At 40.8% G+C, this 72,089-nt stretch overlaps 3 long non-coding RNA genes and 1 pseudogene across 17 annotated transcripts in view; 2 read left to right on the forward strand and 2 right to left on the reverse strand.

Annotated features, from left to right (window-relative positions):
- Nucleotides 1-279: 279 nt before the first annotated feature.
- LOC114305249 (uncharacterized) lies at nt 280-17,384 on the reverse strand. Of its 14 annotated transcripts, XR_014338526.1 has the most exons (13): nt 16,721-17,384; nt 4,995-5,167; nt 4,776-4,904; nt 3,737-4,690; nt 3,542-3,647; nt 3,338-3,417; nt 3,209-3,242; nt 2,818-2,868; nt 2,475-2,604; nt 2,107-2,307; nt 1,525-1,692; nt 644-837; nt 280-546 (listed from the first exon to the last, which is right to left on the reverse strand). It is a non-coding gene; the product is annotated as an uncharacterized LOC114305249 (long non-coding RNA). The 14 variants fall into 14 exon arrangements; XR_014338536.1 differs by lacking the exons at nt 4,995-5,167; nt 16,721-17,384 and having other exon boundaries at nt 3,737-3,857; nt 4,607-4,690; nt 4,776-4,988; XR_014338534.1 differs by lacking the exons at nt 4,995-5,167; nt 16,721-17,384 and having other exon boundaries at nt 3,737-4,403; nt 4,509-4,690; nt 4,776-4,988.
- A 9,810-nt stretch (nt 17,385-27,194) lies between these two features.
- Nucleotides 27,195-29,304, forward strand: LOC145819897 (rust resistance kinase Lr10 pseudogene; annotated as a pseudogene).
- A 1,085-nt stretch (nt 29,305-30,389) lies between these two features.
- LOC145797246 (uncharacterized) lies at nt 30,390-33,757 on the reverse strand. The gene is made up of 3 exons (XR_014338550.1): nt 33,302-33,757; nt 31,387-31,462; nt 30,390-30,850 (listed from the first exon to the last, which is right to left on the reverse strand). It is a non-coding gene; the product is annotated as an uncharacterized LOC145797246 (long non-coding RNA).
- A 34,170-nt stretch (nt 33,758-67,927) lies between these two features.
- LOC145797249 (uncharacterized) overlaps nt 67,928-72,089 on the forward strand; it is a 4,743-nt gene continuing 581 nt past the window's right edge. The window contains exons 1-2 of one of the 2 annotated variants that reach the window (XR_014338554.1): nt 67,928-68,305; nt 70,252-70,408. This is a non-coding gene — a long non-coding RNA (uncharacterized LOC145797249). Of the gene's footprint in view, nt 68,306-70,251; nt 70,427-72,089 lie in introns of both variants that reach the window. The other variant, XR_014338555.1, reaches the window with a different exon arrangement.

Consider the following 72,089-nt stretch of genomic DNA (forward strand, 5'->3'; position numbering starts at 1 on the left):
TGATCGCCAATTATCACATTTCGCGACCAAAAAAATTGGTTGCCATTTGTTACTTTTCGCGACCAAAACTTTTGGTCGGCAAAAGTGAGTTTTTACGACCAAGAGCTGTTTTGGTCGGCAATAGATGTATTTTTTGCGACCAAAACTCTTGGTCGGCAATTGTCATTTTTTGCGAAAAAAAATTATTTATTTGTCACGACTAATAAATTGGTCGCCAAAGCAGGAAAACAATACACCTGTAATTCCTAATAATTCATTCAATCCATAATAAACCTATAATTTTAAAGTATCATTCAAATTAACTGAATCATTAACATTCGACACTATACATAATTCATTAACATTCAACACAATACAACTATTCTAAGTTTTCATTCACAAGTCACATCCATCTAGCATAACAAATTGAAACAATACATAATTCAGATTTACAACATCAGGAAAATTGCTTAATCCACTAAGTTGCCTTGATTGCCAATCAAAAAGATCCTTGCGCCCTTCCGTGCCAAGTTTCGCATCCATCAAAGCAGTAGTGATGTAAGGCACCTAATAAAGAAACAGAATTGGAAAATTTATCAGAGAAACATGATAAATATATAAAATTAATTAATGCATAAACGAAATAGAGAAATTGGAACCCAACCATTTTGTCGAGATGAACATCAGCAAGCCAAGCATCTAAAGTAGTCAGAGTGCTTTCTCTCATATGTTTTTTATTGTCACCAAGGCATTTCAAAACATCTGACAGTATACACTTATTGGTTTTTCCTGTATCCCCTCCACCTGACAGGTTGATTTCCTGTATCCTCTCCACCTGCTCTTTAAGTGAGACAATGGCTGCAACACAACTACTGGTCAAACTATGGTTTTGCTATATAAACTCAGCTGATCATCCTAATTGACAAAGTTGGAATTGATTCTATTAGTTGCATATGTCATTCCTTTCTCACACACTGACAGCAGGATGTTACCACTGTAGAGAAAGATTATTTCCAAGGGGCTCTGTGTATATGAGTAAATTGATGATAGTACTTAACCCGTAAGGTTTGCTTTAAATACACAAAGGTTTCCCATGTGAGTTTGCAATGAACAAAGCAATCATTATAACAACTGGAGTGATCAACTGTTGCAAAAACATAAATGAATTATGTTGTTTCCATGGTTAAATGCGTTCACTAGTTCACTCAACCAGATAAACATCGACTACATGAATATCAATCAAATGATCAAATGATAAACTAAAAGACTAATTGACCATAAAAGTTCAGTCCAAGATTAAGCTGTGAGTTTGCTCCTCTGATACATAACCACACTTATGCCAAGTAAAAAGAAGAAGATCACTGGTTGAATTTGCCATGTAAGAAGGCAAGTAAACCCTATGTTAAAACTTGATAGGGACTAAAGAAACAACCAAGCTAACACCAACTATTTAAGCAAGGATGAGAAAAATAGCTAAATCATAGTATAAAATTTAAACTACTTTAAATAAGATTGTGCCCTTAGGGGCCCATGTCTCACACTTACAATAGAGAGCTGACTTCCAGATTCATCTTTCGATACAATACTAGCGGTCCAATCATTGAGCTTCTCCGAAAGAGAAGAAAACTTTTGTTTTGGGACATATAACCGTAGTCTCATTGGAGATAGTTTTATAGGTAAGTGCTTTTGAAGCTCCCGAATAACATCTAGCGACTGTAAAAGACAAACAGTTAGCTGAAGTACATAATGTTTAAAGCAATCAGCTTCTACAAAAAATCATATGTCAGCAGTGTGTCAATTGGGAGATGACCATTCCTTTCAAGATACATGAAATCATCAATTTTACAAATAACAACAAGTCGCAGCAATAAAATTGCAACAGGAATGGAATGACAAATTGGAACTTGCTAAGAGAGCATTTGCTAGAGGAAAGTGAACTTCTTTTTCATTTTTTCTTTTTTATTTAAGCAAAGAATTAAACAAAATTTCAAATGTGAATAGCACAATTAATTGAATTTCCTAACAATTTGAGAGTACTTAACACAGATCAATGTAGAGCAGAAAATTCACTAAAACTCAGAAAACCATAAATCTCTTGTCAATCTACAACCAAACAAATGAACTCACCTGTTTTTTTGAGCTACTATGGGGATCAACCGCAAAATGGATTTCATGCATCAGACGCTCAATCATGCTAATAGTATAAGGGCGTTGAGTCTCCGGGTTAATAGTCTTCTGCATAACTATGGTAGCAATATCCCGAAACTGACTCGATAATTGAGAATCCCTTTCCTTTCCAACAACTTGTAGCTCTCATTTGTCCAAAATCTGTTCCAAATTGAGGTACATCAGTTAACCACCACTTTTTTTCAACAAATAATAATAATAAATTTACTTAAAGAACTTGTCAAGTTAACCCACACAAGCCACTGCCACAGAATAGTCTATCACACAGTGACATATTCCAAATGTAAGTAACAAAGCTTAAAACTGACCTCCAAGCATATATTTGTCTGATCATCTGTCCCAAAAGCTGCTACTAAATCTTTTGACTTGGCAAGAACCCCCTTCGAAACATTTGAATAAACAGTTTGTGACTGCAATACTTCATCAAAGTCCTTCTCTCTATTTCAAAATTTTAAGATATTAGCATTTTAGTAATTATATATCCAGAAAGAATGGGAAAGAGAAGAGGAAGAGGAGATCAGGTCCTTGATTCCTTGAACACATCATAAAAGAACGTAGAAGACAGAGGCAAGCATCCAGGGAATTGGAGCTACAAAACCATAAAAGAAATTAAACGACTTGAAGGGAAGTCATTCAAGAAACTTGAATCACCTGTGTGAAAAGCTCTTGGGCAATTATCACAACATAAAAGATCTCCTCCATCTGCACAGAATAGAATGCATTTTGAAATCATACATACTAAAAACAGACTTGACTAACTCATGCTCAACAACTAAGGTCTTTTTTTCTCAGGTTTTTTCCTCTTGTTAAGATAGGGCTAGTTGGAGTGACCTCAAGTACTTTTGGCCTGTTCATGAATATACCACTACTTTAAGATATCAATAGTATACTTTCTGAAATATGAGGGAACATGAATACATCTGGAATTATACATATATATATATATATATATATATATCCATAGTACATATAGAGACAGAAATAAACGAATGAATTTGAACACATACGGGAATTAGCAAAAGAATTGAGGAATGTAGATGACCTGTGCAATTGCTCTGAGCTTCAATGCCAATTCGCTGTAGAGAAAAAAAAAACACATATATAAATCTTATGTCTTCAAGATTTAGAGATCAAGAGAGAGATTGAGAGACCGAGAGAGAGAACGAGAAACCTACACAGAGAGATCCATACTTGTGAACCATGATGGCGAGCGTGAGAGAGAGACAGGGCATACGAGAGCGAGAGAGAGAGCTGGAGCAATTGAATAAATTGGGGGAACAAATTTATATATATATATATATATATTAAGAAAAGGAAACAAATTGGGAAAAATAAATTAGAAATACAACTAAAACAAGTAGTTTTACATCATTACCTCATTCATATTCCCCACCAATAGCTAACAACAGAACATAAAGAATCTTCATGTTACTGGTGAAGTGACTCCAGTTTGCATGAAAAGTGCAATGCTATTGAAATAACTGAGGAACAACTAGCTACTAAGTGAACTCCATTTCAAATTTTATGCAACAAGCAACTAGAAAATGCTATGAAAGTTGATTAATCACACCTTTATCCAATTTTCCATTAATGAAAATATTAAATACATTCCCATCTGATAGCCAAAGAGGCTTCTTTTGGCTCAAGAGTATGCACCACTCGTTGTTTCCTGCTGATCGACACACCTAGAACTGAAAGCCAACACAAACAAACGAAAATCAACAGAATCATTAACAAAACAGAATCAACAACCAACACAAACAAACGAAAATCAACAACCAAATCAGATTTACGATAGTCATATAGAGAGAGAGAGAGAGAGAGAGAGAGAGAGAGAGAGAAGGGGGTAGATCCGAACCTTTCTGCCTTCTCTTAATGCCTTGATCTCCGCATATGCAAAAAAATCTTTATTTACGATAGTCATATACAGAGAGAGAGAGAGATTTACGATAAAGATCTTTATTTAATTGTGACCTTTTGCCATATCCTTGTAGATGCAAAAAAAATATTAATCCTAAGAACATATATGTCAAGAAAAAGGGAAGATCAATGACAAGTATGATGCCAGTATGCAAATTGTATGCCTTCATTACTCCAATTTTATGCCATATTTCACAGGGGAAAAAAAATGATCTTACTATATAGTCAGTAACAAACAGGCATTGAACCCAAGAGCAGAACCAAGTCAATGCACAGAATCAAACACCATTTGCAGGGTTCCTTCTTAATATATCATTCTAACCAAAGAAAGAAAAGTATAATCAAATAACATACATTCACTTTGAAACAATCTCTTATCTAAACATTTCTAAAGCATAAAAGGTTGACAAATAAGATCATACATGGGAGCCATATTGTGTTGATTTTGTGGAAACATATACAGCCAGATCCTGCTAGTCTTGAGAAAAAAATCTAAATAATACGAGAAGAAAAATGATACCATGCTTATGACAGCCAAGCTTCTGGTATAATTTGTCCTCCTGTCCAGCCCATTCTTAGAAGTGCGACTTTTTAACCAAAACACCTATCAAGAGGCAATGTAACTAACTTGAGAAAAGAATTCCCAAGAGAGAGCCAAAGGTGTAGCATTTTTCTTGAAGAAAACATACCCTTGCCAGGTCATTTCTTTCACTATTTTGCAGAGCACACTCAAACACCTCCACTTTAGCTATAAGTGGCAAATGGTCATAATCTTTAGCAAAATTAAGCATATGTTTGTGCTCTAGATTTAAGGAGATCTATATTCCAGAAACATGCACAAAAAATTAGACGAAATGCACGCAGACACACACACACACACACAAAGCATCAAATGAACCTTAGCAGACCTTTCTAGCATCTCTATACTTCGAATAAGATGGTGCAGGGTGTCACAATTTGGTACCCATCCTATTAATCCGCTGTTTGGAGACAATGGAATGACAACATATCTTTGAATAGAAAGATCCTTCTCTGCAGTGTTTTTGGAATTTTCCAGAAGTGTGTTCACCAAACCAAAGAGCTGGCCAACATGTAAAACAAAATGTCATTGATAGTAACAAAAATAATATAAAAACACCACTTACAATTCCAATTTTGTAAACATAACCATTATGTGCCTTAGAACCCAGCACCACTAGAAAGTGGATGCAGAAAACTAGAAGCCCACTTCTTAAATAATCCCACAACCAACAACTAGGTCCAAAGGCTATTTCTTCTTCAAGTGAGTGATATCTAATCTAAAAATTATAAGTGATGTTTAGATATGCAAAGTTAAAACCACAATTCAATAGATATATTTAGCAATGCAAACACAGCTCAGAGAAGCCACGAGAATTGTCAAATTTTTAAAAAAATTAAAAAAACTATAAAATATATTTAATAGCTTTAAAATAAAACAAAAGAAAGCTATAATATCTATACATCAAGTCTGTAGAATGGAGCAAGGCAGGTGCAACCTCATGTTCCTTATCTATACTTCTCAACATTGAACATAAATTCAGACTAAAGTAAGCTTTGAGCAGAATTTTAGAGTTTTGTACTCATAATTTGCTACTTTTAAGCATGATTCTTATCTAAATTCAATCTGAAAAGTGTGACTTTTAACCATTATTGTAGTAGTGACTCTATTGAAATGTTTTATACATATGGATATCCTATGCTATCTGTGTTTGGAAAAGTATATAAATGACATCCTTAGTTAGTCCCATGTACTAGGGGACAACAAACTTACTAATACCTCATAAGAATGAGATCTTCTTTGCCTCTCGTGTGTGTAGTATTGGGTTGTCATGCCCATCATTTATTCAATCTCATAGTGATATAGTTGTGTAGTAGAGTAGGTTATATACACAAAAACAGAGTTCTAGCCATGGTTACATCCTTTTGGAGTTGTATTAAAAAAAAAAAATTAAGAACGAAATTCTATAGCCAACAACATTTTCATGAAAACCATGAAGAGTGTGACACCTCTCATGCCGCCTGACAACCAAACTAAACAATAATGACTTGAAGCAACCCAATTAGAGGCATAACCACAACAAACAACCATGGTCTGAACCAACCCAAAGAGGCACAACCTCCACCAATGTGAAAAATGATTAGCAAATACACTATGGTAGTATCCTAAGATTTCATTTTCCTGATGTTCTCAATATTAGTATTGATACATATCTTTGCTAATATTAAAAAAAAAAAAAATGGCAACTAAATTATTATATATACATGGAATTTAATTAAAAATAATCTCTCTTTATCTCATTTCTTTCCACTATCATTATACTATTTAGCTTCTAATGAATTCAGGCACATTCTTAATTTGAAAACAATTACAAGTAATCTAACTTTTTCTGAGTTAAATAAGCTGAAAAAAATCAAATAATCTAGAATCTAGAATTGCAATCAAACACCATCAATTGACATTTTTTTAATCCAATAATCAAACTAAACCCAAAGATTTGTTTATATAAAAAAAACAAAAACAAAATTCAAACCCATTAAGAAATGAATTGAACAAATACAAATTCTATTATATATTAAAATTAAGAATTCTATTAATACAAATTCTTTTAATCAATTGGGCTCTACCAGCATGCGACAACACTTTATTAGCCCACGATTGAATCCTCTTAGTAATCCTAGCAGCCAATTTATCAGAATCTATTTTACACAACTTAGTAGAGGCAAGAGGAACCCCCAAATACCTCATAGGAAGCTTCCCCTCTTTAAAATCCATAATAGAAAGCAACTCAACTCTCAAGTGACAGTCCATATTCCAGCAAAGAACATACGACTCTTAAGATGAAAAATCTTATGGGACTCTATTTATGAAAAATCTTATTCATTCATATACAGTTTGTATAGCGACCCCGGTCTTTTCTCTTTAAATTATTGTATCCGGACTTAGGTTCCGTGGATCCTGTCATTACCTGTTGGTTGTTGTTGTCCTTTAATCTCTTTGTATTTGAAGTATAGGTTGTGTTGGGCGGGTCTGTTACAGGTTGGTTGATTTTAGATGCCGATAGGTGATGCCCAGATTTTGGCCTTCACGCTCGAGCGGAAGTTTTAACGCTCGAGCGGTCCCTTCGTTGTTGCTTCTCCGCTCGAGCGGGAATTTTGACGCTCGAGCGTGATTTTCCATCTCCCAGTATTTTGCTCTGCAGTTCTTCCGCTCGAGCGGTATTTTTTTTACGCTCGAGCGTGATCCCTTGTTTTTGCTCCTCTGCTCGAGCGGGGAGTTTGACACTCGAGCGGGTGTCAGCGCCTGCAAAACTTCTGGAAGGGTGCAATCGACGCTCGAGCGGCTTTCTTCACGCTCGAGCATGATTCTGTGTCTTACGCTCGAGCGGGGCTTTATACGCTCGAGCGTAGAGTCGATTATATCAGTCTGTGATTTCACTTTTTGGATCACTTTTTGACCTACTTTTCCTTCATAACTTTTTAAAAAACCGCCCCTAGAGTGTTTTTATCTCTCTCTCCCTCTACACACCTTCTCTCTTACGATTGATCTACTTAGAGTGAGTTTCTACCTTAGATCCTTTATTAAAAAGTTAGAGTGAGTTAAGGGCTTCGTTTTAATCTGAGAAACTTGGGATTTGGAGCACGTTGGTCTTTGGTCTTCATCTCCATCTTCTCCATACGGGTTATTTTCTTCGAGGTTGGGATTTTCTTACTCCATTTTATATGCTTTGTTCTAAGTTTGGTATTTTGATAGGTTGGGGACACTTTGAAAATTTTGGGAAGAAAACCCTAGTTGAATTGCTAAATTGATTTGAGTAATTAATTTAAGGAAATTGGGGAATTTGGTTAAATCCATGAAATTGGGGAATTTATTGATTAAATGGTGTAGTTGGATAATATAAATCACTCGCCTATTGAATTGTTGGTATATTTATTTTTTGAGTCTAGAAATAACTATTTTGGGCTATCGGTGGAGGATAGTCGTGCTTGTTGTAGACATTGCATGCGGATTAGGGAAAATTGAAACTAATCAATTTGTTTAAGTCATAAATTTAGACTATTGAATTAATACATAAATTACATGTATTGATTGAGCATTGCATATGCATATTGTTTGGGAGGAGATAGGGGATGTACTCCACGGTTTAGGGGAAGATAGGGGATGGACCTCTAAACCGGATTTTTGTTTGGGAGGAGATAGGGGATGGACTCCATTAGCACCATTTTTATGTGTGCTTATTATATTGAAGTGTTTTTACATTATTATTGATACAGCACTAAAATGTGTATCAAATGGGAAGTATGAAGTGTTTTGATATGAGCATGAGTCTCATTTGTTTTGTTGATATTGGAAGTAATGTGAATATGATATATAATTCACTGTTGTAAGTTTGGCCAGGTTCTGAGCCATGTTGATAATAATGGAAAGTGAAATGTGTCTTAGACATTAGTGTCATGAGACTGTTTAATGATAAAATTGATTATCTTGGTTAACCATCTATTGAATGCTATAGCTTTATTCAATGCTTATATTTGGTTTAGTATTTTTCTACTGGGCTGTGGCTCACCCTTTATGGGAACATCATTTTCAGGTTCAGGTGATAAGCTACCTCCACGGACTTAGCCTGGAAGGATTTGATGTTTGGGATTTTGAAGACTTGTCTTTAGTTATATGTTTTATTTTGTTATTTTTTTGAGATTTCATGTAAACATTCAAGCCTAGGGCTTAACTTGTAAATGAGTTAGTACTCATCCTTTTTGTGTCCAAGTGTTAGCTTGGAAAGATGTAAGCCCTTAGGGCATTTATTTTGATGTTGCAGGATGCTACATGTGATGTCTTTCAATAAGAATACTCTGATGAATAACTCAAATGATTCGTTTTCTTTTATAAATGCATGTTAATGTTATGGTTATTATGGGTTTATTTTGAGGGCGTTACAACTTGGTATCAGAGCGTACCGGGTTCGAATACTTTGGGTACGTGGGAAGTGATTAGTATCACAATGGGTTCGTCTCGCTTGATAGAGACTTAGATGTACTGTTATGTGCTTATATGATAGCATGTTTATGTGATTATGTGGGTATGGAACGTAGTTTCTAGGATGTTAATTGGACTCTTGAGTTTCTAGTAGTCTTGTTGAAAAGGCACTTGATCAATGCTGTTTCCAACCGGAACTATAGTAACGCTTCGGGACTATTATTATCCAGGAATGAAATTCGTAGGTGCTTATGTGATTATGTGCTTACGTGGAATGAATTATTTTTGTCCAATGTATTAGGACGCGAGTGTTTAGTTTTGGCACATTTATTAATGTGCTAACGTCTTTGTTTGTTTCCTTTATTAGGATGTCAGGACGAGGACGAGGACGCGGTAGGCGTGGTAGGCCGGGTAGGCAGAAGGTACCGGTGCCAGAGGAGATTCCGACAGTTCATGAGGGAATTGGCCAGGCCAATGTGGCCGAGCCAGTAGGCCAGCAGCCTATGGGCGCTTTAGCCCGAGAGATAGCAGGGGCATTCAGGGAGTCAGTAGGCATTCTTAGGGCTGAGAATCAAGCCCAGGTTGTTGTTGCGGATGCAGGACCTTCCTTTCTGAAGAGGGAGTTCTTCCGGTCTAATCCGGATGAATTTGTGGGTGATCCTAAAGAGCCGCTTAAGGCAGATGAATGGCTCGAACAGACAACGAAGACGTTTGAGATGCTTGGCATCGAAGACGAGGGGTTGAAGGTGACCTTGGCATCATTCCAGTTGAAGGGGGATGCGGGTCAGTGGTGGAAGTACACTAAGGGGCGTATAGGAGGTACATGGGAGGCTTTTGTGAATGCTTTCCAGGAGAAGTTCTTATCTCCAGCAGTTAGGGAGAAGCTGAGAGACCAGTTCTGCCAGCTTAAGCAGTCGAGTTCTTCAGTGGCCGAGTTTGAGGCTGCATTTACTAGTTTATCCAGGTTTGCACCTGAATTGGTGGCGTCTGAGGAACGCCGTTGTATTGAGTTTGAGAGGAAGTTGAGGCGTGGCCTCAAGCTGAGAGTTGGGGGAACTATGATTCGGGATTATGGGCGTTTGGTTGATGCTGCAGCCCACATGGAAATCATGATGCAGGAGGAGGAGGAAGGACAGAAGGGCTCCAAGAGGAGTCAGGATGGTCAGAGTGATGGTAGGAGACAGAAGGGTTTTAATCCCCAACAGTCTCAGAGTAGCTTTTCTAGATCGACTTTTCCTGTGCCGAGTGCTAGTTCGGGGAAAGGCAGTCAAGGAGACATTACCTGCTTCAAGTGTGGCCAGCTGGGCCACAAGTCTCCAGTTTGTCCTCAGAGGGGAGGAGTGCAGAGAGCAGCATCATCTTCGGCTCGATCTCAGAGCCAGAGTCAGGGTAGAGGCCAGCCACTCTCGTGTTATCAGTGTGGTCAGCCAGGGCATATGAAGAGGTATTGCCCGCAGTTGGGTGGCACACCTGGTGCATCTGGTTTGAGGCAGATTCAGGGTTAACAGCCAGCTCAGTCGGGTCAGGCCTCGAGGGCCAATCAGGGGGCTTCATCGTCTCAGTCGGTGCAGCAATCTTATGCTCCTAGGGGTGAGCAGGTTGATCAGAGGTCATCTGGGCGCGTGTATGCTGTTACCGCGCAGGATCTTGTACCGGCTCCATCTGTTGTGAGAGGTACTTTCTTGTTTTGCAACTCGGTTGCTAATGTTTTGATTGATACGGGTGCATCTCATTCCTTTGTGTCTGCTGCATTTGCATCTGTTTTGGAGTTGGAGTTAGCACAGTTAGCATCTCCTATTTGTGTAGTGTCGCCTCTTGGGGGTGAATTGATTTTGAAACACGGTGTTAGGGGCTGTGATATAGAGGTTGATTACCATAGAATCCCATTTTCCTTTGTAGTTATGCCTATGAGAGGTTTCGATGTTATTTTGGGTATGGACTGGTTATCGTCATACCGGGCAGTTATTGATTGTTACCGCCAGAGAGTCACTTGTTGTACCGTGAATGGTGAGTGTTTTCATTTTCTGGGGGACCGTGTTGGTAGTGTTTTGCCACCGGGGTATGTTCCGTGAGGACGGAGTGAGCTTAGTGGTCTACTTGCTAACCTTTCGATTTGTAAGGACGGTGAGACGCAGATTGTGTTGCCAAGGGTGGTGTGTGAGTACTCGGACGTTTTTCCCGAGGATCTTGTTGGTTTGCCACCGCATCGAGAGATTGAATTCTCTATTGACTTAGTGCCCGGCACGGCGCTGATTTCTATGGCACCTTATCGTTTTGCCCCAGCTGAGTTAGTTGAGTTGAAGATCCAACTCCAGGAGTTGCTAGATAAAGGCTTTATACGTCCTAGTGTTTCGCCTTGGGGAGCACCGGCCCTCTTTGTTAAAAAGAAAGGTGGTGCTTTGAGACTTTGTATAGATTACCGGAAATTGAATCGGGCTACGGTTAAGAATAAGTACCCTATGCCCCGTATAGATGATCTGTTCGATCAGTTGAAAGGTTCCCGTTGTTTCTCGAAGATAGACTTGAGATCAGGTTATCATCAGTTGAGAGTCAGGGAGGAGGATATTCCAAAGACGGCATTCCGTACGCGGTATGGCCACTATGAGTTTTTGGTGATGCCATTTGGGCTCACCAATGCACCGGCAGTATTTATGGATTTGATGAACCGGATATTCCGGGAATTTCTAGATCGTTTTGTAGTCGTCTTCGTGGACGACATCCTTATCTATTCACCTTCAGAGGAAGAGCACGAGGAACACTTGAGGGTGGTGCTTGATTTACTTAGAGCCCATCAGCTTTATGCTAAGTTTGGGAAGTGTGAGTTCTGGCTAGAGGAGGTGAAGTTCTTAGGCCATGTAGTTTCTAGGGAAGGGGTGTCTGCTGATACATCCAAGACAGAGGCAGTGCAAGATTGGGTACAGCCTAAGAGTGTGTTTGAGATCCGCAGTTTTCTGGGATTAGCTGGGTATTATCGCCGGTTTGTAAGAGATTTCTCCAGATTAGCTTCGCCTTTGACTAGATTGACTCGGAAGGGAGTCAAATTTGTTTGGAGTGAGACTTGTGAAAAGTCGTTCCAGGAGTTGAAAGTTAGACTGACCACTGCTCCAGTCTTGATTATTCCGGAGAGAGGGTTGGGTTATGCAGTCTATTGTGACGCCTCACGAGAGGGTCTTGGTTGTGTGTTGATGCAAGAGGGGAAAGTGGTTGCCTATGGCTCACGTCAGTTAAAAGTTCACGAGAAGAATTACCCTACGCATGATTTAGAGTTAGCAGCTGTGATATTTGCCTTGAAGATTTGGAGACATTATCTTTACAGTGAGAGGTTCGAGGTATTCTCGGATCATAAGAGTCTGAAATATCTGTTCACACAGAAAGACTTGAACTTGAGGCAGAGGAGGTGGATGGAATTTATTGAGGATTATGACTTTGAATTGCATTATCATCCGGGAAAGGCCAATGTGGTGGCCGACGCCCTTAGCAGGAAACCTGTTGGTGACATAGCTAGTATAGCCATCCGAGAGTGGGAGATGTTAGGTGCACTTGGAGAGTTTGATTTGCTTCTGGGCGAATCCGTTGAGGCTGCGGCCTTGTTTTCTGTTGTTACGCAACCTACACTTGTGACTCGAGTGTTAGAGGCTCAGAGGGGCGACCATGAGGTAGAATCCCTCCGTGAGAAGATTTCTGGTGGGAAGGTTGAGAAAGGTTTGACGGTGTATCCCGACCTGAGTGTGAGATACCGAGACCGTCTGTTTGTGCCGGAGTCTCATCGAGAGGAGGTACTCCGAGAGTTTCATCATTCACGCCTTGCGGTGCATCCGGGAGGTACTAAGATGTATCGGGATTTGGGTTGCCAGTTTTGGTGGCGGGGTATGAAGAGAGATGTGGCAGCTTTCGTGTCTAAGTGCCTTACTTGTCAGCAAGTGAAGGCCGAACATCAGAGGCCAGCGGGTTTGTTGCAACCCTTGCCTATTGCCGAGTGGAAGTGGGAGCATGTAACTATGGACTTCGTTGTAGGTCTTCCGAGGACTCAGCGGGGCAGTGATGCTATTTGGGTGGTTGTAGACCGGTTGACTAAGTCGGCGCATTTCATTCCTATGCGCGTTAGAGATTCAGTAGATCATCTTGCCGACTTGTATATTCGGGACATAGTGAGGTTGCACGGGGTTCCAGTGACGATCGTCTCCGATAGGGACCCTCGTTTTACTGCCAGATTATGGCAGAGCTTGCAGAGCGCCTTAGGTACTAAGTTGACCTTTAGCACAGCTTATCATCCTCAGACTGATGGGCAGTCTGAGCGTACTATTCAGATCCTTGAAGATATGCTTCGGGGTTGTATTCTTGACTTTAGCGGGTCGTGGGAGAGGCACTTGCCATTAGTGAAGTTTGCCTACAACAACAGCTTCCAGTCTAGTATCGGTATGGCACCGTTTGAGGCCTTATACGGCCGACCGTGTAGGTCTCCTGTTTGTTGGGCCGAGGTGGGTGATGCACCTCTGTTGGGTCCGGAGTTAGTGAGGGAAATGACGGAGAAGGTTGAGCTTATCCGTAAGAGGCTTGTTACAGCCCAGAGTCGTCAGAAATCTTATGCCGATCGTAGGAGGAGACCTTTGGTGTTTGAGGTGACTGATCATGTCTTTTTGAAGATATCACCAAGACGGGGATTGATGAGGTTTGGGAAGAGCGGGAAGTTGTCCCCTCGATTCATTGGTCCTTTTGAGATCCTTGAGAGGATTGGCGAGACTGCTTATCGTTTAGCTTTGCCGCCGCAGTTGTCCGGAGTACATGACGTGTTTCATGTGAGTATGCTTCGGAAGTATGAGCCGGATCCATCACATGTATTGGATTGGACCGATTTAGTAGTTGATGAGGATGTCTCGTATGAGGAGAGACCGGTTAGGGTCTTGGATAAGCGGGATCAAGTCTTGCGAGGCAAGACCATTCCTTTGGTGAAAGTTTTGTGGAAACATCACGGGGTGGAGGAAGCCACATGGGAACGTGAGTTGGAAGTCCGCGAGAAATATCCGGACATGTTTATTAATTTGTAATCTTGTAGTTAGATTTTGTAATATTGTCGAACTTTAAAGCTTTTTATATATGTCTTAAGCTGTAAAACATTTAGAATGTTTTGGTTAATGGAAATATCTTGGAACTTTCCTCGAAATGGAAGTTTAATGGAACATTGTATATATTGAATATATTGAAAATTGTTGAAATTGAAAGAAAATTGCATAGTGTTAATGCAGGTTGAAATATATGGTTGTTTTGCATAATTGTGGCATGCCTCTTTGTTAAGAGATGGAATGGCCGGTGTTGGGTCAAGTTGTTTATTAGTGAGTTATCATATGGTTGGAATTTGAGAAAAACTTGTTTTCGAAACCTTGTGCTTAATTTCGGGGACGAAATTCTTTTAAGGAGGGGAGGTTATAGCGACCCCGGTCTTTTCTCTTTAAATTATTGTATCCGGACTTAGGTTCCGTGGATCCTGTCATTACCTATTGGTTGTTGTTGTCCTTTAATCTCTTTGTATTTGAAGTATAGGTTGTGTTGTGCGGGTCTGTTACAGGTTGGTTGATTTTAGATGCCGATAGGTGATGCCCAGATTTTGGCCTTCACGCTCGAGCGGAAGTTTTAACGCTCGAGCGGTCCCTTCGTTGTTGCTTCTCCGCTCGAGCGGGAATTTTGACGCTCGAGCGTGATTTTCCATCTCCCAGTATTTTGCTCTGCAGTTCTTCCGCTCGAGCGGTATTTTTTTTACGCTCGAGCGTGATCCCTTGCTTTTGCTCCTCCGCTCGAGCGGGGAGTTTGACGCTCGAGCGGGTGTCAGCGCTTGCAAAACTTCTGGAAGGGTGCAATCGACGCTCGAGCGGCTTTCTTCACGCTCGAGCATGATTCTGTGTCTTACGCTCGAGCGGGGCTTTATACGCTCGAGCGTAGAGTCGATTATATCAGTCCGTGATTTCACTTTTTGGATCACTTTTTGACCTACTTTTCCTTCATAACTTTTTAAAAAACCGCCCCTGGAGTGTTTTTATCTCTCTCTCCCTCTACACACCTTCTCTCTTACGATTGATCTACTTAGAGTGAGTTTCTACCTTAGATCCTTTATTAAAAAGTTAGAGTGAGTTAAGGGCTTCGTTTTAATCTGAGAAACTTGGGATTTGGAGCACGTTGGTCTTTGGTCTTCATCTCCATCTTCTCCATACGGGTTATTTTCTTCGAGGTAGGGATTTTCCTACTCCATTTTATATGCTTTGTTCTAAGTTTGGTATTTTGATAGGTTGGGGGCACTTTGAAAATTTTGGGAAGAAAACTCTAGTTGAATTGCTAAATTGATTTGAGTAATTAATTTAAGGAAATTGGGGAATTTGGTTAAATCCATGAAATTGGGGAATTTATTGATTAAATGGTGTAGTTGGATAATATAAATCACTCGCCTATTGAATTGTTGGTATATTTATTTTTCGAGTCTAGAAATAACTGTTTTGGGCTATCGGTGGAGGATAGTCGTGCTTGTTGTAGACATTGCATGCGGATTAGGGAAAATTGAAACTAATCAATTTGTTTAAGTCATAAATTTAGACTATTGAATTAATACATAAATTACATGTATTGATTGAGCATTGCATATGCATATTGTTTGGGAGGAGATAGGGGATGTACTCCACGGTTTAGGGGAAGATAGGGGATGGACCTCTAAACCGGATTTTTGTTTGGAAGGAGATAGGGGATGGACTCCATTAGCACCATTTTTATGTGTGCTTATTATATTGAAGTGTTTTTACATTATTATTGATACAGCACTAAAATGTGTATCAAATGGGAAGTATGAAGTGTTTTGATATGAGCATGAGTCTCATTTGTTTTGTTGATATTGGAAGTAATGTGAATATGATATATAATTCACTGTTGTAAGTTTGGCCAGGTTCTGAGCCATGTTGATAATAATGGAAAGTGAAATGTGTCTTAGACATTAGTGTCATGAGACTGTTTAATGATAAAATTGATTATCTTGGTTAACCATCTATTGAATGCTATAGCTTTATTCAATGCTTATATTTGGTTTAGTATTTTTCTACTGGGCTGTGGCTCACCCTTTATGGGAACATCATTTTCAGGTTCAGGTGATAAGCTACCTCCACGGACTTAGCCTGGAAGGATTTGATGTTTGGGATTTTGAAGACTTGTCTTTAGTTATATGTTTTATTTTGTTATTTTTTTGAGATTTCATGTAAACATTCAAGCCTAGGGCTTAACTTGTAAATGAGTTAGTACTCATCCTTTTTGTGTCCAAGTGTTAGCTTGGAAAGATGTAAGCCCTTAGGGCATTTATTTTGATGTTGCAGGATGCTACATGTGATGTCTTTCAATAAGAATACTCTGATGAATAACTCAAATGATTCGTTTTCTTTTATAAATGCATGTTAATGTTATGGTTATTATGGGTTTATTTTGAGGGCGTTACAGTTTGTGTCAAATTCTACAAAATTGATATCTGTGTTGCAGATTTATTCATAATTATATACGCGCATGACTAAAAGGAAGATAGATATCTAGAGGAAGCTATAAAAGCTTTATTTTTGATACAATCTGAAATCTAATTCCAGTGAAATGCAAAAAATGTAGACCAACTAAACTAACCTGAGCTGATCAAGAAATAAATGATGCCATATTACTGTCGTGGTCATCAAAAATCAACCAACCCTTGGAATTGATCTTGAACCCCAACAAATTAGGGCCTTCTAGATGACTATTTAAACCCTTCATCAATCATTATTTGTTTTAAAATTTTAGCTGATAAAGCAGAGAACTCATTATCGGTTGTGAGAGTGGATTGCCATACATAAAACTCATCATCTGATCGCCATATATAGAACTCATCAAGGGTTTGAATTGGGGTTTCGGTTTATGAGGGTTTTAATTAGAGTTTGGGACGGTTTCAAAGGATAGATCGAGATGGAGAGAGATGGTGAGGCAGAGATTGAGAGCGAAGGTGAGGCAGAGATGGAGATAGAGACGGAGAGAGGGTGAGATAGAGATGGAGCACTCCAGCTGGGACTGATCTTTGCCAAATGTCGGAGGTGAGGGTTTGGCCAGAAAGAAGGTCGAGGTTGGAGAAGCAGGCGGTGGAGAATCTAGGGTTTGTAGTTGTAGTGATGGTCATTCTAGAGAAGAAACAAAGAAAAAATGATGGAGAGAGAGAGTGAGAGAGACGAAAGCTATGGAGAGAGAGAGAGAGACATACGGAAAGACAGAGAGTTCTAATGCTAGGTAGTGTTCGACACTCTGAAATTTTTATTTTGGCGCTATTTTTTTTAGCCACATCTTTTAGAATAGCATTGTGTATTATGAAAAGTGTAATATTTTAAACGGTTAATTTTTTTTTGTGCATCGTAAAAAGTATAATTTTTTATGGTTAGTTTTTTGTGCATTATGAAATATTTAATATTTTTATCAATTTGTATATGAGTGTTGTGTATAGTTGATGAATTAACGGCATGTCATATGCACGTCATAATTTTTTTTATTATTTACGACTAACATTGCAAGTCGTAAAAAAATTATCATTATTAACATTTACAACCTACGCAATACACACGTTGTGGTTGAGAAATTAATTATTTACGATATGCAAAAAAGCAAGTCGTAAAACTAAGAAACCACAACTTGCATTTACTGTATATCGTTGATATGAAGCTGTAAAAACCCAATTTTGTAGTAGTGGATAAGCATAAAAGGGATAAAAAAATTAAAACCCTTTTTTTTTTTCATTGCTGCTTAATACATCAAAAATTTCCCACCAAAATTAGTGACAATATTATTTCCTCACCAAAAGATCTCAAAAATATTAAAAAAATTTGGTAACGAAAGCATATTCCTCATAAATAATTTTATAATTAGTGATCAATTTTTTTCTCACCAAAAGCATATTCCTAAATTCATTGATTCTTCAGAGTAAAACCGAAGAAATTTTAAAAATGTGAAACCCTAGGTTAATCAGAACAATAAACAAACAATATTAAACGCATCACCGAAATTCAGAAAACATTCTTCATTCTCACCAAAATGAAGCTAAGTCTGTTTGCTGAGATGCTTCCTGAGCTTCCACTACTTGTGCTTGTTCATCTTCCTCTTTCTCTTCTTCTTCACGCTATCAGCCCAGATCATCATCGGAGTGTCGCTAGCCACAAAAGGCACAAACCCAGCTGAAGAAATAGGGTTTAGAGAAAACCCAAGTGGGAAGCTTGGAAAGATCGGGGTCGAAAGAGAAGAAACCGAAATCGAATCCGAATCCGAATCGAGATTTACATTGTGGTTGTGGGGATGGAGTGGTTTGGGTTCGGTGAGATAGGAAAGAGTGAAGAGAGAAGGTATGAGATTTGGGGGATGCAGTTTATTAAAAGTAGGGATAATATATTTGACAGATTGCTTTGTGAGTAGTTTCTGGACAAGAGAAGCCATTGAAGACTCGGGAAGAACTGAACAACAAGTTCATATACAAATTTGTACAAGATTGACAGAGAGAATACAGAGAGAGGGAGAGGGTGGATCAACATATAGAGAGACAGAGAGCGAGCTGGAGACAGAGAGGAGAGACGAGCCTTTTTTATTTTATTTTTTTCTGTTTTCCTAGTACAAAACGACGTCGTTTTATAAATGGCGACCAATTTTTTTTTTGTCGCAAAAAATTTTCATTCCCCCCCTCCATGTTTCAAATTTCCCTCCCAAACTTTTGGCGACCAAAAAACAATATTAGTCGCAGAAAAGGTACCTTCGCCGACAAATTTTTTTAGTCGCCAAATCTCAATCAACGGCGACTAAAATATTAATCGCTAAAAATATAATTTGGCGACTAATTATTTTTTGTTGCTGAAAATAAGTTTTTGGCGACCAAATTTTTGGTCGCCAAAAAATATGTGACCTTCCGCGACTAAATTTGTAGTTGGTCGGCAAAAGCATACCACTTTCTGCGACCAACTTATTTTTTAGTCGCCAAAATATAACCTTCTGCGACCAATAATATTTGGTCGTCAAAATTAATGATCATTCGCGACTAATTAATATTTGGTCGCCAAATGACAAATTTTTTGCGACCAAAATTTTTTTAGTCGGCAAAAGTGATCGCAAAATATGTAAATTCTTGTAGTGTACATATCTCAGTTGATACACACATATGACCCTCCTCATGACTGCTTTCCTCAACTGCTTCAAAACCTCAACTTATCTACTGCTACCTCTCCCTTCCAACTAGCAACGAATGAAAACTCTAATTATAGCTTTTTCAGTTGCTCCTCAACAAAGCCAATCTCATACAATCCGATCACTTGTCTTAGTAGTGACCCCAATCACAAAGTTTATGCCTTTCGGTCGGACTATTTTATGTCCGATTATCCCTTATTGTCTTGCAAAAAGATGTCGTTTAAGATTTCATCGCCAATTCCATATGGCATATTTGACCAGCAGCCATATGAGCTTACATTGAAATGGTCCAAACCGACATGTGGGATCTGTGAAGAGCAAAGCAAGTATTGTAGACTGAAGGATAACAGCAGTGATCATGAAACTGAATGCGTTGACGACACATCAAAGTCACCCATTACAGGTACTTCTCTACTTTCTCATATTTTACTGGTTTTTAGATCATCTCTCCCATTACATGCTTAGAATGAACATCTTTATTCTAATCTAATATAAATAAATACTAGAGGGCATGTCTAAAATTTAAAATAACAGTTAGCCTGTGTTTGACAAGTGGGTTTGCAGGCTTTTTTAGTTATTTTAGCCACAAAAAACAAAATAGGCTACTTTAGTCATAACAAACAAAACATCACATCCAACCCATAATCATTACATTATTCTCTCACAAAAAAACTCAAAAAAATCAAAAAGCCAAAAAGTCCTTTCCAAACCAAGCTTTTAAGCCCAGGCTAAAATAGCCAAAAAAGTTAAAAAGCCAAAAAGCCAACCCACTTCCCAAACGGAGGCTTAGTAGTATTTGAAAGAGTTGGATTTGATAATTATAACAGTTAATTGAATCGGTTGAATTTAAGAGAATTTTAAGAGTATTTATCAAGGGTATTTCGAAAAAAAAAAATAATAAATAAAAAATGTGATAGTTTATACCAAATCAATTCTAGACTTTATATAATATATAATAATAACAAAAAAAAAAAAAAAAAACAGCTTACAATGTGCACCTTCTAAGATATAATTTCTGCCAAAAATATTTATTGTTGACTACAAAAAATATTTTTCATTAATTTCCATTTTCAATCAAATCAATCACCAAAAACAGACAGCGTTGGCTTTTGAATTCATGTAACCACTACGAGATACTGAACTTTAAGATCATATTAGTTCACAAATTATTTGGAATGTTTAATTGATTAGGAGAGTGTAACTACATTTATTTCTCAAGACTGTCGTCACATCTTATTTATTTTGTAAGCACTGTTTCATTTGTGACTACGGATGACATAGGTTTATGATTGATATTTCAGCTCACATGTAGAGCTGGGTCAGTTTTTTAGGCTTGTTTAATTTTTGAGTTAGACTTGGAATTTAGATTTGTAGCCTAGTCTATTAATAAAATATTTCTATAATTTTAAATGTATTATTTATACAAAAGTATTAGAAATTAATCATTTATAATTCCATTCTTCCAAGAATTTTTTAGGCCTAGTTTGGGAAGACTAAATAAGTACATTTTTTGACTTTTTATGAAATATGAGTTGGGTTTGGGTTGGGTTTGAAGTGATGTGTTAGAGAGGTGATGTGACTTAAATAAGATAATGTGACTTAAATAGAATAGTGACTTTTTGACTTTTTGTCTTTTTTCAATCATGCCAAACTTGGCCTTAGTTTGAAAGCTTATATTATGCTGTTGAATTTATTACCCAATTTTTAACAATTAATTACTTAAGCTAACTTTGTTTCTCTTTTGTGTTGCCCCCTTTCCCTTTGTTTTTCCCTTTGTATGATGACTGTTATTATTATTATTATTATTTTTTGCCTTTTTGCTCATTTCACGAAAGGCCTATGTTATTATTTATAGTGACCTCAATCTCAAATTTGATGAGTGGCTTATAAATGGAACCAATTTCTTCCTTTTTTATTTACTCTATCCAAACAAGATAAGTGAGAAATCACATTCCCTTCTCTTTTATTCATCCAAACATAGTGGAGAAAAATTATAATAAGTGTGTTTGGTTTAAGTTTTTTGGATTAAGTTTTTTGAAAATTAAGTTTTTTGGTTTTCGTATTTTTTTGTTTTTAGTGAATATTTTTTAAATTTTAAACATTTTTTTTACTTTTTTAGATGCACTTTAGTTAGATGTATCTAAAAAGTAAAAAATTTGTGAAAAAATAATTTAAAAAATTAATAAATACATAGAAATACAAAAAATGTATTGAATTCTTGTATTTTTTTTTTGTATTTTTGGTATTTAGTGAATTTTTAAAAGATTTTTTTTACAATTTTTTTTACTTTTTAGGTGTATTTATGTTATGTGTGTCTAAAAAGTAAAAAAAATTCAGTAAAAATAAAAAAAACACGGAAAATAAGAAAGTAGAATTTTCTGAAAAGTGTTTTCTAAAAAATGAAAACAAGCAAGCTAAATCATTTTTTTTCTCTTCTCGGTGAGAAACCACAATAATTTCTTTTCTCACCTCATCTCACCTCACCTCACCTCACCTCACGATCCAAACGGAATGTAAGAATGTCACTCCACAGTCTTGACGAGAAGGCCACCTCCCACCTAAGCTAATGTACTTGCTACACATAATATTTTTCCAAAGAACGTTGGCCATGTTTGGGTTGATTTTCAAAAACTTATTTCAGAAATTTTTTCTAAAAATTAATTTGGTGAAAGAAATAAAAAAAACACATAATTTTTATGTAATTTTATCTTTTGAGAAGTTGGAAATAATTTTTAAAAATTTAAAATTATTTTTTTAATATTTATTTTTATCAAACTAGTTTCCATTAAAAAAAAAAATAACTTCTGAATTTTTTTTTTTTGAAACATAAACAAACCATGGGAATTATCTTCAGGGGCACATCTCCACCACCATTTGGCCAACAAACAATCATTAACCCTCTAAGACATTGAATTTGTTGAGAACAGGAATTTAGGTGCTCTTTCTCCTTGGATTAGCCCCAAGTGGAAGTCCAAGATAAGAAAATGGTAAACTCTACCTTTTAAAATTCAATCTGGTTGCAAAATCATCCACCGAGACTTTAGGAACACCTACTCTGCATACATGACAATTGTGAAATTAATTTTCAGCCCTGATACTACTTCAAAACATCTCAAGATCCTTTTGACGGTTGTTATCTCCAGCAATTCAGCCTCAGAAAATACAATTGTATCATCAGCAAACTGTAGATGAGTTGCAGATATGTCCTTTTGCCCCACCACAGCTCCGTTGATCAATCCCAAGTCTTTTGCTCTTTGTAATAACATGTTAAGACCCTCAGGCACTAGATTAAAAGGAATGGTGACATTGGATCACCTTGTCTGAGTCCTTTTTTAGGGCAGAACTTAGCTGAAGGGGAGCCATTAACCAAGACTGAAATTTTGGTTGTAGACGAGCATTCCTTCACCCATCTAATCCATTTGGAACCAAAGCCAAAGTTGGAGAGTATAGATAGCAAGCACTCCCCATTCACTGAATCAAAAGCCTTCTCAAAATCAAGCTTTAGAATCAGCCCCTTCTTCTTGCTTTTCTTCCACCAATCCACTACTTCATTGGCAATTAAAACTCCATCTAAAATATTTCTACCCCCCAAGAAGGCAGTTTGTGCTTCCCCTATTACTCTACTTACAACTTGCTTCAATCTGTTAGAGGGGACCTTAGATAAAATTTTGTACATGGACCCAATCAGACTGATTGGTCTATAATCTGATATGCTGGGTAGACACTCCTTTTTGGGAATCAATAATATGAAAGAGCTATTGATGCCTTTACGCTGTGTTTAGTTGGGAGATTTGAGAAAGGTATTTGGAAAGGGAAAAAGAAAAAGTGGGTGAAATGTGAATAAAATATACCTACATTTCATCTAATTTTACACATCTTTTCCCTTTCTCTTTCCAAATCCCTTCTCAAATCCTTAAACCAAACACAGCATTAGAAAACACCCCATTATCATGGAACTCATTGAAAAATTGCATCATATCTTTTTTGACCATAGACCAGCACTTTGGGAAAAACAGTAAACTAAACGCATCTGGCCCAGGTGCTTTGTTACCCTCAGTCTTTGATAGCAACCTAGACTTCTGCTTCATAAAATCTTTCTTCCCATCTAAGAGATGCAAGGTGTTGACTAATAGAATTGAGGCTTCCTTGTAGCTTAGGCCTAGAGATCCATCTCTTGGTGAAAACCTCTTGAAATGCATGAATGTCTCATGTTTGACCCAGGTCTGGCCTTGAGATTTTCGGGACCCAAAATTGATAATGAACTAATAAATATTACTAGATTATTTGGAGCCCTTCACATATTTTTTTTATTCAATGAATTTTTTTTTTTGAAGGTAAATGATAAAAGATTTGTGTCAAAAGAGTTAGGGTTAGGAATTAGATAGGGAGAGAGAATGGGCCCTTTTAATTTTTCAATGGGCCAATTTATTTTAAGATAGTTTGGCCCTTCTTTAATTTTTTTGAGACTTAAAATATACCTAATATATTACACTAAATTATAATAGGAGGACCCTTTTTTTGGGTCTATTTTGAGGGGCTCTAAGCCATGGCCTAGTGGGCCTATGCCCAGGGTCGGCCCTGGCTTGACCCTCTATGGTTCATCATACAACACCTCCACCACTGAGATTGAATTAATTAGAGTTTTATTGTTTGGTTTGTGTTTCTCAAAAAATTTTGAGAAAAATTCTCTACAAATAAGTTTTTAAAAAGTAATCAAACCAAACAAATTTTTCCAAATTTTTTTTCCAAAACTTGTTTGGTTTGCAAGTTTTCCAAACAAATCTCTCTCTCATACACATCAAATCAATCACTTTTTCCAAAACTCTCTCTCAAAATAATTTTTCAAAACATCTTTTGAAAAAAACCAAACCAAACAAATTTTCGTACTTTTTATCTCAAAACATGTTTCTCAAATACAAACCAAACAAGTCCTTATGTCTGCATATTGCCATAATGTGAAAAAATCTGGTATTTTTTATCTACTTTCATAGTCCAGTTCATCCTAGACTTTTGTAACCACGGCCACTCTTATTTTATCCTTAGTGACCAAATATTCTTTCCTACTTCTCTTCTCCTAGCTATTCAGCCTCATCTAGGCTCCTAGTTTCAGCCCCAAGTCCACATCATGCAATTCCTTTTCAGCAACTTTTAAGGAGGTTGCAACATTGCCAAAAACCTTTGTGTTCCATTTCTTTAGTGTCATTCTTATGTTTTTCAACTTCAAAATTGTGGTAAATCCAACCCATCCAGTAATGGTTGGATCATCCCAAGCCTTTTTTTACTACTGCCAAGAAATTTGGGTGTAGTACCCAAGCATTTATAAACCGAAAGGGTCTTGGACCCCATTCCCTCCCATCCCCCATCAAAAGTAATGGACAATGGTTAGAGATTCCCCTTGGAAGACCCCATAACTTAAATTTAAACCTCCTCAACCATTCTACTGACATCAAGATCCTATTAATTCTGCTTCATTTTCCCCCTTCACAAGAATTGCACCATGTAAATTGCCTTCCAAGCACAGGCAAATAAGATAATTCCATAAGATCAATGGAATCATTGAATTCCTTCATTCCCCTATCCCTTCTAGAACATCCTTTTCCCTCCCCTAAATTCTTGATTTTATTAAAATCCCCCTTAGACACCAAGGCTTCTTAAACCTAGATTTTAATCTAGAAAGTACCTCCCATAAGTGTCCCCTTTCCGAGGTGTCGTCAGGTGCTTACACATTCACTAGCACACAATCAAAATTTGGAAGTAAAGTACTTGAAAGTAAGATGAAGTTCCTTGTGCTACAGCATTGAGAAAGCTTGAAAACATTTGGATTCCAAATGCATAGCAGCCCACCAGCTAACCTATCTGAGTCAACAGTCATGAAATCCAAGTCATCCATAGACCATAAAGACTATACAAAATCAGCTGACAAACCTGATTTCTTGATTTCTTGAATAAAGGCAAAATCAATATCTCTCTTTAAGTAGCTTTCTTATCTTCCCCGTTTTCTTTGCTCTGCCCAAACCCCTAACATGCCAAGATAGTAGCTTTATTAAAACAACAACAAATCTCCTTATTTCACCTGATGCAGTTGCTTAATCTTGAGCAACCCCACCCTTCTAAGCCATTCTTTCTGCATCAGCTTCTTCCAACTCTATGGTTTTATGAATGGACTCCTCTTTTTTCTTTGAAAACAAATTCCCAGAGCTTTGCCTAATTGTACTGTAGCTTGTGCTTCATTTAGAAGCGCTCTCTCTCTGTTTGTGCGATGTCCAATCAACCTAGATGATGACTAAGCTGCAACTATTGCTCTGAAGATTGCACCTTAGCTCCAATTTCCCATTACCATTGATCCACCTTTTATTTTCTTCTTTCTCCTTTAGCCATCCTTCTATGCATGCTTACTCCCTTTTCTGGTAGTGAGCCTCCTTTCATTGCAGATGACGAACTACTACAAGCTATGAAGCTTCTTTCCCCCCCAACTACTTTCATTAAGTTAGGTGTAGGCTGGATAGTAAGTGGGAACAATGGTATAGCAATTTGGGCTTGAACTTCATTATTATGAGCCAAGCCAGAAATGCCATCAGTAACTCCTCTAGGCTTAGGAAAATCCTCTACCTTTTGGACTTCTTTTAAAGCCACCTCAAGATTTATTCCAGGCTCAATATCCCCAGATCCACTAAGGCTTATCATGAACCCAGATGGGTAGGCCTCTGACTCCCCTTCCTTATTTGCTTCATTAAGAATCTGGTTGGCATTCAAATTTCTCCCTGTAGTGATTTCATTGCATGCTTCTCCAACATTTGGATTTCTCATGAGCTCACACTATGTCTCTTCCACTATTGAGGACGATGAACCATCCTTTCTTTTTCCTTTTACACTTGTCCTGCTAAAATCCAGCTTATTCTTTTGGGTTGGTGCCACTTCATCACATTTGTCCACATCATCATGCACCCTGCCGTCCACGTCCTCATCTTTTCCTTCCTTTCTATCTCCATTGGCAAGATTATGCTCATCAACTTCATTGGAGCTGTACAGTTCCTCTCTTCTTAGATGCACAACATGATTACATGATTCCGTAACTTTGGTTACCATGACTTGCTCTCACAAATTCTTACTGGATAGAAATTATCTCTACACTTCATTTACACAACTGTGTTGATTAACTTCATAGTTTTTGTAGCAATTTTCACCCGCCTACACTTGAAGGATAAAGAGTTTGAGGTTTCTTCATCTAAGCCCACCATCTCTCCCCATAAAATTTCAGTTTTATTGAACGTATCAGTGCTTAGCTTAGCCAAACCATTCTTTCTTGCTCCAATTACATCCTTTTCTTCCATTGAGTGACATAATCACACCATTCCTTAAGGTAATCATCAATTAGTACTAGCATTTCCTTCATAATTGCATTTGAATTGAAAGATTAAAAAACCATTCTTCCTCCACTCTTCCTTACTAAAATGTCCTTAGACCCTTTTTTATGAATTGAAACTTAGAGAAGGCATAGTAGCTTTTCAGCTTAACAATAACACTATCATATAACCACCCATTTCTCACCTCGTATGCCATGATAGTTAAGTCTTGATTCTCTCTTCGATTCCATTTCTTAACACCTTTGCATATGATTTTTACCCTGTGATCCTCCTCCTAGTCATATACACTCCATCTTCATTGAACTTTCCACCAACCTTGCTTATGATTGTTGTCTTTTCACTTCTATATCAAAATCTGCTTTCTTTACTTTGAGAACCATGTCATCACGCCAGATACTATTTGTTTTTTAAGTTGCAACATCTATTGCCACTGGACAATCAAATTTGACAAATCCAAACCTTGACTTTGTTGCTTTCCTTGTTTTGTTTGGGATAAAAGCATCCTTAACTACCCAAACTTCAAAAACCAAGAATACAGTCCTTTTGGATTCATGGACATTGGTATGTTATCAACGAATAGAGTGAAGCTATCCTTACCATCCTTCATAGCTTCATACCTTTGAGTTTGTCTTTATTTACAATACATAACTAGTCGCCATCCTCATTCCGTTCTCTCTCTAGCTGCCATTTGATTTTTTGATATTGACTGATATAAGGAGAGGTTAAACTTAGTTGTGTTTAATGACTAAAATACAATTTTGTTGGTTTTAGTTAACGAAAATAGGCTGACCATTTAGATTCAAAACAAATTAAAATATCAGGGTTTAAATTGACAAAATTAAAAGTTCAGGATTTATTTTGTTATAAAAGTCAAACTTTGGTTTTTTTTTTTTCTTTTCTTTTTTGGCGCGTGTGTGTGTGTAATTATTCCAAAATTTTATATAGATTGATGCAACTAAATTGGGAATTATTATTTTAAATCAAAATGTCCATTAAATGACATTCAATTACAGAACACCACTGTCATATTATCATGGTAAAAAATAATGTATTAAACTTCTATAAGATTACTATTTTCCTTTTAATTAATAAATACATCAAGAATAGTTTACATAAAAACAACGGAAAATAAACACATACTCCACCATTTCAATTTAATATCTCCAAGAACAAAGCTATAATACCATAGATTTTCAATTATTCCCCCAAATAAAAATGAAATTAATAAAAAAAAGTGTAATTTAGCAATTTATTTCTCAAACTACTGTTTATAGGTCTTTAAAAATAAATAAATAAATAAATAAAAACCTAGCATTTGTGGTGAAGTTATCCTTCCACCTTATTTATGATGTTACCATTTTCTTAGTTTGATTGTTTTAAATTGCAGGTATACTCCGATGCATGTTTCTTCTTGTTGTAGTCATTATTGCAATGTATTGTGTCCTTAGATTAATGATAATAAAGAGAGGACCAGGCAAAGATTGAAAGATTTTTGGAGGATTACAAAGCCCGCAAGCCTGCAAGATATTCTTATGCTGACATCAAGAACATTACCAATAAATTTAAGGAAAAAATAGGCCAAGGTGGCTATGGAACAGTGTACAAGGGAAAACTATCCAATGATGTTCATGTTGCAGTCAAAATCCTCGACAATGTCAAGGGAAATGGGGATGAGTTCATCAATGAAGTGGGAACTATAGGTACAATCGACCACATCAATGTTGTACGTTTGGTCGGATATTGTGCAGATGGATTTAAAAGAGCTCTTGTTTATGAGTTCTTACCAAACCATTCCCTAGAAAAGTTCATATCATCTAAACACGAAAAGAATTCACTAGGTTGGGAGAAGCTGCATGATATTGCTCTTGGCATAGCGAAAGGAATTGACTATCTTTACCAAGGTTGCAATCAACGAATCCTTCACTTTGACATTAAACCTCATAACATCTTGTTGGACCACAATTTCAACCCAAAGATCTCTGATTTTGGGCTAGCAAAGTTGTGTTCCAAGGAACAAAGTGTGGTATCCATGACTGCTGCAAGGGGCACAGTGGGCTATATTGCACCGGAAGTGTTCTCTCGAAATTTTGGAAAGGTGTCATGCAAATCAGATGTATATAGTTTTGGAATGCTACTGCTAGAAATGGTTGGAGTAAGGAATAACAATGTAACACAAAACACAAGTGAAGTGTACTTTTCTGAATGGATTTACAACCGTTTGGATCATGGAGAAGATCTAAAAATCCAGATTGATGAAGATGGAGATGCACAAATTGTAAAAAAATTAACTATTGTGGGACTGTGGTGTATACATTGGTATCCTATGGATCGGCCATCGATGAAAGTTGTGGTGCAAATGTTGGAAGGAGACGGAAGTAGTTTGACCATGCCTTCCAATCCATTTGCCTCGGCAGACCCAATGACGACAAGGGGAAAAATGAGGGGAAGACCGTTAAATAGTGAGTTAGAAGATATTTCCGAATCTTAATTGTTTTCTCATTGATGCCAGCAGCTACATAACATCAGTGGTTGTTTTGCAATAAATATTTTCTTTGTTTTGATAGGTCTACAATAGATATGGAGAACTTTGAATTATTTACAAACAACGGGTATAATGTATAATTAGTATAAGAAATAAATAAACATCCAGTGTCATGTGTTGAGCTTTGTGCTTTTTTGTCCAGATCAATTTACGTGCACCTCGACTATTTTCAGGAAATCAATCTCACTATTCACTTGTAGGGGTTCTATTTAAAGTCAAAACAAACACATCTTGTATAGACTGACTCCAAAAAAGTTATTGCAAATAGTGAATATTGAACTTGAGACCTGAAAGAAATACACCCCAAGCCCCAAGTTATGTCCACTAGACCAACCCGTTAAGGTTGAACTTTGTGCTCTTGTAGTTTGTTGGATGCCTAAGTAATTCATAAAGGCTCTGATGACCTTGCATTAGTATTAAAAAGGGAGAATTACAATTCAGTTTAAATTTAGAAAAAAATTACACATATATGGTAAAATTTATAAATATTAATAATCAAAATCATAATTTTTTTTTAATATATTTTTTTTCTTTCTAAAAACCATTTAATTGTAGTTACCCCTATCAAAAACAAGAGTCAGCAACATATGGTTTATCACATGGCTGTATCAATTAGGTATGTGTTCTTAGGTAGTTAAATATTCCAAAAATTGCTATACCCAAGCTTTGTTTAATATGTTTTCACTGAACTTTAATTTAAAGAAAAGAATATTGGAGTTGCAACTATAAACTTAATGTCATTTTACAAGTTGGGGGTTGTTGCTTTTGGTAGCCACCATTTTGAGGGAAAGTAAAACCTTAATGCTGTGTTTGGTTGGAGAATTTAGAGAGATTTGAAAAGGAAAATAAAAAAAATAAATAAAATGTAAATAAAACATACTTATGTTTCACATAATTTTTTCTTTTTCCTTTTCAAATTCCTCTCAAAATCCCCTAACCAAACACTGTATAAGTGTTCCTATCACTACAGAAAATTTGAATTTTAGTGGCATTTTAAAAATGTCGTAAAATGTTACAACGATGTTTAAAATTTTCGTCATTGATATGGCTGCCGCAATAGTTTTACAACGTTTGAAAACCGTCGCTAAAATTATTAGACGACGTTTTTTAAAACGCTACAAAATCTTTAACGTCCGCTTCCGCTTCCATTTCCATCACAAATTAACGTATAACATCATCACGACGTCATTTAGTGGCATCAATATTTTGTCCAAAGCATAGCATTTCCGAAGATATGCACTGAAAGATTCAACACAGTTATGCGGCCCCGTTTGCCAAGATTCTAAAATATATTACAAGCCAAAGAATTTAACTAAAGAAGGCAGCTTGATGTAATAACAAACAAATCTAAGCTAAATAAGTCCAAAAAAATATCTAAACTAAATAAGTCCAAAAAAACAACAAAAATTTAGTGCCTTTTTCACAATTTTAGTAAAGGATTATAGCAAACGTCCTTCAAAGAACTCGCCTTCTCCCTTCTTTTTCTTCTTCTCGACTTGCTTTGCAAAATACTTGTCACCGAACTTTTCAACATTGTCCAGTTAAAAAAAAAAAAAAAAAAAAACTTTTCAACATTAACGCTAGAGATGTCCACCTTGGTCGAAGTAGCAATCAAATAAGATTGATTTACACGTCTAAGAGGAACACCATTAAGCTTGAAAGGTCCTGTAGAAGCAATGGGGAAAATGAGACAGTAATTCAAAAGCACTCAACAATATCTTACCAAACCAAGTGAAAAAACACATGTCTAATGGAAATCGTAGGGCTGCCGTTGGGAGTGCACGATTCCACAATGGTATTCTTTACCAAATGAGCTTGTATTACCAATAAAATCAAGCAATGGTAATGCAATCTATCAAGACCAGATCAAGAATTGCAGTCCTTCCAAACCATATATTGTATAAGTCATGAACAAGTAAATTTTCTAAGGCCCAACCATGGATCTCATGAGAATATGGCAATCAATACAGCCAAGTCATGTTAAACAATATATGTCAAACTAATATTTATGCAACAAAGCAACACTAATCATACTCTATGCTTCAACACCATCTATAGGATATCCAACATCAAATCACATAAACTAACAGGTATTTGCCATCATCAAACCCAGGAAAAGCATAAAGAGAGAATAAAAATAAAATAAAATAAAAACCCACCTTCTTGCAAAAATTCAAAATCAAAAGATACAAATTTAGTACCTTACGTTGAGTGACAATAATTTTAGTGATTGCTGCGGCTGCTGTTGACTGACAATAATTATAGTGATAGACGCACCTAGGATGCATGTACAAATCAATTATTGGAAAACAAAATTAAACCAAACTAAAGTAGCTCATTACAGCCACATAACTTGGGTTAATTTTCCATTTAGCTGTGACCAAAGCATTTGCAATACTGCAGAATAGAAAGAAGAATAAGCAATAACCAACATCATTTCATGAGTAAAGAATATCATACATGTAAACTTCTTTAATCTATGATCAACAAATAACCCAACAAAGATCACATAACTTAGGAATTTATAGCTGATTTCTAAAGTAGCCTCATACATTTAATTTGTCCATTGTACCTTTGGCAAACCAAAAAATAACACTATACTTGTAACCAATAAGAGTTTAAAATGTCACAATTAGACCAATTTCATTCTTATGAATCCTCAAAATAGTGTAGAAATTAAATCCACATAGGTCATATGAGGGAAAAGCGTAAAAAATTATATACCCACACGTAACAAATCTAAGCTTCTTTATTTTCACACAATTGAACCCAAACATTGATGCACTCATACATGATGTAATAAGCACCCAAAAATATTACACTGGAACTTCAATCCTATTATTCACTTGTTTGGATTCTGAGACCATAGCTAACAGAGTTGCTTATTTGTAGGCATAATGGACTCGTGCAAATTATTTTTCTGTCTTTCTGGATGCTTCACTAATCTTGAAGTTGTTCTAAATATGTTGCTTTGTGCTGAGAGAGAGAGAGAGAGAGAGAGAGAGAGAAGGTTGTGAAGAAAAGTACAAGAGAAAAACAATCTACTTTGATTTTGTTTTGGTTCTTGTTTCCTCTACCCATGGGAATGCACTAAAAAATGTAAGAATACAGTCATCAAAATATTTCCTATCTTCCCTTAGCAACTATATTGATTCTTTGGACTTGCGGAATTCTAACACGAGATCTATTGGTTACATGAATGTTTTGTCATTATTCTCTATCAAGAGCTATATGCTCAGTATTGTCGTATAAGACAATCAAGAAGTTAAAATGATGTAAAGGATACCACTGTTAAACTCAAGCATGATTAACTCACATAGCATAAAGAGAATATTCAAAAGCAATGGCTATTTTTCGATCACCTTTGGGATGTGGATTCTCAGGAAGTATTATTGAGCAGAATTGGCCCCTTTTTAAGGGGAGTCCACAAATACAGAATAAAGAGTTGCAGGTGGCTTTTCTATAAGGTTTTTAAAATTTGGAATATTCATTTTGTATGGTAAAAACAATTGATGATTAGGATTCCTCCTTATCAAATCGAGGTCAACACGCAAGCATCTGTGCATGCATGGAAGTGACTATACTTGCTTATGTTGTTGCTACTTCCAAGTATGATGGTCACCAAAATCAACATTTCAAGAAAATTTTGATTACATTTCTTTGAATCTTAGGAATCACCCCATTAAATTAATCTTCCTTTCTCTGCAAGAGATTTACCACAAGTGACAATTCTTTTGTTTTGTTGCTATGTACAATCAACAATTTCAATATGCAAAGGATTTATACTAACAAATATCTCCTGAACTCCCACAAATCTTAAGAATACTATGACAGATTACATTCTTAGCTAACAAAAAGATTGAAAGAAGAAAATGCAACAAAAACAAGTGATAATACATGCAAAACTTTCGAGATCTACAATAAAAAATTAATCATTATCATGATTCAACCCATTTTAAGCTCATGATCTCAAGAAAGAGCTAAGAAATTTATAACTACAATCAACTACAATCATACAACTTTATTTATAATAACAGAAGACCTAACACCGATTAACAGATCTAATTTGAGAATGAGAAAGTAGAGATTCAAACTCGAACACCGATTAACACTTACTATGATATCAATTTTGGATTTGCGATTTGCAAACTCAAGATGGGAGCTAATAGCGATTTGCGATTTGCGATTTGCAAACTCAAGATGAAGAACAACTATTTTTTTCCATAGGAGTACATCAATAGTCAATCGTCAATCGTTAATAGCTGTTCTTCACCCAGCAGAGGAGTACTCCATAGATCTACTTTATGGGCATCGATCGTCAATCACCTAACAGAGGAGCACTCCAAAGATCTACAGCGGAGTACATCCACAGATCGACGCGATTGATGAAGAACAGCTAGAGCAAAGCCCTCGAGAGAGTTCGATCGCAAGAGAGAAGAAACACGTGTGAGAGAGTGAGATCTGAGTGAGTGAGATCTGAGTCTGATGAGAGATAACGGTGACCCAATTTTTTAGCTACAAGTCTGTGAGAGTTCTAATTTTTTTTTTTTTTTTTTAAGTGAAGCAGTGAAACACTGAGAGCATGCTTCTTTGAAGGGATAAGGGTGTGGGATTGGACTATTAGTCCTATCGGACTAATAATTTATTATTTGTTTGTAAAATTTTGTTTCGGATTAATAGTCCTTCGGACTACTAGTCCCATAAATATGGGACTATTCTATCCCATGGGTGTGGGATAGAAATCATGGGATTGGTATCCCATAGGATTATTTGGTGAAATGTCCATTTTACCCTCCATGTTATTACTTAGTAAACAATTAGAAAGGGTAAAATAGTCTTTTGAACATTTATAAATTATTTTTTTAGTGTTGTTAATTTAAAATTATATATTAAATAAAAAAATTAAATTATAAATTATAAATTAAATTTAATTAAAAATAATAAATTAAAAATTATGGCCTTATAAATTAATTTTTTTTAGTATTGTTAAAAAATTAAATTTACATATTTCTCTAAAATTATTTTTTAAGTGTTGTTAATTTAAAATTATATATTAAATAAAAATTATAAATTAAATTTATTTAAAAATAATAAATTATAAATTATAAGTTAAATTTAATTGAAAATAATAAATTAAAAATTATGGCCTTATAAATTAAATTTTTTTAGTGTTGTTAAATTATAAATTATAGATTACAAATTTAAAATTATATATTAAATAAAAATTATAAATTACAAGGATAAAATAGTCCTTTGAACATTTATTCTTATCTAGTCCGTCTAACCAAACATTGGATTCATTAAAAATAGTCCAATCCAGACATCTAATCCCATGACTAAATAAACATAGGATATAAATTCAGTCCAACCAAATAGTCCGGGGACAATGTATATCAGAGCCAGACATCTAATCCCATGACTAAATAAACATAGGATATAAATTCAGTCCAACCAAATAGTCCGGGGACAATGTATCCCGGGACTAACAGTCCGATAGATTACAATCTCCCCTTATCCAGTCCGTTCAAACAAATGCACCATGAGGAGACTATTATGTGGAGTAAAAAGTGGCATTTTTTTAAAACGCCGTTGTATGACCACAGTTACAACCCTTTTCCGGTAGTGTATGTGGATTAAATTTCTAGAAGTACAGATTTTTTCTATTGTCACAATGTGATTATGTCATACCACTAAAATTCTGATCTTACGCTTTATTTGATTAGGCGAAAAATATTTTCTCTCAACAACTTGTTTTAGGTTATATTTTTTGAAACAAAATTTTTTCTATATTTAGTAGTGGTGGTGGTGGGACAAAGTTGGAGTTGGTAGGGCGGCGGCGGCGATGATGACAGCGGTGGCAGTGGTGATGGCAGTGTGGTGGTGGAAGTGAGTGGCGGTGTGTTAGTAAAAATTATGCTGAGCTTAGATCGACAGCAACCAAACAATAATTTTAAACGAACAATTTAAATAGAAAATTGAACGATTGCATAAAGGTTCTAAATGCCTTGAAAGTATAAGGACTTTTTTGAAACAATTAATAATCAAAAGAAAGAGTATTCAAATAAACAAAGAACTCCAAACGAAATTATTCAAGTTTACAAGAACTACAAGTCACAAATTATAGAGAACAAAACTACTCCTAACTTGGTAATCTACTCCCAACATAGAGACTAAGGCCTCGTTTGGGAACATGTTTTTTTAGTAACTTTTTGGCTAAAATGTGATGTAAAAAAAATTAGTACGTTTGGGATGACTTTTTACGAAAAGATGTGAAAAAAGTAAAGAAAAAAAGAGAATCTTTGACTTTTTGGTATTGTTTGTTGGCTTTTTGGGTTTTTTTTAGTAACTTTTTGATTTTTTGGTTAAATCGGTCGCTTCCCAAACGAGGCCTAAGTTATTGTTGGATTGTGGATTTTTATCTCTTTCCTTCTCTTGCTCCTTTATTGCCTTTATAATGCCCCAAATTTCAACCATGTCTTCCTTCTTTTTAGCCACTGAGAGGGAGATTTATGATCAGGATTGGGCCGAGGTGATGGCCGGACAAGATTTGGGTCGAACAAGATTAGGCTGAGGTAGTGCAGCTCAATCAGAAAGGATTTGCTCGGTTAAGGCAAGACGTAGCTGGGCTGAGCTACTTGGCTTCATGGTTTAGAGGCCGGTCAAGTGAGATGTCCGGCGCTAGGCAAGGCGTGGTTGTTCCACAACTCACGAGTTAGCCCGGCAGGAAGGCCGACGGCAAACCGACATGAGCTCGATTACGCCGGGATGCGACCGAGCTCGGTCCTCATTAAGCACGGCGAGCGGAGCGCTCAAGCTAGTTGCACAGCATGGCCGCTGACAACCGAGGAGTGGCAGCCCAGCTGCCGAGCTCCCAGTGGAGTGGGCTGGCAGTTTGCTTAGGTGGTGCAAGATTTGTGCTGACAGATGGGATAGCTGCACTACGTGTTGAGAGACTAATGGGAGTGGATTTGGGGCGCATAAGGTATATAAGCGAGTCTGCGCCCCCCATGCTACACAGATGAACATTTGGTAAGAGAAATACTTACACTCAACTCTCCCCTCACTCTTTCTATCTTCAGGTGTGTGCTAACTTGATCGTCGGAGGGGTTTTTCGGCCATACACCGTCGGGTAGCTCACCGCTGTTATACACGTAGGTGATCGGATAGAAACGGAGCTTGGAAGCAAGGAGTGTGGGCTCGCCTGAATATTTGCTCCCCGTACAATTGGCGCTGTCTGTGGGAAGTTGACAGACAAAACCTTGTCTTCCAGGCTCGTCCGATCGCCGTCCATGGCGAACAACGAGGAGATTCCGCTGTCCGCCGTCGACGGAATTACCCCGGAGTCAGGTAGACGGAGAGAAGGGCATCCTACCATCGTTTCTCCGATGGCGGACCTGGAGACTTCTCCAGGAGCACATTCAAGAGATGTGCAGGATAAGCGCGGAAGAAGTTACGGTCATTCACGGAGTCCAGACGGTCATCGGCAGCGGGGAGAATCACATGCCAGACGTCTGGAACACAAGTTAAAGGACCAGGATGCCGTCATCCGGTGAATGGTGGCGGAGATGGAGGAGCTGAAGCGGCATGTTAAAAGGAAGGGTGTAGCTGGAGTGGGAGACCACAGTGAGCGCACCCAACCCTGCCTTTCAGGCAGTCAGAGTCAGTGACACACTGCGTCCATTTCCATCACCAGAAGTTACAAGGTTGGAGATTCTAGTGCGCAAGACAGCACCTATCAACCCTCACGTTCGGCGACGACGTCGAGGTATTCTTATTCCGCTCGTTCAGAGGATCTGCGGGCAGTCTTAAAGGAACGAGCTCGCCGGCGGGAGGCTCAGAGGGTGCCGGCGTTCCAGCGGCTATCCTATGGAGTGCACGCCAGCGAGGAGGTCGGAATGCTTCCACCCCGCCAAGCAACGCCACTCCTAGATACAGACTTGGCAAGGCTGAGTGCCGCCCCTTTCTCCTTGGAGATAGAAACGACACCGCTTCCGGCAGGCTTCCACCAGCCTAAATTCACACTCTACGACAGGAAAACCGATCCCTACATGCATGTCAGTCACTTCCGACAGGTTATGGCCGGGCATAGGCGGAGTGACGCACTTATGTGCCTCATCTTCCCGTCAAGTTTAGGCGAACTGGGCTTGAAATGGTTTGAGAGGTTGCCGGAGGGGAGCATAGAAAGGTGGCACCAGTTGGCCGAGGCCTTTGTGACGCGCTTCAAAACCAACACGAAAACACCGAAGGAAGTTGGCCACCTACTGAGTGTCAAAATGGAACCGAGCGACACATTGAAGGCATACAACTCCAGATATTGGGAGACCTTCAACGAGATTTTGGATGCTCGGTCAACCTTGCAATCACACAATACAAGCGGGGTCTCCCGGTCGGACATAGACTGCGAAACTCGCTTACCATGCACCAGCCGACATCCATGGGCCAGCTAATGCAACGCATCAATGAGCACATCCGTGTGGAGGATGATGCGTTGGCATCTAGCACGAAAACAACTCCGATAGTAGCGAACAAGCGGTCAGCTGGCAAAGTGCACGCGGTCGGGCAGGAGTCCGGCCGATCCAGCGACCGCGCTGAGGAATCGGACCGTGGTACTAATCATAAAAATCGGGGTAGGGGACGTCGGAATGACTGGGATGACTACCCCCGGGATGACGTAGCCGATGCAAACAGAAGGTTGAAAGCACGGACAGGCATCACCACGGTTTTTAAGATTCCAATCTATCGCATACTTAGTGAAATCTATGACGAGGAGTATGTCCGGTTTCCTACTAAGTTAGGCGACGGACAGAAGGGCTTCAATCCGAGGTACCGTTGCACATTTCACCGAGAACGCGGCCACCAGACAGAGGACTGTTTACCTTTGAGGCAACACTTGGAAGAGCTAGTCGCAGCCGGGCACCTGGATCTTTACATTGATGGGGGCGTGAAGGCCAATCAAGCTCCGGTTGACCCGCGGGGACCGGATGACTGAGATGCGCTTCCACAAGGGGTTATTAATGTCATCCACGGCATAGTAGAACCGGCGCGTGTATGTGAGCTCCGAGGTATGATCAAGAAGGCAGAACACATGAGGGAAGTTTTATCGATTCAGCCTGCGATCAAGAGGGGGAAGACCGAAGAGAAAGAAGTGATCAGTTTCTCCTCAAGAGACCTAGAGCGCATTCAGATGCCACACAACGATGCCCTAGTGGTCACACTCCGCGTCAAGGAATTTGATGTCAAGCGGATCCTGATCGATCAGGGAAGCTCGGTCGAAATCATGTATTACGACGCTTTCAAGCAGCTCAAGCTCCGGGATACAGATTTGGCCCCGGCAACTTCGCCACTGGTTGGTTTCAATTCACAACCAGAGTGGCCTTTGGGAAAGATTATCCTGCCGGTCAAAGCGGGATTCGTGGTCAAACAAGTGGAGTTCTGGGTGTTGTAGGTGCCATCCACTTATAATTTGACCCTTGGAAGGGGATGGCTTCACGCTATGCAAGCCGTAGCGTCGACCTATCATCAGGTGATGAGATTCTCCTCGGTTATGAGGGTAATCGAGGAGATTTGGGGCGATCAAGTCATGTTGAAGTAATGCTTCGTGGCGGTCAATGGGAGCCGAGCAGCCAAAGGCTTTGTCCAAATGATTGAGGGACCGGAAGACCGGGGAGTCTTTAACGATGTGGGCACCAAGGCCGAAGACAAAGCTATCGAGGAATTGGTGGAAGTACGCATTGATACAGAGCATCCGGACAAGTTCTTCTTGCTCGGCTCAAGCCTTACAGCCCAAGAAAGGACCGACATGGTTGAGTTTTTGATGGCCAACATCAAAGTCTTCGCATGGTCACCATACGACATGCCCGGTATCGATCCGAGTTTTATATGCCATCATCTCAATGTCTTCCCCGGAGCCAAGCCCGTCATTCAGCGGACAAGGAGATCGACGCTGCATCACGCCGATGTAGTTGCGGAGGAAATGAAGAACTTGCTTGAGGCGCGAGCAATTCAGGAAGTGCACTACCCTCGGTGGATTTTAAACACGGTCGTAGTGCCCAAGAAGAATGGGAAGTGGCGAGTTTGCATCGACTACAAGACCGTCAACCGAGCTTGTCTGAAAGACAGCTTTCCTCTGCCCAGAATAGATCAGCTTGTGGACTTAACAGCTGGACATAACAGGCTCAATTTCTTGGACGCCTACCTCGGCTACCATCAGATTGCCATGCATGGGCCCGACCGAGAGATCACCTCGTTTACTACACCAAGGGGACTCTTCTGCTACCGCGTCATGCCTTTTGGTTTGAAGAATGCCGGGGCAACTTTTCAGTGAATGGTGACCAAGATGTTCGCTCCTCTGCTAGGCTGGACAATGGAGGCTTATATTGATGATATGGTGGTTAAGAGCCGGCATCAAGCAGACCATTTGTCCAATTTGGCCGAAATGTTCGCCATTCTAAAAAAGCACAAGCTACGCCTGAATGCGTCCAAGTGTGCCTTCGGCGTGGGATCTGAAAATTTTTTGGGTTTCCTAGTCACGAACCGAGGCATCAAAGTAGACCCTACTCAAATTCGAGCCGTGCAAGAGCTAAAACAACCTAGCTCGGCTAAGGATGTGCAACATCTGGCCGAAATAGCCGCCGCGCTTAACCGATTTATAAGCCGATCATCAGATCGCTGCCGCCCTTTTTTTCAAGCCTTGAAATCAAAGTTCTCATGGGATGAAGAGTGTGACCGGGCTTTGGTCGAGCTCAAGGAGTATTTGTCTTCAGCACCGTTGCTGGTCACACCGGAGCCCGGAGAAGAGCACTACCTTTATCTGGCCGTATCGCAGCATGCAGTCAGTGCGGTGCTTGTCCGGTCGGAAGGAATCAAACATCTACCCATCTTCTACGTCAGCAAAACTTTGCTACCGGCCGAGTCGAGGTACTTGCCGCTGGAAAAACTTGCGTTAGCTTTGATGATGGTTTCAAGGAAGTTGGCACACTATTTCCATGCCCATACCATCATCATCTTGACCGAGTTCCCCCTCAAGGCTTTGTTCGAACGAGCGGACTTCTCCGGTCAGATTCTCAAGTGGGCGGTCGAATTGGGACAGTTTGATGTGAAGTTCCAGCCGCGCACTGCCATAAAAGCCTAGGCTTTGGTCGACTTCGTTGCTGAATTCTCACCAAGAACTCATCCGGTATGCCCGGTCGATATTGCCATGGCAGATGAAGAGGTGAATGCAAGCTCCACCGAAATACCACAGCTTGGCGGCACTAGCGACGCGGAACTTGCGCGCCCTACTGAAGCCCCTTCAGTTAGTACGATACTACAGCCCGGTGATGCGATGACGGAGTTGGCTATCACTGACCAACCCGCTTTGTCCGATACCACATCACCGAGGAGGGAAGAAATAGAACCGCTCAGCACAGAGCCTACGGCCGGCATAATACCGCAACCTGGTGATTCGCCTACGGACTTAGGCATTGTGGATCACCTTGCTGAGTCCGGCGCCGAATCACCAAGGGGGGCTGAAGTGGAACCACTCATCACGGGACCGGAAGCCGGACAGCCGAGCAACCGTGATCCCATCAACCTTCAAGCTTCTCAGGACCCCTCAGAGTGTTGGAAGCTCTTTGTCGGCGAAATGTGAAAACTCTTTGTTGATGGCGCCTCAAACTGTCACGGTGCCGAGCTGGGTATAGTTCTGATTTCGCCAGACGGACTGACTATAGAACATTCTATCACCCTTAGCTTCCCAACATCCAACAATGAGGCCGAGTACGAGGCTCTATTGGCCGGTCTCAAGAGCGTGCTTCAGTTGCAAGCATCCGAACTAATGGTTTATAGTGATTCCCAGCTTGTGGTTAACTAAGTTTCTAGGGTTTACGAGGCAAAGGATGACAGAATGATGAAGTACTAAGCTCTGGTCAGAGACCACATCAAGCAATTTCAGGCGATCAGGGTTCAACAGATTGGCCGAGAAGAAAACGGCCGAGTAGATGAGTTGGCTGGCCTTGCTTCTATGGTCGACAGCACCTCTCCCAACCCTCTTTTGATTGAATTCCTTCCGAGGCCCAGCATTGAGGAAATCGGGCAGACAGAAGTACTCTGCGCCGAGCTAGGTCCTTCTTGGATAGATCCCATAATCCTCTTTCTCAGAGAACGGACCCTTTCAGCCGACAAGAAGGAAGCGCATAAAGTGCGGGTGAAGTCTGAGTGGTTTTGGCTCTCTCCATCAGGCGCTTTATACAAGAAGTCTTTCACCGGCCCCTATCTGAAGTGTGTGCACCCTAGCAGTGTGGAAGCCTTCCTTTGCGAAATTCACGAAAGCATCTGTGGCAGTCATATAGGGGGTAGGTCCTTGGCTTACCGAGCTATTTCGCAAGGCTACTGGTGGCCGTGCATGCAAGCCGATGCCCAGAAATATGTTCGCAAGTGTGAGAAATGCCAGACGTTTGCCTACCAGATCCACCGGCCGGCCAGGGAACTTCTTTCCCTCACTAGCCCTTGGCCCTTTGCGATGTGGGGGTTAGATATAGTGGGGCCGCTCCCAACAGCACCAGGCAACCGGAAGTTCTTCATCGCGGCCACAGACTACTTCACCAAATGGATGAAAGCGGAGCCTTTGGCAATAATCAAGGAGAAAGACGTGAAACGGTTTGTCTGGCAGAACGTGGTCACGCGGTTTGGCGTCCCCAAAATTCTGATCTCTGATAACGGCACCCAGTTTGACGGTCGCCTATTCAGAGGGTTTTGTGAAGATTTAAAAATTGAATTCTACAACTCTACTTCGGCTTACCCACAGTCCAATGGCCAAGCTGAGGCGTCGAACAAGATCATACTTGATGGGTTGAAGAAACGGCTGGAAAAAGCCAAGGGAAAGTGGGCTGAGGAGCTCCTCAGTGTCCTTTGGGCATACCGAACAACCCCGTCAAAGTGGGTGATTGGGTCTTGCGGAAGGTCATGGGCAATACCCTGATGCCAGGTGAAGGCAAACTAGGGGCAAACTGGGAAGGACCCTACAAGACAACCGGTCTGACGGGCAAGGGGGCATATCACTTGGAGGACTTGGACGGTAGAGGAATACCCCGGCCATGGAATGCAGCCAACCTCAAGTTGTATTATTTCTAGCTTTTGCTCTCTTTTTTGTACAAATGAATTTTTTGCCTTACACTTCATGTAATATCTGTTTTTGTCAATATATAGAAGTGAATCATCTTTGACTTAGCATTTCTTGTTGCTTTGTTTTATGTACCCTCAACCGAGATGTTTACTCCGGTTGAAAGAGTTGATGTTTTGCTCAACTAGGTACTCTCAACTAAGATGTTTACTCCGGTTGAAAGAGTTGATGTTTTGCTCAACTAGGTACTCTCAACTGAGATGTATACTCTGGTTGAAAGAGTTGATGTTTGCTCAACTAGGTACTCTCAACCGAGATGTATATTCCGGTTGAAAAAGTTGATGTTTTGTTCAACTTAGGTACTCTCAACCGAGATGTTTACTCTGGTTGAAAGAGTTGATGTTTTGTTCAGACTTAGGCACTCTTAACGGAGATGTTTACTCCGGTTGAAGGAGTTGATGTTTTGTTCAACTTAGGTACTCTCAACCGAGATGTTTATTCCGGTTGAAAGAGTTGATGTTTTGTTCAACTAAACTATTCTCGACCGAGATGTTTATTCCGGTTGAAGGAGTTGATGTTTTGTTCAACCTAGGTATTCTCGACCGAGATGCTTATTCCGGTTGAAAGACTTGATGTTTTGCTCAATTCTGGGTGTACTACCGAGATGAATTATTCCGGTTATATGAGTTAATTAATGAAATTCGTCTTGCCGAGATATTTTGTCCGGGTGAAGTTGCTCAGCTTTAGGACCGCGCAAACACTTGGTGAAACTAGATCTTTTTCATTAATAATAATAAAAAAAAAGATGTACAAAAGGAAGGGCAGAGAGCCCGATTACATGTGCAAAGCAAAAAAAAAAAAAAAATTGAAAGAAGAATGAAAACTACACAAGGGGGGAAAGATTAGTCAATTCGTCATCAGCTGCCTCCAGGTTGACCGTTGTGTGCTCTTGGGCACCGGTCTCAGTCTCTCCGGGCTGCTCTTGGCTGCTTCCCTCCTCGGCATTGACCTCGGTCTCTTTGGTGAGCTCCTCATTGGCCTCAGCTTGCAACGCACCGAAGACGACGTTGGCATAGGGCACGAGGTACACCGGCAGGAAGGCAGCCGGCGGAGAGGTAAATACGTCGGTTTTGGGGCCTTGATCGAGCTGAGCACATGCAGACTTCCAACCAGCTTTAAAGTAGATGTCCTGGGTGGCAAAGACTTGCTTTTTGTAGCTGTCCTTGGCCTCCTTAAAGTCGGCGTTATTTGCATCCTCAAGTTCTTTTTCCCTTGACTTCTTCATTGCATCCAACTCGGCCTGGAGCTCATCCCTCTTCTTCTCGGCTTCGTCTAGCTGGCCGAGCAACCTGTTGTTGTTAGCATTGGTAATTTGCAGTGAAGATTTTGCTCGGTCCAACTCGGTTTGAAGATTCTGAACTTGGCTGGTAGTGTCATTCGCCTTCTGCCGCAGCCGATGGATTTGCTCCATGACCAAGTGTTGCTTCTAGATGGCCTGCAAGAAGAAAGTTTGATTAGAGAGGAAACCGTGCAAACACTTGGTAAAAATTTCAGTAGAATATTGAGATTCTTACCCTGGTCATGGACTTCACGGCGGATTTCACCAACTGGGTGTCAGGGACGTGGTCGCTGCCAACTACGTTGCTCGGCAGCAGAAGGGTTTTTGAAAGGTCGAAGGCGAGCAAGTGCTCCTTATCGCCCTTGACGGAAGCGTTAGCCGGGATGTCTTTACCCCGGTGTTTTAGCTGCGGTCGCCATGATGGTGTGGGGTCGGCGGTGACGGCAGGTTGCTCGGTGGATAGCTCGGCAACCAACTCGGCAGTTGGATTTTCGCGAGGTCTTTTGCCAGCCCGGCGAGTCTCTTGTCTGGGTTGCCCGGCACCAGGAGATGCTAAGGCGACCACGGGGCCGCTGGATTGACAGGCAGTTGGCGGGTGGGTAATGATGCTCGGTATCTCGGGTGAAGTGGCTGTAAGGAGGTTCTTGATGTGGCTTCGTTTGGCCATCTCTTGTTCTTCGGTCAGCCGGATTAGCGGCACGTCCGGTAGAGTTGGGTCTGGAGAAGGTGTTGGAGCACGGAGAAAGTCTGTAACTTTGCTTCGGCGTGGAGCTGAGTATCTATAGGTTGGAGTGTAGCCGAGCAACTCGTTACAATCCCGATGGCTGCAACGGAGCACGGTCCGGATGGCTTCTATGTTGGGGTATTGGTAGTTGGATTGCAAGGCTTGAATTGCTGCAAAAGAAACAGGAAAAATGGTTAAGTGCAGAATGTTGAAGGCAGGAAATTAACCGAGCAAATTAGCGCGGCTTACGTATGGAACCAAAGTTCTTGCTGATGAACCAGCCCGGTATGTCGGCTGTTTCATAATTTCCTGACACCTAGAAGAAGTCGTCATCATGTAAGTCTTTGTCCGGGGTGCCGGTCACTATTTTCTCTTTGCCCGATCTTATTTTTAAATAATAGGCCAGGCCATCGCCGGTGTGCCCAAGGGTGTATTGTTGTAGTATCTCGGCTAAACCTAAGTTTGTTCCTAGCCGGTTGTTTAGCTCGTGTACGCCATTGATTATTTGGTAAGTGTTGGTCGAAACTTGGGTGGGTGTTAGCCCGGTGCGGCGCAGAAATTCGGTCATCAAAGGGTTGACCGGGAAGCAGAGGCCTCCTTCAATTACTGACAGCACGGTAAAGGTGCATTGGTCAAGCTTGCCCCAAGGGGTTATTTCCATCTCGGCGAGCTCTAAATGGACATCTGCCGGGATACCGTATTTTTCCCTAAAGGCAGCCAAGGTGGCAGGTGTGTCTACAAGGAAGCGGAATTTTCCCATGTGTGACCGACTAATTTAGCTCGGCTGAGGTGATTTGGCACAGGCTGGGAATTAATGGCTGCTTGGTCCGTGAGAGCCTCAGAATTGGTCTTTGGTCCCCTTGGACTCTGTAGGAAAAAGGAGGGTAATTGTAAGTGGGAGCGCGGTCGCGCAAAACGAGCTAGACTAGAGCTCGGTCGTGGATTGTGCCAAACCACCTCAGTCGTAAAGGGTAGCCAAGGAGCTCGGTCGCCCAAGCGAACCAGAGATTAGCCCGGTCGAGCGGCCAAGTCCTTTTTGCTACCCCGGTTTCTCCTAAGGTTGAGACAAACTAAAAATTTGCTTGGTCTGAGTATTTTTTGGATCGGATGAAGATCTGGAGCCCGGTCCGCCCTAGATCTTCATTTTTCATCAGGGAAATTGAAGAATAGTGAAGAAACTTAGGGGCATCGAAGGTTTTGGGTGGGGGAGGCCCTAAAACCTACGGATTTAGTGCCCTAATATGCGAAAATACCAACTGAAATAGCAAAAACGAGGCTCGAAGAACTTACCAGGAGAGGGCAAAGTCTTCTTCTTCGAAGATGAACTCAGCAATGGCAAGCAAGCGAAGGCAGAAGCTCTGGATCGACAAGGAGGAGAGAGAGTCAGTAAGGTGGGAATAAAAGAAGGTTCAACATGTTTATAGAGTCAGTAAAGTGGGAATAAAAGAAGGTTCAACATGGGAATAAAAGAAGGTTCAAAAAATTTGAATCTGAACGGACGTGATGTTTGGCTACTCGAGGCCAATCAACCCACGACACGCGTCCCTATTGATGGCGGTGTCAGTACTGAAGAGACAAGATAGTGAATCGAGGCATGGACCGGGCAAGTTTTGAAGACAGGCATGTCGAGTAGCCCGGTTGCCGTATTGCAAATCGAGGACCGAGGAGGTGTTACCCCGGTCAGAATAGGTAATCCCAGTCATGCTTGCGTGGACGAAATTAAGGGGCAATTGAGAGGGAGATTTATGATCAGGATTGGGCCGTGGTAATGGCCGAACAAGATTTGGGCCGAACAAGATTGGGCCGAGGTAGTGCAACCCAATCAGAAAGGATTTGCTCGGTTAAGGCAAGACGTAGCTGGGCCGAGCTACTTGGCTTCATGGTTTAGAGGCCGGTCAAGTGAGATGTCTAGCGCTAGGCAATGCGTGGTTGTTCCACAGCTCACGAGTTAGCCCGACAGGAAGGCCGACGGCAAACCGACATGAGCTCGGTTACGCCGGGATGCGACCGAGCTCGGTCCTTATTAAGCACAGCGAGCGGAGCGCTCAGGCTAGTTGCACAGCATGGCCGTTGATAGCCGAGGAGTGGCAGCCCGGCTGCCGAGCTCCCAGTGGAGTGGGCTGGCAGTTTGGTTAGGTGGTGCATGATTTGTGCTGACAGATGGGATAGCTGCACTACGTGTTGAGAGACTAATGGGAGTGGATTTGGGGCGCAGAAGGTATATAAGCGAGTCTGCACCCCCCATGTTGCACAGATGAACATTTGGTAAGAGAAATACTTACACTCAACTCTCCCCCCACTCTTTCTATCTTCAGGTGTGTGCTAACTTGATTGTCGGAGGGGTTTTTCGGCCACACACCGCCGAGTAGCTCACCGCTGTTATACACGTAGGTGATCAGATAGAAATGGAGCTTGGCAGCAAGAAGTGTGGGCTCGCCTGAATATTTGCTCCCTGCACAGCCACAATCCCATGATCCTTCAAATCAATAGGCCACTTTCATTCAACTGCTCAAAACTGCCTTGGCCTTCTTGAACCTTCAAACCTTCTTTGGTTCCTCTTTCTAAAGAACCAACTTCCTCAATGCTTCCATATGTCCCCCATGATCTCTAGCACTATCTCCGACAGAGGAAAACATTTTACTAAGGCCCATAACTGCTTGCAACCTTGTTTGCTTCTTTAAACTTTTATCTTTGACCCAACTCCGCTTTTAAACCTCCAACCACATCGCTACACAATTTCCCTTCAATTAATGAGCATGATTGACTGAGGAAAGCTTTCCAATCACAAATATGGTCCCTTATAAATCAGTCCACCAAGCCAATTAGCCAATTGATAACTAGCTCATGACCTCTCAGCCAATTGATGCACGTGATCAATTCCTTCACACCATTTAGTCCCTTGGCTGCTGAAAGACTTCATTTTAACTTCACTACTATGTGTCATCATTCGATTAATCCACCTGTCGATTGGAATTTTACAAAAATGGCTGCAAACAATGCCCTCCCCCAACTCTTTAAGCATAAGAAGACTTGCACTCTTGAAGAGTTGTATATAAAATTGATTTGTCAAAAAACCCTCACCAAAATAAATCTTTTTTACTAACCAACAAAAAATGAATATTATAAGCACATGTTAATAAGATAGCCAACCAAGGCCATATTATAAATATGCTGCGCATCCTTCACAAATGTAGTCCAATGTAGGCCATGTATGAGTTTTTATATTGGTAATAGATTACTTCAATCGATAGTGTATTTACACAATTGACAGAGCAATGCATGAACCAAGTGTTTAAACCATAGAAATATTTCAGCAAGAATTGGCCTATGAGTTGGAGTACAATAACCTTCAAATGTCGACAGGCACTCTAAACCATAATCAAATATTTAGGACATCAGATTGTTTTAGTTACTGTACTTCGAAATTGGCTAATCAAGAAATCACAATGGGTAATATATTTCTATAAGTTTTTGAACTTTGTTCTCTTGCTAGCCATTTCATAAAGAACAGACTTTGATGTGATCCACAAATCCAAAAAGGATTTTGAATAATAAAAGCATAGCATAAGGTGGCTTGAAAAATTCATACTTCACATCTTGAACAATGTCAAAGATTTCAAATTCATGAACATTTGATTGTTCATAATTTTCAGCCATAGTTGGCTTAAGATCACACTTTTTAACCAACTTATTTACTCTCTGGACTAAGAGTTGCAACAAAGGGCAGATTTTTTTGTTTCACACATTAATGGGTTAGAAATATTTTTGAAAACCCAGAAAATATTTCTTCCTTGTGAAATTGCCCCATTGCCATGGAATTTTGATTCTCATGGCCTTTCGTTTTTGCAACCATGACAATTGATGGAGTAACAACACCAACATTTGAAGGTGTCTTGTGGACCTCCATCGTTGTCTGACACTGCCCTCTAGAAAAATCATCAATAACACTTCTTAACTCACCAACCAGTAACTGTTTTTCCTCAACTGAAAGAGATGCAAGAGCCTCCTTTAATTATGGAACCAAATTGCTACTACATAGTACAGAAGGGTTACTCGTTTGGCTTTGATGCCTCGTTTTTTCCATTGTTCCAAATTAGGATGTCGTCCCGTTGGGCGTGCTTAAAATTGTTAGTAAAAATTATGCTAACTCCAAATCGAAAGGAATTAAACAACAATTTTGACTAAATAATCAAACAAGAGCAATCAAGCGACTGTTTTTTAATTCAAATGCCTTGAAAGTACAAGGACTTTTTTTGGAACAAAAGTTACAATCTACAAGATCAAACAAAGTAAACAAAGTAAACTAAAGATGATTTCAAGATGAAACCACCAATGTTTACAAAGATTACAAATTACAAAGAGAAACTACTTCTAAATTTAGATAAAGCCACTCCTAAGATAGAACTAAGTTATTGTTGGATTGTTAATTTTTGTCTCTTCTCTTCTCTTGCTCCTTTATTGTCTTTATAATGCCCTAAATCTCAGCCATGCCTTCCTTCCTTTTAGCCGCTATCCCATGAGCCTTTAAATCAGCAGGCTACTTTCATTCAACTGCTCAAAACTGCCTTGGCCTTCTTGAACCTTCAAACCTTCTTCGGTTCCTCTTTTTGAAGCAAAACCAACTTCCTCAATGCTGCCACATGTCTCCCATGATCTCTGGCACTACCTTCAATAGAAGAAAACATTTTACTAAGGCCTATAACTGCTTGCAACCTTCTTTGCTTCTTTAAACTTTTAGCTTTGCCCCAACTCTGCTTTTAAACCTCCAACCACATCATCACATAATTTCCCTTCAATTAATGAGCATGACCGACAGATGAAAGCTTTCCGATTCATAAATATGGTCCCTTATAAATCAGTCCACCAAGCCAATTAACCAATTGATAACTAGCTCATGACCCTCTCAGCCAATTGATGCACATGATCAATTCCTTCATACCACGTAACCCCTTGACTGTTGAAAAACTTCATTTTGATTTCACTGCCATGTGTCATCATTCAATTAGTCTACCTGTCGATATGAATTTTACAAATATGGGTGCAAACACAGTGGTAGGGTTGTTTGCATTTTAGCCCCTTCAAAATATATATAATTTTACTCCAACCCCTCTGTAGACACCCCATTTTTGACCGTCCTCAAGACTTGGACATCATCATTGGAACACTCGGTGATCCTCTTTGTTTGTGTTTCGTCTTGAGTTCCCGAAAGTCTTGGCTGCGCACCTTGCCTCAGGATCTCTCGACTCGACTGTTCCGTGTTTGGTTTTGACACCAAACACTTGTGTTTTTGCCTTGAAGGGCGGGGAATGGCTTGTTGGCCATCCCCACATTCCACCGGCCTTCCCCTAGCATCACCGGCTGTTTATGGGTGCCATCGGCCATGGTTTCTTAAAATCAATGGCCGGTCGACACTATATTTGGCCGGCCGGCACTTTATTTTGTCGGCGACCTTTTTTTGCTGGCCGGTGTGACTCCTTTGCACCCTTGAGGCATGGTGCATGCCAGCTGTGCCAGCTGGAATGCACCATCACTCCTCCCCGTGCAGTTTTTGGCTGGTGTGAACCTTTGACCCCCTTTTCCTTCTAGAAGCTTGAACCCTTTGGCCAAGCTTCCCCAAGAAGCTTGGCCAGCTGTATTAGCTTCTCCAAGAAGCCAAGAACCCTTTGCACCCTTTGCCTCTTTCATCTAGCTTCTTGGAGAAGCCTAGAACCTTGGCCTTTGCCTATATAAAGCACTCATCCTCTCCCTTTGTAAAAGGTTGGAGCTTTTGAATCAAAACCAGAGCTTCTATATCTATATATCTGATATATCATCCTCTCTCTCTCTATATCTCCCTCTCTTTCATCCTTAGGGTGTGTTTGGAAGCCTAAAAGTGCATTTTGACCTTACTTTTGCACTAACACACACACCATTACACCTTGCTCCGAGATTGAGAGGCATTGAGGGTTGTTTGTTGAGGTTTTGGACTGATTTTGATCAGTAGAGAGTGGCTGGATCATCTGTTCTTCAAGGTTTCTTCAAGGGTGAGACATTTACTTTAGTTTCCCTAATCTTGCACTAGTTTTCTACCTGTCTTGCATGCTGATTTAGGCTTTGTGTATAACATGAAAAAGTCTTGTATTTTTGTGCTTAACATCTTTCATTAAGGGCGTTTTGGCATTGGGGGTCGAGCTCCTCCCCTTAGGCCTCTTTTGGCCTATTTTGATGCCCTTTTCTTTAAGCTTTGTTTACGTTGTTGTGTTGGTCTTCTCACCACTGAAATCCAGTGGATTTTTAGTGGTGATGAAGTGCTTTTGAAGTCTTGTGTAGGGGGGGACACCCCTCTCCCCTTTGTCCTTCTTTCACCTTTGTTTTGGCTTAAAAGGGCAACATGCATGCTTGGTTGTTTTTGGTCCCATCTCAGAGGTTTTTGGGTCCCTATTAGTCATGTTATATCTCTGTCCTTGGTCGGATTTGTAGCCCTTAGCATGCATCTTGTACTTGCTTTGTAATTCCTTATCTTGCCTAGAAATGTGCCATGTGTTTAGCCTAGTATATCTTCATGATTTGGCTTAGCTTATTGAAGCTTTTGGTCATAATTTGTCATGCTTTAGGTCTGTTGGCCACTGTTTTTGTCATGTTTGTCGTGTTTTACGTAGCTCCTTTGCATTCCAGAATTTTGGCCTTGAGCAAATGAGTCATTAGCATGCTTTGGTTAGGTTGTTTAAATGATTTGGAGTCACTTCTCATGCTATTTCAGTCCCTATATCATGCTTGTATGACAGCATTTATCATCCTTTTTATGCCTTGAGGTGTTGTAGTTTTGTGCCTTGAAATGGGCATTGTGTATGCTTGTTTGTTTAAGTCACTTGGGTTGCCATTCATGAGGGTTTTGCGGCGTGTTTTAATGCATTAAAACTCTATTTTTTTGGTTGTTTCATTCATACCATGTGTGGTTATGATAGTTGTGGTAGAAGGCTTCTTTTATGCCTTAGCCTTATGCTCTTTGGTATGCAAGTTTGCATGAATATTTGCCCATCATTCTATCACTTTTGGCCACTGTTTTGGGGTGTGGCTGAAGGTCCTCCATCTTAGTGTAAGTCCATGGATCATATATTTGCGTCTTGTAGTATGCTCATGACATTGCATGTTGTGGTATCCTTATAGTTTGTGCATTGTTGCATGCCCACCTCTTTACATACTTGCCTATCTAGTGTGCATTGTAGGATTGCTTGTAGTGTTGCCTGCTAGTGGCATTACCATGTTGTTTGCATGATAGTTTGCATTGCATCACATTTGACATGTTTTGCATCTTAGCTCCTTGTTGCATTTTTGAGCCATGATTGCACAACATGCATTGCATTGCTTGGTTTGGGGTGTCAAACCTAGTGTGAGGGTGAGAGGTGTTCATACTACAAGTGATGAAACACATCTCACCCCTCGGTCACCGAGGCCCTTGACTTTGACATGATAGGGTCTTGGTCCTCATTTGTGTGTTGCATGCATTTTACATTGAATGGCAAGTTTGGTCCCTTAGGCTATCATGCGCAATTGATGGCCCAAGGATCAAGGACCATGCTCCCCTGAGTTCAATACATGATAGGGAACATGACCATGCTTACATGTGCTTCAAATTCTATGCCATGCACTGCCTGTCCTCTGCTGCTGTCAAAAACCAGCTTCTGCAGGAAGTTTTTGCCGACTGGCACTGTAGAATGCCGACCGGCCGTGTATTGGTGGCCGATAGACTTGAAAGCAGCCGATGGAAGTTTCCCATCGCCGGTGGTCATTTCACTTAGTCGGTGATGTTATGCAGTGCTCATTGAAGATACCCTGAGACTTTGGCAATTTTCAGAGGAGCAGGGCAGCATTAACAGAGGCAGCAGTGGCATGGTACAGGTTTCCGGGCAAAATGGACCGAGCATGCATCATTCACGCATCCCGAGGCGGGGGCTGCAGCCATCTTCTCTTTGCATTTAATTTGATTAATTAGATTAGAAATTTTGTAATATTTAATTTAGTATTATTTATTCGGACAGTAATATTTATTCGGGCCCTTCGAGCGAGGGCAATTGTGTAATAAGTGTGCGTGAGTGTGTGTATGTCTTCCAACCCCACGTCTTTCTTCCCTTTTATTTACCCGTTTATGATGGTAGACTAGGGCATATTTAAAATTAGCATACCTTATGCTATGCATGCGTGCATTCATACATTTGTCTTGCATGCACCGGGCTCGGCGCATCATTCTAACTGCATTTGTATTTCAATTCCAAATTGAATACGTGTTAGTTGTAGCATTTCACATGTCATTGTAGATTAGCCGAGCCTATCTTAGTTACATCTTGCATGTGTTGCATTAGCCATCTTAACATGAATTAGGATCATGCATATGATTATTAACTAGTTTTTGTTTTGGCTCGGAGTACTCGGTAAACATTTATGCTTTAGCATATCGCATGCGTGTGAATGCTATCATGACAGCATGCTCACCATGTGGCTAGATGCTTATGTGATAAACTGTTTGAATGCCTGTGGGTGAAGGTTGGATTGTCTGAGTTGGAAAAACTCGTTGAAATCCGTATTTTAGCCTTCTTGCGAGTAGCAAATTCCAAAGTGTTTTTTTTTTAAGACAAACGGATATGCAATGCTTATTTCCAAATTAGGCAATCTAGTCTATACTTGTTTGCTGTGCGCATAACATAGTAATTCTAGGCTAATAGCTGGAATAAGAACACATAACATTTTCAAAAACGGATATCATGGTTAGTAGAGGCCGATCTTCGGATCGGGCGAGAGGGGGTGCTCATAGCTGACCTTCCCCAATCGTACCCAAGTTCCCGAGCCGAGGAAACTTTGGTGATGACGGACACGTGGCCTTTGGCACCGAGTCAGGGTTTCCTAAATTCTCCAAAATAAAATTTTTAGGTGGCGACTCTGTATCTGGCAAAGCAGTCCATGTTTGGCACTTCTTTTTCCAAAAATCTGTTTCTCAAAACGATTTGCCTGATTTGGACTCTTTGGTTCAGATTAAGAACCGCAAACAAAATCGAGTCCGAACTGTAGCGAGGGCCCCTCACGGGCGCGTGCTACAGTTTCTGGCGACTCTGTTGGGGACTTTAGAGAGCTTGACTCGAACTCGTGATATCTTGTTTTGATTACACTATGAGTTTCTTTACATTGCATGTGCATTGGTGCGCCTAGGACACCGTGTTTGCCATCTGCCATTCCTGAACGGTTTGCCGGAGGCTTGTCTTGTCAAGGCATGACCATAAGGCTGACCGGTTATGGGCTCTGACAGTATGGGAACACAAACCTCGGTTTTTATCGGGGCACCCTTTTTCGACCATTCGACCTAGTGCATATTCGGATCCATAGTGACCATTCCAAGTTAGGACAAGTTGCTTACCCAATTATAGGTTATTTGAAACCGCCGCGTGCGTAGTGAAACCCTAGCTCCTGACAAAATAGGACAGGGAAACCCTACCCCAACATAGGGGTGTTTTGGCTCTCACTTATCTGCTATGTGCTTTAGAGTGTTTTCTCTACAGGAACGTACATACCAGTTTGCAAGATTGAGTATTAGGCCCGAGGGCACCAGTATCAGTGTTGTTGAGGAATCGGTTATCTGCTGATATCAAGTTCAGTTTTGGGAACAGTAATTTGAGAACAATGATCAGTATCGAGGAACAGTGTGTTCGGCTTACCAACTGTGTATTATGAATACCCAACTGCGTGTTGTATGTGTTTATTTTATGCCGTTATGCTGTCCAATTGTTTGGTTATTTATTGCTCTATTTATCTTTTTGCTAGGGTAGTTTAGCACCATTGCTTCCAACCCGGTAGATATTCCCCAAGCACTCTGGATTAGAGGTCGCCGGCTCCATCGATCTGAGGATCTGGTAGACGGACAACCAGTGTACCACTCTCTACCCCCGGTTACTAGACGGAGGACAGCTAGGCAGAGGGCATCAGTTCAACAGTCAGTACAGAGGGCTTTATCTACCCTACCTGTGTACAGTAGGGATCAAGGTTCTGTTTCACCCACAGAGAGGGAACATATACCGATAATTCAGTCAGAACAGAACAGTATGGCTAGTTTAGAGGAGATGGTGCGCCAACTCCAAGAAAGCATGAAAGTGATGCAGCAGGATGCTGTCCGACAGGCAGAGTTCGCCAAACAGCAGGCCACGGTTATGAATGAACAAGCAGAGTTAATCGTGAGGTTACAGCAGCAAACCGGAGCATCTGCATCACAGTAAGTCCCTCCCCCACTAAGGGCTCCGATACCCGAAGAAACACCGAATGCCCGGAATGTCCAAGAGGATACAGACCTTCCAGCGGGGCTAGCTCCGCCCCCGATTCCACCACAACTATCCAAGGCACCCACGCCTGTCAATATACCGGACTCTCATTTTGAGTTCGAAGTGGACCCCACAGCCTTAAAATTAAGCAAGTTGGAAAAGATGTTTAAGAAGTCCCAGGGAGTCAAGACCATCCCTGACATCGAAGATGGGTATACCGACGCAGCCGTGACGCTGCCTGACAGATTCAAAATGCCGCACATTGATCGATTTGATGGGTCCGGGGACCCCATGGTGCACCTGAGGTTGTTTTCAGACATCCTAAGGCCAATGGGCCTCACTAGACTGCAGAAGCTGTCTCTATTTGGCCGGACCTTGTTGGGTGTAGCGACCATATGGTATGCCAAATTGGAGGATGACGTCAAGAGAAGTTGGGATGAGATGGCTGAGGCCTTCATCTTGCAGTACTCATACAATACACAAATCGAGATTACGACCCGGGATCTCGAGACAACGAGGCAAGAACCCAAAGAGAGCTTCTCAGAATTCGTAACCAGATGGCGGGATAAGGCTTCGATGATGACCTTAAGGCCCACGGACAAAGACCAGATTTGGATGATTGTGTGCAATCTTCAGCCGGAGTTGATGTAAAAGATGATTGTACTCCCCTTCCTTACCTTTTCGATCTACATGAAATGGGGGTGCAGATTGAGGATGCCTTAAAGCAAGGCTTGATTGATAATGACCGGGAGCAACCCCGCAGAACTTTCAATCGTAACACTAATGCAGGCCCGAGTGGCGCTACAACTACCAGGACCTCCGAAGTGAGTATGGTCATCACCAACCCTCCCCTAAGAACTATGGCGGCCGCACCATTCTCTGGTGCGTCCGGAAGCAACCCACAAACAGTCAAATACCCACCCAAAAACACCAGAACCTTCGCTTCGCTTTATATGCCCTTGTCCAAAGCTTTGGGGGTTTTAATCAGAAAAGGGCATCTGAAGCCCCTAGAGCCGCGACCCTTACCAGAAAGACTCCCCGCTGCCCACAACCCAGCCAAATATTGTGCATTTCACCAACAGCACAGTCATGACACCGATCTATGCTTTCGATTACGTCATGAGATTCAAGATCTCATTGATAACGGGGTGATTTTGCCTCCCGAGAAACCCAACGTTACTACAAACCCTCTCCCCACACATAACCAAACCCCACCACCCAAAAGAGTCAACTTCATCCAAACTGGGGTCGTGCTTTACGATCCTAGCATCTATATCACTCCTTCCCACCTGCCTAAGCCAGAAATGTTTCTTCCCGATTACACCGATTTGTGCATGATGGACATCTCCATAACCCAACCTAAGCTAGCGGTGGTGACTATCGAGAACAGGAGAAAGAAGTTTCCAAAGGAGAAGGGGGTTGTTGAGCCAGAGTCTGCGGAATCTGGGAGTAGTGTTGAGAAAGCTTATAGCCCAGGTGACTACATTTCGTCAATAGGCCAGGATAGGCCAGATATGGAACTACCAACAGAGGGGGAGCTGTGTGTGATCCAAGGGGACAGTCTGGGACAGGGAACGGATGATTTAATGGCTGTGGAAGAGGACCTTGCCAAGCTCCAGTTTTAGAGTAACCAAGATCCAGGGGACTTAGCCGTCAACTGGTTCGATTATGAGGAATCGACAGAGGCTACGGGATGGTTGGAGGATCAACCAGATGTGGTAGAAGAGTTTCAGCCACAACAAGGCCCGACAGGGGCAAGAATGTCAGTGACAGCCGGAAGGGTTGGAGAACAAAGTGCATCGCTGGAGAGCGCCGGTGTCAAGAATTTCGCTCGGGATTGGAGCATTTCGAGTACGGGGATTATTGAACAGTCGGCTGCATTGACGCCGTCGGAACAAGAAAGATTCGAAGATTTCGAGAGAATTAGGAAGGCAAAAGCCCATGTGGGGACTGAGACTGCTGTGAGCACAGAAATGGAGAATGCCGCGAGCATAGGAATAGAAGGTACTACAAGTATGAGAACAGTCATGCTAGAACCGGACAGGTGCCTGTCGGCTGCAGATGGAATGTGGTGGGAGGACGATGATCTATGTCTTGCCCACACAGACGAAGATTGGGAGAGTAACCAACCAGATGATACCTGGTATGTCAGCGAAGTCGATCACATGACTAGGAGTGGACGGTATTTCAAGCCTCCACACCTAGATCAACCAGAGGCGTCTGGAAAAGATAGGGAGGCAGAGAAGCAAAAAGAAAAGCAACTGAGGATGAGGCCGTTTTGAGACAATTGAAAAAGATACAAGCAGACATCTCCATCTGGGGGCTGCTTATGGCTTCTCGAGTACATAGACAGGCTGTCCTTTCAGCCATGGACAAGGCCAAACTCTCGATAGAGACTACGCCGGAGCAGTTGGTTGGACTGGTTTTTTCGGGAGGAGCTACCCCGATGCTGACATTTTCCGACAAGGAATTACCACTTGAAGGGGCAAACCATAACAAGCCACTCTACATCTCTGTGGAGTGTAGGAATAAATGGATACCAGTGGTTCTTGTTGACACAGGGTCCGCCATCAACGTCTACCCGGCAAGGACAGCCTATGCGATCGGTTTGAAAATCGCGGACTTTGTGCCAACGGCCCAGGTGATTCGGGCGTATGACAACACAAGCCGGGAAGTAATGGGAACAGTTAAGATTCAAACAAAGGTTGGGCCGGGACAGCATGAGATAGATTTCCATGTCTTGGAGATTCCTGCAACTTTCAACCTGCTCTTGGGGCGGCCGTGGCTGCATCAGGTAAAGGCGGTCTCCTCCATCCTACATTAAGTGGTGAAATACCCCTATGGGAAGGGAGTAGCCATTGTTTTCGGAAATTCATCGATTCATTCGCCGCCGGAGGTATCTACGCCTGTTCTAGAAATCGAGCACGGTATGGAAGATGTGTTCATATCGGGTTTTACCTTGGCTGAGGCTCGGGTTGTACAGGACATCATGGCAGCTAACGAAGGGGTATATGTCAGTGCTCAAGCAGTCTATCTCATGAACAAGCTCCAACACATCCCCGGGATGGGATTGGGAAAGAGCGACCGGAAGGGCGTCGCAACATTAGCCGAAGTGCCACACAACCTTCATACCTTTGGATTGGGTTATGTACCCACCAAAGAGGACTGGATAAGGAAAGGAAAGGAAATGGCCGGAAGAGCCAGAGCAAAGCAGGCTGGGAAGCCTTTTGAGTTGATGCATAGGCCCATTCAGGGTACCTTAAACGGACGCTTCGTCCGGGAGGGGGAGGATTTTCCGTTTTGCGGCTTCCCAGAGCCGTGGCTGAACGTGGAAAAGAAGCGCGTGCCAGGTTTTGAGATCTTCTTCGACCTGCAAATATCCGAGGATGACGTTGCTGAAGAGCAGACAGACCTGTCAGCTGAGTTTGAGCAGTGTAAGGAAGCGGATTCCGAAGGCGCTGAGATTGAAATGAGGGTAGCATTGGCATGTCTACTTTCAGATCCTCCGATCGTACAGAAGTGCTTGGGGGATAACTCCTCGGTATGCATGATCGGGAATGAAACGGCTGCGAGCGTACCATCAACTATTTTGGATGCATCCATTGCACCCTCTCTCGTCTGGCAATACGAAGAGGGATTTTTATCAAGCAGCACCGGGTCAGGTAGTGAGCCGGAATCTGATTCCACCGAGTCTTGTGAGTTGGAATCAGGTTCCAGCTCAACTGAGTCTGAGTCCGGTATTCCTGGAGGTGATAACCTGGATGCCACAGTCCTGTCTAGGTCGTCATTTTCTTTCTCTTTTGAGTCTGTTGTAACAGAAGAATCGGACGGCTTGGAAGTATTTAATGAGAATGATGCGGATGTGGTTTCCGAGTACTTTTCTGTGTCTTTGATTTATTGCTTAAATCAAGACTTTCAAATTTTTGATGAAAACGACAAGGACGAAATTCCTCCGGTTTTACAACGTTTAATTGAACAAGAACATGAGAGGTTTGTCAAACCTTTAGTTAATGAAATCATTACTGTGAATGTTGGTACTGAGAAGGACCCGCGGCTGGTCCAGATCGAGTCCACGTTGTCTTCAGAGGAACGCAAGCGCTTAGTCGCTTTATTAAAAGATTTCAAAGATGTTTTCGCGTGGTCCTACGAAGACATGCTTGGAATCGATCCTGAGATTCTACAGCACCGGATCCCTCTTGACGCCGAGGCCCGACCGATCAAATGGTCTTGTTGGCACCATATTTAAACCATCTAATTTGAAGGTGGCACATGGCAAATAAGGGGCATTATAAAAAATACAACAAGTCATTGAAGAGCCCTACCTTTGAAGCTACTCAAGTGAGCTACGAGTGCATGATTTCCATCGGTGGAGCTCTTAAATCGCACGTGGAAGGCACACGAGAAGTTATTCAAGAAGTAGTTATAAGCGGTTATGCACATTCAAATCAAGGAGCGGCTCCAAGAAGTAGCTAAAGAAAGGAAGATCATGGTGAGAAGAATCAACCCAACTGCCTCGAAGGCGCCAAAAAGAGACTATAAATAGATGGAATCAAAGACTAAGAACCCCCCTGTCACGACCGTAACCTGCCCCTATGGGTTAAGGCCATAACCGGCCAGTAATCACGAGATTACCTACGACCTCAAACCAAATAAGACAAAACTCATCAGAGTAAAGGAGCCAAACGGAAGCAATTTTAAAACTTTGCCCATAGAGCCGTGCTTATATGCACATCATAACATTCCATACGTACATGTGTTAATAACTCACAGCAGAAGGTATAGTAACATAAAGTTCTATACAGATAGGATCATTCAAATCTAAGTCAGCAAAAACAAAGCTATATACTGACGTACACCAAAGTCCTCGCCAACATGACAAAATACACAGAAAGGCAAAAGGGCGAAGACGTGTCTCGTGCGTGAGACGCAAGGACTGACTCTTCAAACTTAGGTTGTTCTATATAGACTTCACTGAGGTTAGGTCTGGACCTCTCTTGGCTCACCTACAAACACATGAATGAGCGTGAGCGAAAACCCAGTGAATAATATCAAATAAGAATATACATTGGAACAATATACAAAATGGCCTTGGGCCCAATTTATATTTCTAACTAGTACATACATACATAGACATATGTAAGTTAAGTAACTGCGGTTCCAAACACATTATATGGCCTCGGGCCCAATTCATTGGTATCATTTAGGTCAAACTGGCCTTTGGCCCATTCGTACTTTCATTCACGTTGAACTGGCCTTTGGCCCATTCGTTTATGTCAAACTAGCCTTTGGCCCATTCAAATGACAAACTGTTATTCGTGTCAAACTATTATTCATGTCAAACTATCATTCGTGTCAAATTGTTATTCGTGTCAAACTGTTGTTCGTGTCAAACTGGCCTCTGGCCCATTCATGCATGTCAAAACTGGCCTCTGGCCCATTCATGTATGTCAAACTTTCATTTGTGTCAAAACGGCCTTTGGCCCAATCATTTATGTCAATCGGCCTTTGGCCCAATCATTCATGTCAATTGGCCTTCTGCCCAATCATTTGATATAGCAAACATTGTCCACCAATCGAATACCAATCATTTATACAACTTATATGGACGTAAGCAATTGGACAATAACACATTTTAGATATCTTTGTTAGATATTACTCACAGTGATCGGCTGATTGATTTGCCTTGGAGTTTGACCCTACACATCACATAACACATATGGGTCACAACCAATTCAATCCGTTCTTAATTCACATATTCCTCTTTAGGCTTAATTCTTATTCTTCTAAATCATTTACAACGCTCAATGTATGCCTAAGAGTACTTAGGAGTAAAAGGAAACGGAAAACGGAACACAGAATGCATAAACAAAATTTTAGAAAACAGGGTCCCCGCTCACGCGTGGACTTCCCCGCTCGGGCGGACCCAAGAGGCCTGCAAAAGTACTGGTTAGGTCAAATTTACGCTCGATCGTCCACTTTGGCGCTTGAGCGGAAGGCCTCTTTACATGGCTCCCCGCCTGAGCGTCAACTTCCCCCGCTCGAGCGGGCACCATGTCTGCAGAAAATGCTGGGAGCCTGTTTTTCACGCTCGAGCGGCGGTTTCCCCGCTCGAGCGGGCACCAAATTTTCTGGGTTTTCCAAAATGTGTTCTTGAGCTTCAATTTGATATTCAAAGGTTCAAAATACATGTTTTTGACTCAATCTTCACATATGCATATACTAACATGGTATAAACACCCAATCATAACATTTTGAAGCTCAATTTCACAATATAATCACATGCATGCCCCAATGTAGACACCCCATTTTTGACCGTCCTCAAGACTTGGACGTCACCGTTTGAATACTCGGTGATCATCCATGTTCGTGTTCGTCCTGAGTTCTTGGAGGTCTCGGCCACGCGCCTTGTCTCAAGACCTCTCGACTTGCCTGTTTTGTGTTTGGTTTTGCACCAAATACCCGTGCTTTGCTTTTGAGGGGCAGAGAATGGCCTGCTGGCCATCCCCACACCTCACCGGCCATGGCTTGAGCCCACCGGCCATTGTTTTGTTGCCATCGGCCAAATGTTTGGTCGGTCGGCACTTATGTTAGGTGTATCGGCTCTTTGTGTGGTCGGCCGGCCATTTATTTGGCCGATAGTCTATTTGTCTGGCCGATACCTCCTTTTTACCTTTTTCAGGCATGGTGTATGCCAGCTGTGCCAGCTGGAGTGCATGGACTTGTCCTCCATACACATGTATGGAGGATTTGCCCCTTTTGCATCCTTTTGTTCTAAGCTTCTTGGAAAAGCTTGCATCCTTTGCTCAAGCTTCTTGAGGAAGCTTGGACCTTTGTCTTAGCTTACTTAAGAAGCTTGGACCTTTGAGCTAGCTTCCTTCAGAAGCTTGCCCCCCTTGACCCTTTTGTATTAGCTTCCCTTAGAAGCTTAGGCCTTTGCCTTGTCTATATAAGAGGGTCTCTCTCCTCCTTTGAAGGGGTTGAGCCAAAAATCAGAGATACACGTCTGATATACCACTCTCTCTCTCTCTCTCTATATATATATATATATCTCCCTCTCTCTATTCATTTGTGTGGGTTAGAGTGTTCAAAAGGGTGTTTTGTTCTTAGTTTTGCGCTAAAACACCTAATGTTACACCGTACCTTGGTTATTGAGGTGTTCAGAGGTTGTTCTTAGAGCTTTTAGGCTGTTTTTGACCTAAGGAGGCGGCTGGAGCATTGTTCTTGAATGGGGTCTTCAAGGGTAAGAACTTTGCTCTTTATTCCCCATTTTTGCATAGGCTTTTAGCCATCCTTGCATCTGTTTTTGAGCTTAACTTATAACATATAAAAGTTCTAATTTTAAGTGCTTAAAATAGTTGTTTAAGGTTGTTTTGGTGTTTGGGGTTGTTTGACCCCTCTTAGGCTTTGTTTGGCCCCTATTTTGTGCTATTTTGGTGAGCTCCGGGACCACCTTGTTTGGGCCTCCTAACCACTGAAATCTAGAGGGATTTTAGTGGTGGGGATGGTGCTTTGAGATCCTAAGAAGGAGAGAGCCATCCCCTCTCATTGTTGTCTTCAAAAGTTATCATTTTAGCCTCATGTGTGAGCACCATTGTTGAGTTCATGTTGGCCATGTCTTAGCTAGTATTTGTGCTTTTTTTTTGTCATGATATAGCACTGTTTTAAGTTGGTTTAGACACGCCATGCTTGCCTTACATACTTGTCTTGTAATGCCATTATTTGCCTTAACATGTACTTAGCATCTAGACCACTATGCTTGTTTTGGTTTAGCTTTGTGAAGCTTTTATGCATGTTTTGATGTGCTTAAGGTCTTTTTGGAGTCGCTTTGGCCATCCATGACATGCTTTGCATAGCCACCTTGCATTTTAGCTTGTTAGCCTTGGGTGTGTGAGTGTTGAGCATGCATTACTTGGCTTGTTTCAGTGGGTTGGCACTACTTCTAGCATCATTTCAGTCCTTGTGGCATGCTTGTATGCTTGCATTTGATGCTCCTTTAATGCTTTAAAAGGTTGGTGTTTCATGCTCCATGTTTGGACCCTTTTGCATGCCTTTAGACTTAGGCCATTTAGATGCCATCTATGTGTGCCTTTGACATCGTTTTGGTCTGCCTTGGGGTGGTTTTGAGTCCCCATGGTCCTTTGGGACTTGCTTCATATAGCCATGGTTTAAGCCCCTTGGCTTGTCTTGAGTTTTGGACATAGTTGCATGCCTTGTTTGTCTTGTTTAGTTGGTTTGACACCGTCCTTCACATGATTTTCAGAGCTTAGTATGCTTGCCATATGTCCATATTTGTCCCTTTTAAGTGTGCTTAAAAGTTGCTTCTTGATGCTTAAGTCTTGAACCATATATCTATGCACGCTTGTATGTACATTTGCCTTCATGTGCTTAGCATATTGACCACTGTTTTGGACCTAGTAGAGAGCTGTCCATCTTAGTGTAAGTCCCTCCTTTGCATGTTGTTGCATGCTCATCTTGTATGTTGTTGCATACTTGGCCTATCGCATGTGTTGCATGCTTGAATCACGTTGCATTTAGCATGTTTTCTTCCTTTCGTCTTGGTTGCTTAACATGTTACGTGTATTGCATGTTTGCATGTCCGCATTGCATATTGCATGCTTGTTAGCTTGCACATGTGGTTATATGCCTTGCGTGTTTGTTTGTCTAGGTTGTACCCTTAGTACACATTACTTGCCCTCATGCTCATATTGCATACTTAGCTCACATGCTTAGGTTGCATTTGGCATGCATGCCTTGCCTCTTGAATCACCATGATTGAGGTTGGTTTCCTTATGTGTTTGTGTGCATTACATTTGACATTAAAATGCACAACTTGGCCTCTTTGGCCATCACGCATTGAAATGCATGATTGGTGGCCCGAGGGTCTAGGGCCATCCTCTTTTGAGTCATGAACATGATAAGGAGGGTATTGGTGCAACATCTGCTTGAAATGTGTTGCCATGCCTTGTCTTGTCCTCTGCTGCTGTCAAAACAAGATTCTGCAGGCATACATGGCCGACCGACCACATTCAGCGCCGACCGGCCATGAATTGGTGGCCGAGAGCTCAATAGATGGTCGATGACCAATTCTCCATGGCCGGTGGTGTTCCCCATTGGCCGGTGACCTTCCACAATGTTCAGAGAATGTTCCTTGGGACTTGTGCAATTTTCAAAAGAGCAGAGCAGGGTAAACAGAGGCAGCTTGTGCATGGTGACGGATTTCCGAGCAAACCCGAGCACGCATGCATTAGACCCTCTTCCCGAGGCTGTTTTATTGCTCTCTTAGCTTAGTTAATTTTCTTGACTAGTTAAGTGGTCTGTAATAATCAATTAGCTTGTAGGTTAATTAATTTGTATTATTCTTTTGGTCCCTCCGAGCGAGGGCGAATGTGTAATAAGTGTGGGTGTGTGTGTGCATGTCGTCTAACCTCCATTTCTTTCTCCCTTTTACTTACCTGCTTTTGATGGTTAGTACTAGGGCATATTTAATTTAGCATACCTTATGCTATGCATGAGTGCATTCATTCATCAGTATTGCATGCATCAGGCTCGGCGCATCATGCTAACTGCATAGTATCTCAAATCTAACTTGAATACATGTTACTTGTTGCATTTCACATGCCATCCTAGGATTAGCCAAGCCTATTCTAGATTGCATTTTGCCTGTGATGCATTAGCCACTTAACATGAACTAGGATCATGCATATGATTATTAACTAGTTTCTGTTTTTGCTTGGTGTACTTGGTAAGCGTTTATGTTTTGGCATCCTTGCATGAGTGTAAGTGTTGCCATGATAGCATGCTTACCATGAGGCTATGTGCTTATGTGTTATAACTGCCTGAATGCCTGTGGGTGAAGGTTGGATTGCTTGAGTTGGAACAACTCGTTGAAGTCCATATTTTTGCCTACTTGCGAGTAGCAAATTTCAAACCATTTTCTGAACAAACGGATATGCAATGCTTTGTTCCAAATTAGGCGATCAAGTCTATACTTTTGTGTTGTGCGCATCACATTGTAAGATTAGCTAATCGGAATAAGAACGCATAATGTTTTCAAAACTAGATATCACGGTTAGTAGAGGCTGATCTTTGATCGGGCGAGAGGGGGTGCTCATAGTTGACCTTCCCCAATCGTACCCAAGTTCCCGAGCCGAGGCAACTTTGGTGATGACGGACACGTGGCCTTAGGTAAACGAGTCAGGGTTTCCTAAATTCCCCCATAAAAATATTTAGGTGGCGACTCTGTATCTGGCAAAGCAATCCATGTTTGGCACTTCTGTACAAAAAAAATCTGTTTTCAAAAACGATTTGCCGGATTTGGACTCTTTGGTTCAGATTTAGAACCGTGACAATTTGAGTCCGAACTGTAGCGTGAGGCTCACGGGCGTGTCTACAGTTTCTGGCGACTCTGCTGGGGAGTTTAGAGAGCTTGACTCGAACTCGTGATATCTTGTTTTAACTACACTTATGTGTTTCTTTGCATTGCATGTGCATTGGTGCGCCTAGGACACAGTGTTTGCCGTCTGCTATTCCTGAGCGGTTAGCCTGAGGCTGCGTGACATAAGGTTGACTGGTTACGGGCTTTGCCAGTATGGGAACACAAACCCCGTTTTTACCGAGGCATCCTTTTTAACCATTCAGCCTAGTGCATATTCGGAATCCATAGTGACCATTCCGAACTAGGACAAGTTGCTTACCCGATGTTAGGTTGTTTGAAACCGCTGCGTGTGTAGTGAAACCCTAGCTCCTGACAAAATAGGACAGGGGAACTCTACCCCAACATAGAGGTGTTTTGGTTCTCATTTACTTGCTATGTGCTTTTAGAGCGTGTCTCTACAGGAACGCACATATCAGTTTGCAAGTTTAGTACCAGGCCTGAGGGCATCAGTATCAGTGTTTTGGGGAATTGGTTATATCTGCGGGTATCAGATTCAGTTTTTCGGGGCAGTGATTTTGGGGACCAGTGATCAGCAGTAGAGTACAGTTATTCAACTACACCGGTGTCTGTTCCGTTTGGGCTGAAATGCTGCTTGTTTTCCCTTTCAAGGCTCAGAGATTTGGGTTCAGAGTTTTGGTATTCTTCTTCGCTGAGGCAAGGCAGACGTCTGATCCGTCAATCACCGGTTGCATCATCACTACTCAGTTCAGCGGACTTATGATGACGCAGAGTTCAGAGGAAATCATGGTTATGGCAGCCGCACTGGACCGAGGAACCATCTTGCGGGATGAGACTAATGTTGAAATACCATATCCGCCCAAGTCGCCTACTGCGTGCCCGATCTGGGAGCCCCAGTTGTTTCAAGCTCGTGAGCCCACCACGTTCGAGTTGATGGGAATGATTGGTGACCTCCAGAGGTCTGTGGTGGATCTTGCTTACGGAATGTCGGCTTCGCCACCAGTTGCACCATATGTCGGGAACTTCATGCTGCAGGAGCCCCCGCTACTGGGGCGAATTGTGATCGAGCTTAGCCAACCTGAGGTTGTTTCAAGCTATAACAATGACGTGTCAACAACAACCGGGTTTCGCTCTGATGTAGCAACCCAAACCCTCGATCAGGCTGAGGCTAGAGGTAAGAACAAAGTGGGAACAGATGCTGATCTTGTTGAGCAACTGCTGTGGGCAGTCGAGGCTTTGAAAGTCGGGGGGATGAATAAACAACAAGTACTCATAGTCATGGCTAAGATTGTGGATGGTGCTTTCCCCACTCCAACCGAAGGCAGTTCAAGCCAGACGAAAAATTAGGATAGGCCCCGTCATGGCAGAACAGTTCCTTCCGCTCCCAACCCTGCACCGGGAAAAGATCAGAAAGCCAAGGCGGTGCTTGCCGACCCTTTCGCTAGTGCGTCTAGCAAGAACTCTCAGACTTTGAAGTATTTGCCTCGAGGGCGCAGAGTCTTTCATGCCCTCTATATGCTTTTGTCTAGGGCATTTCAAATTTTGCACTACAACAAAAAAGGTTTATGGTGACGAAAACGCGTGACGAAAAAATATTTTGTCTCCAAATATGCATGTTTTAATGATGAAAATAAGATTTCGTCTCCAATTGTACTATTTTTAAAGACGAAAACCAAATTTCGTCACCAAATGCTTAAACAATAAGTGACGAAAGTTTTATTCGTCTCTAAATTTTATTTTTCGTCACAAAACAATTTCCCGCCCTTGAAAAATTTGGCAGAAGATTTGGCGCCATTTTGGAGACGAAATTTTTCGTCACCATTGTAAAAAAATTTAGAGAGGAAATAATTTTGTCTCCAAATGTATTATTTTTAGAGAGAAAAACCAAATTTCATCACCAAATGCTTAAAATCAATAAAAAATAAAATTGAACCATAGATATTTCTCTCTGTCACTCCCTCACCCATACATCTCCGTCACACCGTTCGTTTATCTTTATCGCACCAGTTAACCCGCATGTCACCGGCCGGCGCTCTCTACAACAAATCTCTCTCTCTCTCTCTCTCTCTCTCGCTCCCTATTTTCGCCTCACTCTCTCTCCCCCTGCCCTCTTCTCGCTTTTCTGAGCGCCCTCTTCCCTCTTCTCACTTCTCACTTTTCCAACCTCCGTCTCCATTCTTCTCTATCTCGCTATCCCCATTCTCGTCTCTCACTTTTGTAACTCATTTTCCCCCAATTTGAACGCTAATTTGTTGGATGCTTTGCTGCCTGCGTCCTCTTCACTTGGTTTTTCTCTAACCCTAACTTGGTTGCTGTCTCTCTCTCTCTGGCTGTCCCCAATTTCTAACCCTAACTTTTTCCCATAAATGTAAGTTGCTATGTAGAAATTAGTTAGTGATAGTTGCTGATGACATAGTTCTAATTTGGGGTGCAGAATGGGCTGCCAATTTCGGGTTTTTTGTAGGCTTACTTGTTAATTTCGGTCAAGTTTCAGATCTTGTAAGTTTAAAGGGAGGCTTATGTAAAGAAATTCTTTTACATCTTCTAATGGAAGAGATTTTATAGAAATTCTTAAATATGTGGTGATTTTTGTTTATCTATTATTTGATAAATATCTTATTACTTGCTTTATCCACTACTACAAAAATAATTAAAAATCACACTTTAATGAATGAAAATATCTTACTTTTATTGGAAATGTAATAAAAAAAATTAGATTAATATTTTAATCACACTTGATTTGATTGAGTGTAATAATATTTATTTTTTTATATCACTTTTCAATTAAGTATGATTATTTATATTTTTTAATCACACTTTCTAATTAATATATGATTATATTTATTTTTTAATAAATATCTTATTACTTGCTTTATATTTATTAAGATTTTTTATTGTATCTTTTTTTAGATTTTATTCTCTGTATGTATGATACATACACACAGAACAAACCAAACAACAAACAGGCCGTCGTTTGCTCTCCTTCTCATATCCCCAATCGCTCTCCCTCTTATCAACTGACCATTGCCCATCGCTTATCGTCCCTCTCATCGACGGTGATCACCGTCCCTCACTGTGTCTCACCGTCTCATCGCCACGGTCGGTACACCGTCTAGCCTCCAATCGATTTTGATTCAGCTCTCTCTCTCTCTCTCTATTTCCCTATTTCACTCTAGCTCTAGGGTTTTTATTTTGTTCTCTCTCTCTCTCTCTCTCTCTCTATCTTAAGAGATGAAAAGCAATTTCTCAAACGTGAGGACAGAATTTGTATTTGCACCTTTCACGGTCCGTGCCCTTTCCCTCTTTCCCTATCCTTTCTCTATCTTTCTCAGTCTAGGTTTGTTTGTTGATGATGATTTACTCTCCATTGATTTTTCTGTCAATCAAGGTAATAAGGTTTGAGTACCAATGACTGTCTTCAATGTAGGTATTGGATTACTTTCTATGTTGAAAATAAATAATGTGATAGATTTTTAGAACTTGGGCCAAAATATTTCATTATTAATCTCCATTTGGTATTTTCACTGTCTTACCTCCTCTGAAATCACTGTTTATTGTTAAGGCGATACCAGAGCGATGAGGTAATTATTTGGGTATTTTGGGATTAATTTGGTGGTGTTCACTGTGTGTTTTGATTTGGGTTTATGTGTTTTTTTTTTTTTTAACCTGATTTGTAGTTATTTGGTGATAATTGATTTTGGGTTTTGGTTGGATTATGTTTTTTTTTTATTCAAATTCAAAATCTGCGTTTTTTCTTGCTTTGCTGTGTTTTTTTGGGGATTGAATTTCTGGAGTACCAAACAGCCTGTGTGTTAGTAAACTTTATGATCTATGCATGCACATGTGTAGGTGTTTATGGAGTTTATTACACAAAAATTTAAATTCAGCTTTCCATTGGTTTATAGCATTTGTGGCTTTCTTTCATTAGCAACTATATTAGGTTCATATGCGGACTCTTAAGTACTGAAGTTATCATTTGGTTGCCCCAATTTTCAACTCTTAATATACTTTCATGAGAATTTGAATGTTTATGGGTGAATTTTCGCTTATGTTCTCAATAGAACTTCATTGTTTCACATGAATTATTACTTATTTTATTAGTATTTTTTTTTCTAGTGTAGCTTGCTTATGTATGGGTTGATTTGGAAGAAGCTAGAGCATGTCTAACGGTTCATCAAAATTGATAAAAAGTTTGATCTAGTATCATGCATTCCAATGGTAAATTTAAAATTTTCATCAAATCTTGTTACAAGCCCAATTGTCTCGGAGGACATCCGGGTGGACGTTCGGTCATGGATGGAAATTGATGTTCAGATAAAGAAAGGCCGGTTGTCCGAGTGGATGTCTGGCACAACGACCACCTACAAAATTTAATGAAAGGATAAACTCCCTTGATTTGATGAAAAATCTGATGAATGATTAGACATAGCCTAATGAAAGTTTAGTTCATCAATTTTGGGGGTTATCAAGATTTTACATTTTATTTATTTATTATTTGTTTCTCTGTTTTCTGTCTTTTGTTTATATTGGATATCATAACTTTTTTTTCCTGGGGAGAGAGAGGTATATTTGTCTACGTTATCACTTTGCCTTGCATTTAATTGATCTCTTTATTAAAAAAAAGAGAGAATTTTTATTTAGATTAAAAATGTCCAAGAATAATGGGGTGTTGATGCATCTTTTGTTAAGGAGTTCAAAAAGTGGTTATTTCTCATATATGTATTGGTGTCCTTGGCAGACATAAGATTAGAATAAGTTTGTTGTGCTTTACAAACCATTTGAAATGAGATCATTTTGTTTTCAGCAGCATGCAATCATTAATCTGATTGTTTCTTTTTTATGAAATATTTGAAGTTTTGAGTTTGGTGGCATGACTTTCTTTTGATGTTTTGTGGTTGGACTATTTTCTATTTTTTATTATACTATGGAAAGAGTGCCACAAATTCCATGAGGTCTCTAGTAGAGGGTGGATTTTTGCATCCAATTGCTATTAAAAATGAAATGGATATTTCTCATATTTTATTATTGATTGATGGCTCTGTATTTGTATGGATCTATGGTACATGGTTGATGTTTATTGATAATGAAATTGATATTTTCCGTTTACATTTGTCTTTTCTTGGTGTTTCTCTTCCTCGTCCTTTGTAGAAGTTCTCGTTTTATTTTAATAATTCAAACTTTTGTTTTATTATCTCATTTTGTATTGATTTCGGCCTTTCTTTTCCAACCAGCAAATGGAGGAACGGAGCGAGTGGAAGAACCGGTGGCAGGTCCAATTGTCTGAGCTGAAGAGAAGAAGCATGAATAAGAACGCTCACGGGAATATGTCATGGGGAGCACGAATGCGGAGGCAAAGAACTGACTCATCATCCACCGAATTATGAAGGAGTACTTAAATTTTTCCTTGTACATAGCCTTTAACCTTATACGTGGTTTTGATGGGAAAATGCTTAGTACTATTTTTAGTATTGCCTTGTTTTTCTTTTTTTGATGGGGGTTAGAATTGCCTTAACTGGCAAGATCAGTACTTCCAAAATGTTAATCCAGCAGTATTATTAAGATTAAAGATAGTTTATATACCTGACCGGGCCTTATCAACCTCAACTATGGGGAAGATATATATTGTACATATAGGATCAATAACTGTACCTTTTTGTTTTTGTTTTTTGGGTGTAAAAAATATCTTTGCTTTGTTGCTTGAGATGAAATTAGCGTTGGCTCGATATGATTCAGATCTTTGGCATTATTTGATGTTTGGTATTCCCATGTTTGTGCTTGTACTTTTGGGCAATGCTTTCTGGGAATCCTAGGCACAACACAACCCTTCTGCATTTGTATGTTCTTTCTTATTGGTAGGCCTCAAATACATGTTTTTATTATCTTGCCTCTGATTTAGCCATGTTCCTTCCAGCTATGGTCTGCACTGAAGGCCTGTTTGTTTTGGGTGAATGAAGTGGAAATTGGATTAAGATAGATATGGATCTAAACCTAAGAGGGGCTATTATTCAAGCGTAGAGACCATATATCTCATCATGCACCATAGCAAACTCACTGACTCTTGGAACTAAAATCCATATTCTACCCTTCACTCCTCCAAGTATGCTGACATGCACATAATTGATAATCAAATATTAGTAATTTTATCTCCCCACTATTTTGGGGGTTACAACACCTCAGGAGGGACCAATGTGAGTTGTGGAAACTTACGGAAGTAGCACGGGACTCCCGGTTTGAAAACTAAGTCCAAAAATGCACTTTTTTACACTTAAGCTTCAAAAATAGGCCATCGGAGGCCAAAATCGTGCAACAGCCATGAGACGGCCCGGGAAACACCTCAAAGACATTGGGAGGGACTAATGTGAGTTGTGGAAACTTACGGAACTAGCACGGGACTCCCGGTTTGAAAACTAAGTCCAAAAATACACTTTTCCACACTTAAGCTTGAAAATAGGCCTTCGGGGGCCAAAATCGTGCAACAGCCACGAGACGGCCCGAGAAATACCTCAAACACCTCGGGAGGGACCAATGTGAGTTGTGGAAACTTACGGAACTAGCACGAGACTCCTAGTTTGAAAACTAAGTCCAAAAATGCACTTTTCCACACTTAAGCTTGAAAATAGGCCTTTGGGAGCCAAAATCGTGCAACAGCCATGAGATGGTCCGGGAAACACCTCAAACACCTCGGGAGCGACCAATGTGAGTTGTGGAAACTTACGGATCTAGCACGAGACTCCCGATTTGAAAACTAAGTCCAAAAATGCACTTTTCCACACTTCAGCTTGAAAATAGGCCTTCGGGTGCCAAAATCGTGCAACAGCCACGAGACGCCCCGGTGAACACCTCAAACACCTCAGGAGGGACCAATGTGAGTTGTGGAAACTAATGGAACTAGCATGGGACTCCCGGTTTGAAAACTAAGTCAAAAAATGTATTTTTTTACACTTAAGCTTGAAAATAGGCCTTCGAGGGCCAAAATCGTGCAACAGCCACGAGATCGCCCGGGAAACACCTCAAACACCTCGGGATGGACCAATGTGAGTTGTGAAAACTTACGGAACTAGTACGGGAC

The sequence above is a fragment of the Camellia sinensis genome, chromosome 1, assembly GCF_055761805.1.
Source record: "Camellia sinensis isolate YWXY chromosome 1, ASM5576180v1, whole genome shotgun sequence".
NCBI lineage: Eukaryota > Viridiplantae > Streptophyta > Magnoliopsida > Ericales > Theaceae > Camellia > Camellia sinensis.